The following is a 60,948-nucleotide window of genomic DNA, read 5'->3' on the forward strand; positions in this document are numbered from 1 at the left end:
GAAGATCCCAGGAGCTCATTGGCTAGTCAGTCTAACCCAAAGGATGATCTCCAGGTTCCACAGGAGACTCTGTCTCAAGAAATACTGTGGGGCTGGGCAGTGGTGGCACATGCCTTTAATGGCAGCACTCCCTTTAATCCCAGCACTTGGGAGGCAGAGGCAGGCGGATTTCTGAGTTTGAGGCCAGCCTGGTCTATAGAGTGAGTTCCAGGACAGCCAGGATTACACAGAGAAACCCTGTCTTGAAAAACAAAAAACAAAACAAACAAACAAACAAAAAAACAAAAACAACAAAAAAAGGCAGCACTTGGGAGGCAGAGGAAAGCAGATCTCTGAGTTCAAGGCCAGCCTGGTCTAAGAAGTGAGTCCAGGACAGCCAAGGCTACATCGAGAAACCCTGTCTCAAAAAACAACAAACAAACAAACAAACAAACAAAAAACAGAGAAATAAGGGGGTAGCAGGACCCTTCAGTGGATAATCCTGCCCTAATGACTTGATTGCATTCCTGAAACTCAGAAAGTGACTCTCCACATTTGTGCTCTGGCACAGGTCCCATTCCTACACACAAATAAATAAGTGTAAAAAAAAAAGAAAGAAAAGAAAAGAAAACGCAAGGCAGGGAGCAGGCAGACGCCTGACATCGACCCCCGGCCTTCTATGCATATACTCAGGTGAACATGTACTCACAGTACACATGTAGAAAAACAGACAGACAGAAAGAGGGACAGCCAATGCCATCAAGAGTTAACTACACCCAGGAGAACCGCTGAAAGAAGATTGGCATTGCCAACTGCTCACAAGGGTGTTGGCAAAAGGAACAGTCAGGACTGCTGGTGAGCCTGGGAAAGGGTATAATCGCCTCAGACAGCTGTTTGGCAGCTTCTGACAAAACCACACACAATTACCCCATGACCCAGCCTTTCTGCTTTTAGACAAGAGAAATAAAAAGCAATTTTTAAATAAAAGGTTTAGTTTTACTATTTTTAAATATGCATCTCTATCTTATCTGTCTGTCTGTCTGTCTGTCTGTCTGTCTGTCTGTGTGAGCACTGGTGTGAATGGAGACTGGAGGTGTTAGATCCCCTGGAACTAGAGTTACAGGAAGTTGTGAGTTACTTGAGGTGGGTGCTGAGAACCAAACATGAGCCTTCTGCCAGTGGACTACATTCTGTTAATCCACAAGCCATCTCTCCAGCCCTATTTAAGACAAACAAACCAAAACTGTGTGTGCATGTGTGTGTGTGTGTCTATGTGAGAAAATGCCACATGGTTCCCTTGAAGGACAAGAAAAGAGAACTGGAATGACAGATGGTTATCAGCTGGCTCTGGAAGGGCACCAAGAACACTTAACCCTGGATCCATCTCTCCAGTGTTCCCATCCCACCCTCCCCTCTCCTCTGAGTAGTCCTTCTATGTAGACCAGCCTGCTCTTAAACTGAAAGTCTTCTTGCTTTGGCTACAGGAGTGATGGAGTTCCAGGGAGACACTACCATGCCAACCTAAGACATCTGCCTTTTCATTTATATTAAGATACAACTTGAAACTTGACTGTGATGGTGAACATCTTCAATCCCAGCACTCAGCACTCAGGAGGCCAGCCTAGTCTACATACACACTGAGTTCTAGGACAGTCAGGACTAAACAGAGAAACCCTGCCTTGGAAAAAAACAAAAAACCAAAACCCCCAAAAACAAAAAGCCTTGCTGGGTGTGATACACACTTTTAATCCCAGCACTCTGGAGGCAGGTTCTATGAATTTGAGGTCACTTTGAACTACGTACATAGTGAGTTCCAGAACAGCTAGGGTTATGTAGAAAGACTCTGTCTTAAAAATGTAAAAATAAAATAAAAACAATTTACCCTATGGTGACAGATATTGAAGTAGTAGCTGGGAGTGGGGGGATGGTGTGGGGGGAGGTGCAGAGTCACTGGAAAGAGACCCCAAAGTTTCATTTTATTTATGTGGATGGGTGTTTATGTGTGTGAACAACATACATGGAGTAACCTGGAAAGCCAGACGAGTGGATCACATTCCCTGGAACTGGAACTAAAGAAAGACAGTAACATGAACCAACATGTGAGCAGCTGAGAATCAAACTCCAGTCCTCTGGAAGAACAGCCAGCACTCTTATCCACTGAACCATCTCTCCAGCCTTGAGTAATTTATTTATTTACTTTAATTTTTGAGACATTTTCCTGTATTTTTATAACGGCATGAATTATAGGAAGTTTCACTTGTATGAATTCATAAAACTCATGATATATATGTGTACTGCGATATCACTGCACCCTACAAACAGGCATGTTCAAAGCATTAATTAAACTTTAAAAACAGGGGTAGGGGCTAGAGACATGGCTGAACAATTAAGAACACAGGCTGGAGAGATGGCTCAGCAGTTAAGAACACTGACTGCTCTTCTGGAGGTCATGAGTTCAAATCCCACCAACCACATGGTGGCTCACAACCATCTGTAATGGGATCTAATACCCTCTTCTGGTGTGTCTGAAGACAGCTACAGTGTACTCATACATAAAATAAATTTAAAAAAAAAAAAAAAGAAGAAGAACACTTATTGCTCTTGCAGAAGACCAGGGTTTGGTTCTCAGCATCCACATAGTAGTTCACAAGTGTCTGTAACTTGTTTTAGGAGATCTGACACCTCCTCTGGCTTCCTACCCACTCCTGATAAGAATGCACAAAGTGAAGAAAACTACACAAAATGAGGTCTAGGATGTTCCTCAGTGATGGGAGTCCTTATTCCCATTCATAAGTCTCTGGGTATGAACCCCAACACCTCAGACTTTAGAAATAAAAATAAGAGAAACTAAGTTACAAAGTGTCCCTGAAGGGGAAAACTCACGTAATCCTGTTCTGAGCCTGTAATATGAGTACTGGGAACCGAACTAGGCTTCTTTGCCAGAGCAGCAAGTGCTTTTAATCACAGAGCCTTTTTTCCCCCAGTCCAATAATGACACGACTGTTAAATCAGTTAATTGGAAAAATCCGGTAAGGGATTATTTCAGAAACGAATCTTAGGGTAACTGAGTAAGGGTGTGGATGTGCCTGGGAAATCAAGGACAGGGGCTGAGACAAAGACAGGGCATCAATTGTGGGGTGAGAGAAGAGGTAGAATGAGGGACATGGTGGGGGCGTGGGGCGGGAGTTCGCTTTTTCCATGGAGATCTTGTGAAGGCGAGCACACTGGGAACCCTTCCGATCCGTACCGGGACAGGGCTCTCTGCCCCCACCTGCAGCTGGAAGCAGGTGGCCCAGGCCAGGGGTCACAAAGCGATCAGTTTCCTTGCTGCATAATCCGGACTCCACAGGGAGGAGGGCAGGGCAAAAGAATGTGGTCGGGAACAAAGGAAGGGCTGGCCCAGAGCCCTCACACACCTCTACACAGAGCATGCCCGGGCGTCCGGGAACCAGCGAGAACTGGACTTCAGACGGGCCTAGGTGAGACAGTTCCTCATTTCCCCACAAAGGCGCGGCCAGTGGGAACAAAGAAGAAGCGAAGTGAGGGGGGCTACGCGGGGCGGAGCCTGGAGGAGCAGGGACGCTCCTGCCATGAGCAATCGTGGGGGTGTGGCAAAGGGGCGGAGCCTACTGAACTAGCAAGTGCATGGAATAGTGGGGACAGGGGCCCATTTGTGGGTGTGGCGATACAAGATGGGGCGGGGCCTAGCCAGGGGCGGAACCTACGTAGAGAAGGGAGGTTTGATCACATATCGATCTTTTGGAGACCAGGGTCGGAAAGCAGTGGGGTCTGTGTCCTCCATTCTTGGAGAGGAGCTAGGGTGGGGCCCCACGAGAGGTCAGGAGAGGTTTTTGGAGGGTGGTGTTTTGTCTTGGGAGGCAGAGGTGGGCGGGAGGTTAGATGTCTGCCCTAATGAGGCATGAATTTGGAGGGAAGAAAATTGGCGGGATGGGCGAGATTGAGGCTGGGAGCAGCAAGGCTCTAGGTGGGGGAAGGGCGGGAGGGAAGACAGAGCAAGCACATGGCCTGGAACAGTCTGGTGGCAAGCTCTGCAGCCCTGCTCCCTGTAGGCCTCACTAGGGTCCTGAGTGTCCAGAGTCTCATGTAGAATGTTTTCTTTTTATAAGAGTTGCCGTGGTCACGGTGAATCTTCACAGCAATGAAACCTTCAACGCGACACTGAAGCAACGGCTATGTATACTTCTCCTCATCTAGAAAGGAAAAGAAACCCAAGCAAATGAGTCCTAGGGTGTTCAAGGTCTCATGGAGAACCATATACCCTAAAATCTATTTTATTATTTTTAACTTATGTTTCTGTTTGTGGGGTTTTGCAAGTGAGTTCAGGTGTCTACAGAGGTCAGAGGCATTGGGTCTTCTGGAGCTGGAGTTACAGGCAGCTAGCTGTAACAGTGAGTTGCCTGATGTCGTGCTGGGAACCAAAATTAGATCCTCTGCAAGAGCAGCCAGCGCTGTCAACCCAGGTGCTATTTCTCCAGCCCCCAAACTGTACATCTGAAGACATAGCAAGGTATCCTCCAAGAACTTTACCACCCTCATCATTAGGCCTGGGTTTCTTTTCCTTTCTACACAAGGGGAAGCATACATAGCAGTTGCTTCACAAAGTGTCTTGGTTAAGGGTTCATTGCTGTGAAGAGTCACCATGACCACAGACGGCAACTCTCATAAAAGAAAACATTTAATTGTGGCTGGCTTACCGGTTCAGAAGTTTAGTCCATTATCATCACGGTGGGAAGCATGGCTGTGTGCAGGCAGACAAGATGCTGGAGGAGCCAAGTTCTACATCTTCATTAGCAGGCAGTAGGAGACCATGTGCCACGCTGGCATACGTTGAGCATATATGACCGCCTCTACAGTGGCACATATCCTAACAGTGCCACTCCCTATGGCTGAGCACTCAAACACTTCAATACACATCAATCTATGAAGGCCATTCCTATTCAAACCACCACACTGGGTCACACAGTGTGACAATAGCTTGGCACTCTGAGAGTATGTAGTAACTTTTTTCCCCCTAGAAACAGGATTTCTCTGTAGCAGCCCTGGCTGTCCTTAAACTTGCTCTGTAGTTGAGGCTGGCCTCCTACTCACAGAGATCTGCCTGTCTGCCTCTTGCCTCCCTGGTGCTCCCCCACTACCTGACTCCCAACTCCTGGCAACTGTTCTTTGTACAGCTGGGTCCCAGGGCCACTGTGGGTCTGCTCTCCCTGGATAGCACATAAAGACAGACAAAGATGTCTGAAGTGTATTGCCCTATGGGATGAAGATCCCAAGTCAACAGTACCTGGGCAAGTAGGAAAAGCAGCCAGCGCCTATGACTGAACCAACAGGGAATCAGAAACCCAGGCCCAGGCCACAGAGAGAGTTTGCCATGGAGCAATGGCAAAGCTTTTGGTTCTGGCTTTGGGGACCAATGTTCAATCTGTTTCACAGCTATGTCTCTGAGGAGTTCATGTGGTAACGTGGCCATATCAACACAGCTTTGTACAGTCCAACCAGAATTTATCCGGGGCCTAAGAGCCCCAACCAAGCCGTTCTTTATTTTTTTAAACTTCTTTTGTTTGATTGGTTGGTTTTTGTTGTTGTTTTGTCGAGACAGGATTTCACTGTGTAGCCCTGGCTGTCCTGAAATCATTCTGTAGACTAGGCTGGCCTTGAACTTTGAGATCTGCCTGCCTCTGCCACCGAGTGCTGGGATTAAAAGTGTATGCTACCTCGCCTGACAAGCTGTTCTTTTCTTTCTTTTTTAAATTTTTTTATTTTATTTTTATTTTTATGAGTGTTACACCCGCATGTATGTCTGTGTACCACTTCCATGCCTTGTGCTGGTGGAAATCAGAGAAGGGGATTGGATTCCCAGGAACTGAAGTTACTGATGGCTGTGAGCTAATACATGGATGCTGAGAATCATGCTTAGGTCCTCTGTAAGAGTAGCAAGTGCTCTTCATCTGAGCCACCTTGTACCTTCCCCCCCACCATGAGCAGGACTGAAGAGACCTTGGTTGCCACAGCAAGGTCAAGTGATCTAGGTGGAGTTACCCACCTTGGCTGCCCGGAACACAGCAGAACTGCCCCTGGGCTTGCCCTGAGACATCTCCGGCCGTGACCTGGAATGGACTATGGATTATCCCACCCATCTGGAACCAGGAGGGGTTGTGGGTTGGGTCTTCCCCTTTAAATTGAGAGCCGAACATTAAAGCTTTGGGCCTTGATCAGAGAACTTTGTCTTGGCCTCATCTCTTCTCGCCCTCCTTCCCCCTTCATTCCCAGCCCCCCTTTCAGGTGAATCCAGTTGACTTGTGGCCGCGGGCGGCTACAGATTGGCGCGCCATCGTGGGACTTGAAAACGGGGACCAGCTGAGGAAACACTGTCTTAGGTGGGTCCCCACGGGAAAAAGGTAATAAAAGAATGTATCCCGCGCACTTAGGAAGTAGCAAACAATATTGAATCTAGCGCTAGGTAAGTTTGGGAGGCCATGTTTGCAGGAAGTGCGTTGTGAGGGATACGGTATAGGTCTAGGTCAAATAGGTGTTGACCTGATGCCTACTTTGCCTAGGGGTGACAGTGAACTCGGGATAGGAGACCGGCAGATGCCCGCAGCCTTCAAGAGCTGCCTCAGACGAGAAAGAGCAGGGTTAGAAGAAATTGGAAAACTAAAAAAGCAGCCACAGCCATCTCCTAAAGAAAGGGATAAAGTGTTAGATATTAAACTTCAGAGAGAGAACGGGTTTTGAAAAGCAGTTGTTCTCTCTCTGGGTTATGCCAGCAAAAAGAATGGAAAGGCTGTTTCAGAGCTCTCCTAGGAACAAGAGAAAATTCAGGAGACGTTTTAGACTAAGAGAAAGTAAGAGAAATCCTTAGTTCTGCTTTCTTTGTTTATTGTCTTGTCCTTGGTGCACCAATGTCCACGTGTGTCTCATTGTGTTTTCTGTCCACATGCCTCGTTGTATGAATGATTGGTCGTCTATGTTTTATGTTCTATGTTTAATGTTTAAAAGATCGTTAAAATCGCTTGATTCAACACTTGGTCTAGTTTAACTTGGTTTTCAAAGGCAGTTTTAATATGCAGAGCAGCAGCTAAGTTTGCTTAACACCTGTAGCTAAAAGTTTGGGAGCTGAGCTGAGCTGGAAAGGCTGCTTTTTAAGGGACAGGCAGGTTTCTTGGATTAAATAAGGAAGTTAAGAGTTGTTTGTCCTGGAAGAATCTCTGTGATAAAGTGCTTTTATTTTAGAATTGTGGCTAGAAAAAGCGAGAAATTTTGTTTGGTTTAAATATATAAGATGCGTTACTTCATTTTTGTTTGTAATTGGTTTTAAGGTACAAATATGTTCATGTCTTGGTTATAAATTATTGGCCTATAAGTTATTGGGTTTGATTAAAAATTTACAACTTTGGTAACAAAAAGTTGGCTTAAAACTGGTAACACAGGGTTAGTCATTCAAAGACCAGATGTATAAAAGATATAAAAGCAATGTCTATTTAGTGAGATATTAAAGGCTGCACTACCGTGCATTCATATATAAGAACTGGTAGCCAAACTTTGTAACATAAAAGTAATCCACTTGGTGTTGATTTTAGAGAAAATAGATTGCTTACATTGTTAAAAATTGGTTTTGTTTCAAAAAATTATGGTTATGCTAATATTGCAAAGGAAGCTTAAAAATGTGGTTAATTGCCAACATTCCTTTGGCTGCAGCTGACAGGAATTGTGAGCTTGAAAATTTTTTGACTCAGTTATGTTTATAGAAGAAAGGCTAGAGCAGGTAGAGTTAAAAGAGTTAAAAAACAATTGTGGCACAATATGGGTCTAATGACCCCTTCACACAAGCTTTATTGGATACTGTGGTAGAAGCAAATTTAATGCCCAAATATTGGAAAACTATATGTAAGGCTACTTTGTTAGGAGGAGATTACTTGCTTTGGAGCTCAAAATGGCGTGATACCAGTAAGAAAACCACCATGATGATTGCCCAGGTAGGCAATGCAGATTGGGATCTTAACATGCTTCTAGGAGAAGGTTAATATGAAGGTAATGCTAATCAGGTTAAACTGCCTGCAGGAGTGTATACATAGATTGCAATGGTTGCCTGCTGTGCTTAAAATCAACTACCTACTAAAGGGGACCTTAGTGGAAATTTATTCAGTATTAAACAGGGTTCTGAGGAACCACTCCAGAAATTCATAGACAGGCTGCTGAAAGCAGCTGGTAGAATTTTTGGAGATCCTCAAACAGGAATTCCTTTTGTTACTCATTTGGCTTATGAGAATGCTAGTGCAGCCTGTTGCACAAAGCAAAGACAGACTTACTTGGAGACTTCGTCTTTGCGCTAAAATTGGGCCCTCTTACCATCAGGGTCTGTCTGCCTTACAAGGGACCACTGTACAAGCAATGCTTGCACAGAACCGTAAAGATAAAAGATGTTTCTAAAATGTGGAGATTCAAGTCATTTTTAAAATGACTCTCAAAAACACGCACCAGCAAATAATCCTGTCACAAGACAGAAATTTGTCCTTGGTGCAGGAAAGATAATCTCTGGGCCAGGCCTCAGGATATAGGCCAAGATTAAAAACATTTACATTTGAATTAAGTTGATATAATGGGTGCAGCAGAAGTCTGTGTGACAAATACTCTTTTTGCCTTGGTCATCCTGACCAGCCCCTTGAAGGGTGTTTTCTGGAATTTGTTTATTGCCTTGTTTGTTCCTTGGAAGGGTCAGCTTCAGGGCCAAGAGTTGTAATGATTATGCTGGAGAAATTTAAATAATGGCTGCTCCGCCCATGGCATTGTAACTACCTGCTGGAAAAAGAATTGTTCAACTTGTTTTTTTGTTCCTTTGCATCTAGTTCCTTCCAAATTGTTAAGAAAGAGAAAGGACAAGATGGCTTTGGTTCCTCTAATATATATTGGGTTCAGTCTATCACTAGCAAGAGACCTAATCTTAAGTTCTGTAGTAACAATTAGAAGATTGCCTTCAGCTTGGCATTCATCTGATACTCTCACTCAGCTAAAAAAGATTGGTTATTGAATTAATCCAAAACAAAGTTTAAACTTAAGATTTATAAAACTAATGGGGCATTACAGCCTGACTTGCCTACTCCAGCTGCCATTTCAGTAAATATGTATATAATTATTATAGATCTAGAAGATTGTTTTTATACCATTCCTTTACATTTCTGGTAAAGGTGTTAGGTTTGCATTCAGTAAGTTTGGTCTTAATTGAGAATCCAAGGTTCTCACATTATTGGAAAGGTTTGCTTTTAATTTCATTTGCATTTAATGATTTTCAAAATTTGTTAAGAGATATTATTTGGCTAAAACCTCATCTTAAGCTTACCATGAGAGTATTTGAACCTCTGCTTGATATTCTCAAGGGAGATACAAGTCCTAATTCCCCTTGACAATTAACTAAAGGAAAAATAGCTTTGCAGAAAGTAGAGTAAGCTGTTAGTTATCAACAGACATTATATAGACTATGAAAAATTGTTGGCTGTTTGTGTTATTATTACTCATGCCCACAGCAGCCCTTTGGCAAAAGAAACCATTTATGTAGATTCATCCTTCTTCATCTACAAGGAAAGTTTGTGTTAATAAAAGATTGTAAGATAGAATCCTAAAAACATTTTCAATAAAATGTTTATTCCTTATTCCAAATAGCAATTAAATTGGTTATTGAAAAATGATATTTGGCCTATTATGTGGCAAACATTTTAAGCAAATTTGGTGATCACTATCCAAAAGATAAGTTGTTACAGTTTTTCTCTGCATGCTTTTATATTTCCTGAAATTTACTACGCATGCAGCTCATAGAAAAGACATTTACTGTATTTACAGATGCCTCATCTATTGAGAAGGCAGTATATGTAATTAGATCACATATTTAGATCACGTATTTATTTTCTTGAGTTTTCTCTACTTGAGCACAAATAATTAAATTATGTGTTGTAGCCACTGTTTAAAATGCTAGAAAATCAAGCTTTCAATTTATATACTTATAGCCAGTAAATGGCTCATAATTTATAATTGCTTAAAATTGTTCCTTTTTTAGATATTGCTAATTCTCAAATTTTATAGTTATTTATAAAAATACAGCTTAATTTTTAAAACGTGTACTGTCTCTGAACTTTATAAAACATTTAAAAGCTCATTGGATTGCCTGAACCCCAGGGCAATGCCAGAGCAGATTTGTATACTAGACAGATTATAGGCCTCACAAATAGTTGGCCATACTATCTTATTCTTTACAGCATCTTGATACAATAATTTGGCATTTCTAAAAAATGTGCAAGTTAAATTGCAAAAACTTGTTTTCAGTATTATCAATTTTTTCATATTGGTGTTAAACCTTGAGGACTTATGTAATCAATTTTGGCAAATAGATGTTACTCATTTTGATTTTTAAAAATTAAAATATGTACATGTGACTTGACACTTTTTAGACCTTTTAGTTGCAACTAATTTAACAAGAGAAGCAACTAAAAATATAGTTATTACCTATATTATTTCCCTGTGCTTGGTGTTCCATACCAGACTAAGATAGGTAATGGAACTGGCTATTGCAGTTATTTGACTACAGTCAAACATTTGAGAGATTTTGTTGACAACTTTATTACCAAGATTCCTTATTATCCTCAAAATTGTGAAAGAGAGGTTATGAGACTTTAATATCTTTATAACTCTCTGAGTGTGGGAAAAACAGCTATTGGTGCTTCTTCCCTGATTTTACAAAAACTCTAAAAGGTTGGCTTTTTAAACTAAAAGGGGGGGAGAATTATACCCTCCAAGGTCACCAAAAGCACATCTTGCTTTTGTGTTATTTGTCTTAAATTTTCTGCAAACTGATGTTAAAGGTCAGTCTGCAGCAGATTGCCACTGGCATCCAGTCACTTCCAGGGTCTAATGGAGAGACCCCCTAACTAATTCTTGGAATGGTCCTGACCCTGTCTTAATTTGGGGTCGTGGATCAGTCTGTATTTTTTCAGAAAAAGAAAATGGAGCCCGATGGCTGCCTGAAAGATTGGTCCGTCAAGTAGACACAGATCTTGAGCCTAATAATTATGATTCTGATAATGAAGAATCTGATGACAAAATTTAGTCAGACACATTATCATGTGTTAGCCATGGAGGACCGAAGACTCTAGATAAGGTTGTTACTCTATCCAGGGTGTTCCCAAGTCTCATCTCCATCCAACCTAAAAGAGGGGACTTCCGCCCCTAGACCAAGCAGAGAGGGACCACCCAGAACCCCCTCTGTCTGGCAATCTGAATTCTTGCTAAGGCTGCGAGGCTAAGCACTGCAAGGGAATATAAATAAAAGTTAAAAATATGTTTCTGGGTTCCCTGAGGGACAAGCCTGACTGCATAGGGGTTGATGTCAAAAGTATCCCCTCTCCAGGAAAAAGACATCAGGACGGGTATGACCTTCAGGCCTTACTGGACAACGACAGGAGGACTGGAGCCATTACAAGGTTCCCTTTAATTACTGGAGGTCAGGCCTCTATCCCCGCCTGGGTAAGATGAGAATTGCCACGGTCCTTCTATACTTGGAAAAGAGAGGAGACTTCAGGGACAGCCCTGCTTAACTTTGAAGGCCTAAAATCAGCTATAAGCCTAAAATTCAGCAATAGGCCTGGCTTACTTGCCTGCTCTAAGTCTTAGGTCTCCATGGAAAAACACTGAAACAGAGGGCTATAAATTATTGTAAACAGACAGCTTTTGTTGAAATCTACCAGCCTGAGTAGTCATAGACTTTGTATCTGATCCCTGTCAGTCAGCAGTTGGATTAGATACTAAAACAGTTCCATTTTCAACCTTATTTCCTACTCGGCTTGGATAATCATATTGCTGTTAACGTTTGAACCTTGTGTCTCAAGCAGATAAGTTGCCTTCACACAAAGATCTCTCCCAACAAGCCCGGCTACTCAGTACCTCAGATGGGATGAAGTCGTGTAACCCACACAGCTGCTTCTACTGGACCTGTTCCTCCTGACCTATCCTCAGATGGGCTCCATAAACCCTGGACAGCAGGACACAGCCGACTCTCCTGCATCCTCCATACCCATTCTTCTAGGTTCCCCCTAGAGATACGACGCCCCCAATGTCAGCAGGAAGTAGCCAGATATCACGACGACGACCCTAATCCTGTTTCACCTCTCTCTTTTCTTTTTAAGTTAACTAAAACAGGGGAAACTGTACCTTCCCCCCCACCATGAGCAGGACTGAAGAGACCTTGGTTGCCACAGCAAGGTCAAGTGATCTAGGTGGAGTTACCCACCTTGGCTGCCCGGAACACAGCAGAACTGCCCCTGGGCTTGCCCTGAGACATCTCCGGCCGTGATCTGGAATGGACTATGGATTATCCCACCCATCTGGAACCAGGAGGGGTTGTGGGTTGGGTCTTCCCCTTTAAATTGAGAGCCGAACATTAAAGCTTTGGGCCTTGATCAGAGAACTTTGTCTTGGCCTCATCTCTTCTCGCCCTCCTTCCCCCTTCATTCCCAGCCCCCCTTTCAGGTGAATCCAGTTGACTTGTGGCTGCGGGCGGCTACACCACCTCTTTAGCCCCAAAGGATGCCATCAGGAGTTGAACCCTGGTCTCCTGAGAAGCAAGTGGAGATACTTATCACTATCCTGGGAAGGATGACTTTCTTTTACTTGTTGAGTTGGCATCTTATGAGTCTCAGGCTAGCCTCTAACTCTCTCTGTACTGAGAAGGACCTTGAACTCCTGCTTCTGTTTCCCGAGTGCTGGGATTACAAGTGTGTATGACTAAACTCCGTTTATGTGCTACTCAGTTTCAGGCATGGTAGGCTCTACTAACTGGGCTACACCTGTAACTCTGGCACCGCAGCTCTTACTAGATATTCAGAAGCCTATGAAGACTATACTGGGATCCCCAAGGACTTACAGTAGTTTGAGACAGGGTTTCTCTGTGTAGCTCTGTCTGTCCTGGAACTCACTCTGTAGACCAGGCTCACAGAGATTTGCCTGCCTCTTCTGCCTTCACTGTTTTTCTTTTTTCTTTTCTCTTTCTTTCTTTCTTTCTTTCTTTCTTTCTTTCTTTCTTTTTTTTTTTTGTTTGTTTTTTGAGACAGGGTTTCTCTGTGTAGTCCTGGCTGACCTGGAACTCACTCTGTAGACCAGGCTGGCCTCGAACTCAGAAATCCGCCTGCCTCTGCCTCCCAAGTGCTGGGATTAAAGGCGTGCGCCACCACTGCCCGGCCTTCACTATTTTTCTAAAGACAGGGTTTCTCATTGAAAATAGCCCTGGCTGTCCAAGACTCAATTTGTAGACCAGGCTGCCTGCCCTTGAGCTCACAGAGGTCCAATTGTCTCTGCCTTTCCGAGTGCTGAGATTAAAAGTGTCTGCCATGGCTTCTGCTCCTGGCTTTCAGTATTATTATTTTTTTAAAAAAGATGTATTTACTCTCTTATGCATGAGTGCTCTGCTTGTATGCATATCTGTACCATGTATGTTACATGTATGTAACATGTACCATGTATGTTCCTGGTGCCCAAGGAGGTCAGAAGAGGGCATTGGATCCCCTGAAATGAGAGTTCCAGATGGTTATGAGCAGCCATGTGGGTGCTGGGAACCTATCTCAGGTCCTCTGTGAGAACAGCAAGTGCTCTTAACTGCTGAGCCACTGCTCCAGCCCAGACTTTCAGTATTTTTGAAGGCTGGATAACCCTCAAGGACTGGGAGGATATTGCGCAAGAATTTGGGACTGTAATGACACATGCTTATGGTCCAGGTACAATGCTTGGGCCCAGGAGTTCAAGGCAGTCTGGATAGAACAGCAAACCCTATCAAAGGAAGGGAAGGAAGAAGGAAGAGAAAAAAGGAAAGAAGCAAACAAGCAAGCAGAGAACTGCATGTAGTGGCCCACAGCTTTAATTTACCACTTGGGAAGCTGTGACAGAAGGATTTCATCTAATTCAAGGCTGGTTGGAGGGGCTGAGGGGCTGGGATGCAGGTCCGATGGCACCAGTCCCTGACTTAAATTCCCCACACTGCATAAGCTGAGCGTGGTAGCCCAAGAATGTAATCTCAGCACTTGTGAGATAGAGGCAGGAGGATTACAAGTTCGAGACCAGCCTAGGCTACATGATATCAAGAGACGCCGTGTTTGGGGCGCAGGGACCAAGATCCCTTGGCAGTTGACTGACCTTTTTACAGGGTTGCGTATCAGCTCTTCTGCACATCAGATACTTACATTACGATTCATAAGAGAAGCAAAATTACAGTTAGGAAGTAGCAAGGAAATAATGCTATGGTTGGGGGAATCACCACAACCTGAAGAGCTACTGTATTGAAGGGTCCAGCATTAGGAATGCTGAGAACCACTGCTCTGTGTAGACCAGGCTGGCTCAAACCTACGGAGATCCACCAGTCTCTGCCTTCAGAGTGCTGGGACTAAACAGTATCTCCATGTTTTGTGACAGTGGGGCTTAAACATGCTAGGAAGATGTTCTATCATTGAGTTGTATCTACAGCCCTCTGTTTTAAACGTTTAAACATTTATTTATTATAATTGTATGTGTCTACATGATTTACCTGCATGTATATATGTGTACTTCATGCATACCTGGTGCCGGTTAGAAGCCAGAAGAGGTACTGGTTCCCCAGACACTAGTGTTAAGGATGACCGTGAGCTGCCAAGTTATCTGAGAGCCAAATCTGGGTCCCCTGCAGGCACAGCAAGTGTTCCTCAGCCCTTTGTTCTTAATTTTTATTCTGAAATGGGGGTGTCTATAAGCTACTCAGGCCTTGATTGTCAGCTTCTTCTGCCTCTGCCTCCTGAGTAGCTGGAATAAAAGATGAGTACCACCAGACCCAGGTTTGCTATCCCATTTTACAGGCAGGAACACTGAGACCCAAGTTTAATGCTCAAAGATCACAGTCTTGGGGCCTGGAGAGCTGCCTTTCTTAGGGTTTTTATTGCTGACAAAACATCATGACCAAAAAGCAAGTTGGGGAAGAAAGGGTTTATTCAGTTCATACTTCCTCATTGTTGTTCATCACTGGAGGAAGTCAAACAGGGCTGGAACCTGGAGGCAGGAGCTGATGCAGAGGCTGTAGAAGAGTTCTGCTTACTGGCTTGCTCCCCATGGCTTGCTCAGCTTGCTTTCTTATAGAACCCAGGACCATCAGCCTAGGGATGAACCCACCCACAAAATGGGTTGGGCCCTCCCCCATTGTCTCATAGGGCCATTTCCTCAATTGAGATTCCTTCCTCTCTGGTGACTCTAGCTTGTGTCGAGTGGACACACAAAAACAGCCAGTATACTGGCTCAGTGGTAAAGAGCAGTGGCTGCTCTTCCAGAGGACCAGAGTTTGATTTCCAGCACCAACACGGTGGCTCACAACCATCTGTAACTCCAGTTCCAAAAGATCTGACTCCCTCTTCTGGCTGTCACAGGTACCAGGCACATAAGTACAAAAACACATATAAAATAAAATAATGTTTTACTCTCTAGATTTATTTATCCAAAGTCTTACTCCTATCCTGTAATGACTTGACTCACTTGATTCCGTGTTGACTGGGAATGATATTGCCTTCCAGGGTCATTTAACAATGTCCATAGATAATTTTGGTTGTCATAGCTGTGGAGGCACATTTTGTGAGTGGTACTCAGGGATATTCCTCCGTGCATAGATCAGCTGATCACAGCTAACAGTCACCCAGCATAAATGTCAGTGCTGAGTCTGCAAAACTCTGATCAAGAGAAATCTATGCCTTTTCCTGTGGTTTGCCCAAGGCCCCTCTGAACCTATGTATGCTAAAGGTATGTCTGGGGCCAGCTGCCACCCTGCTGGTAGGGTGGGGACTACGCCGCCTCTTCAGAGGGATGGCATGGTGTAGAATATGTGTCCTTGTTGGAGACAGACTACTTATCTGTGTTCTGATTACCCCCTGCTTTACTTTGCTGCTGGCTTTCCAGACCCGGGATTAATGTGGAAGACCCTATAGCCTCTTGGTCCTTGCTTAGATGACATACAAAGTATTCAATAAACATCTACAGGATGAACTTGGGAGCCTGGCTACAGGAATCCTGCCAGCAGTTTCTCCCCTAAGCATTTATTAAAGGATGCCATATCACCCCAATCTCTATCCATGAATCTCATTCACCAGGAATATGCTCCAGGTTCTCCCTCCCTCCCTGTCCCCTCCCTCCCTCCTCTTCTTCCTCCTTCCCTCCCTCCCTCTCTCCCTTCCTTCCTTCCATTTCCTTCTTTCCATTTTTTTTTTTTTTTTGAGGCAGGGGCTTATGTAGCCCAGGCTGGCCTCAAACTAGCTATATAGCTGAGGATGGTCTTCAACCTCTGATCTTCTTGGCATTACCTCTGGGGTGCTGGGATTACGGCTTGCAATTACAGCATGCAACATCACCATACCCAGGTCTTGAACTTTCAAATCTTAAAGTCACAGGGGAGAGTGAGTGGACACAGGTTAGAAGAGGAGAGGCGGCTGGGCAGTGGTGGCGCACGCCTTTAATCCCAGCACTTGGGAGGCAGAGGCAGGCGGATTTCTGAGTTCGAGGCCAGCCTGGTCTACAGAGTGAGTTCTAGGACAGCCAGGGCTACACAAAGAAACCTTGTCTCGAAAAAACAAAAAAAAAAAAAAAAAAAAAAGAAAAAGAAAAAAAAAAGAAGAAGAGGGGAGGCTGAGGGTCTGCTGCTTTTTAAAAAATGCTTTCTCAAAAAAATTATATTTTATTTATACTCTGTGTGCCAATGTGCAGGTCAGAGGATGAGCTTAAAGGAGTCAGTTCTCTCCTTCCATCCTGTGGGATCAAACTCACACTGTCAGGTGTAGTAGCCGGCATCTTTATCCACTGAGCTATCTCACCTGCTCCCCCTCTCCTTTTGAGACAGGGTCTCATGTAGCCCAGGCTGGCCTTGAACTTTGATTCTTCTGTCTCTGCCTCCTGAGTGCTGGCTGGGATAACAGACAAGTGCTAGGTGTGTGTGGCACACAGTTTGTACAATCAGCACTTGCAATCAAATCCAGGACCTGGCGCATGGGAGGCAAGCAAGTACTTTAACTAAGCCAAACTCCCAGATCTTTACCTGGGCTCCTGGGATATGCAGAGGTTTCAGAGTGACAGCCTGGGATGGCAAGGTGGGTAAGGACACAGCACTGCATTTCCTTGGCAGGCCTGCTTCGTCCTTGTGCTGGAGACCTGCTTGTCATGCTAGTCACCATTGTGCTGTGTATGTATAAGGAGCTGCCATCACATACAAACATCTCCAGCACAGGTTAGCTTCCTAGAGACATACCACCACTCCACACTTCCAACGCACTTGTGAAGCCTCACTGGATCTCCGTACGGAACCATGCAGTTCAAGTAGTCTGTGAGCAGAATTCTTCAATGGTATCCCATTGCCCTCACACAGGTTGAGCCTCCCCAGTTCTCACACTTGGGGCTGTATAACCTAGGAAGAGTTCCTTCCCTGTGGAAGCAGAGTGCTTCTCCCCACTTAATCCCTGGAACCCAGGCATGGACCACTTTAACAAAAGGGACTTCTCAGATGTGATGAAGTGAGGATCTTGAGGTAGGAAGGACTCCTGATGACCTGGGTGCACCAGTCTAATAACATGGCACCTCAGAAACGGAAAATCTTGTTTTGAGAACATATGGTCCCTCTTGTAGCTGAGGATAGATAGCCTTCTCCTTCTTTAACATTTATTTAACTTAATTAATTACATTGATTCCAAGATTCACCGTCAAGTGGAAATACTGGTTCTTGAGCTAAGTCACCAGGGTGATCCAGAATGTCAAGGGCAGGAGGGAGAATCCATGCCGAAAGTACTGTCTGCCAGCTTGTGGTCTGAATGAGAACAGCCCCCACAGGCTCATTTATTTGAATGTTGGGTTCCCAGTCAGATTAGGAGGTGTGGCCTTGTTGGAGGAGGTGTGTCACTGGGGGTGGGCTTTGAGTTTTCAAAAGCCCTCAGTAGGTTCAATCTCACTCTTTCTCTGCCTGTGACTTCTAGATCAGATGTAAGCTCTCAGCTACCACTCCAGTGTCACACCTGCCTGCCTGTCTGTCGCCATGCTCCCGGCTGTGATAGCCATGATATCTCACCCTCTGAATCTGGAAGCCAGCCCCCAATTAAATGCTTTCTTTTATAAGTTCCTGTGGTCATGGTGTCTCTTCACAGCAATACAACAGTAACTAAGGCACAGATCAAAGCCAGGAACTCAGTTGTCAAGAAAAGAGAAGAGGCAAGATGCAAGAGACCCAGAAAGAGCAAATAAAACAGAGCATTTTGCATCTCTCTCTCTCTCTCTCTCTCTCTCTCTCTCTCTCTCTCTCTCTCCTCTCTCTCCTCTCTCTCTCCACCCCACCCACCCCCGCCCCTCAGCCACCACCCACCCTCAAGGTTTCTCTGTGTAGTCCTGGCTGTTCTGGTACTCACTCTGTAGACCAGGCTGGCCTCAAACTCACAAGATCTACCTTTTTTCTGCCTCTCAGGTCCTGGGACTAAAGGTGTGCACCACCACCACCCAGTGGCTTCTGTGCTGTTTTGAGGAAGAAAAGACAGTGGCTTGCCCAGAGCCATAAAGCCAGTCTAGGGCACCAGCCAGGGCTTCAGGAGTATATGATAAAGGCTAGGCATGGTGGTGCCCACTCACGATCCAACATTGTGGGGCTAAAGCAGGAAGGTTATAAATTCAATGACCGACTGGGCTAGACAGTGAAACCTAGTTTCAACACACACACACACACACACACACACACACACACACACACACGTGCAGGGGAGTTGGCTCAGTAGTAAAGGCATTTGCTAAGTAAGCCTCGGGACCTGAATTCAATACCCAGGACTCACATGGTAGAAGAAAACTGATTGTAGCAAATGGTTCTCTGACTGCACATGTCCTCTCCGGCACCAGTGCTCAATCCTACCCCCCCACCACACACAAATAAATATAGTAAAGGGGAAAAAAAGGTGGACGGAGAGACAAACTCCACAAAGTTGTCCTCCAACATCCAAATAAACACTGTGGCATACATGCCCCCCCAAAACAAATGACTATAAATACGATATTTTTAAAAGGAGGGGCAAGTAGAGTCATCCACACCTTTAATTCTAGCACTTCAGAGTGCCAGGCAAGTACATTTCTATGAGTTCAAGGCCACCCTGGTCTACACAGTGAGTTCTGGATCAGCCAGGTCTACATAGTGAGACTCTGTCTCAAACAAACACACTAAATGTATGTATATGTTAAAAGTGAAATGGCCACCTAGTTTTGCTCTTCCTTCCCCCCCCCCCCCAAACAAAGATATCCCTTTGGACATCTTTCTGACCAAGAGGGCAAGACAGGTACACAGTGAAGAAAACATTTTTTTTTTTTTTTTTAATCAACCAACCTGCATGGATACCAGGGAGGTCTCAGCCCACAAGGTCTCATTGCGAAGCAAACCCAAACCCCCTGCAAAACCCAGCTTATAAAACCAAAAGGCTTCAAAGCATCCGTGGCTAAACCCTTGAGTAGAAAGAGCCCTGCGGGAAGGAATGAGAGAAGTGAGTGTTGCTGGTGGGAGGTGGCCCAGTGGCAAGAGGTAGCCTGGCCTAAAGGAAACTTGTTCTCTGACTAGGCTCACCACGCAGGGACCTGTGATGGCCAGAGGAGCTCCTGGGCCGGGCTGTTCTGTGTGGCATACTGGATGGAATAGTGGAGTGGGCTTGCCACTCTAGCTCAGGAAGACCTGGAGAGCGATGTGCACACCACAGTGTGAAGTGTCTCCACGGCGCAAGCTCCCCGCTAGGTCCCTCTGCTTCTTAGCTGCCCTTCCTAATGCTTCAGCTTCACAGATTGGAGGCACTAATGTCTGTTCTCTCTGTACATAGCTCACCAAGCACTACTGAGGACGACAACGGGTCCTCAGGACATCTGTGGAGGAAGAAGATGAAGCAGAGTCCTCCTCTCTGCTTGTCCTCAGGAAGGGTGGGGTTCTGGTCCTCCTGACCATAGTCACTCACCCTCATTCTGCCCCTTCACATCCCCAGGCTTGCTTCTGATCACCATCTTCTTCCCCTCGGAAATCACAATGGTGAAATAGGTGAAGAATCGAGGGTTAGTGGATTGCTTGGGGCGGGGGAGATCATGGGATGGGGGCCTGGGCTTAGGGATCTGGTGGAGGAGTGGTGGTCCCACTTTCCTGGAGGATGAGATTTAAAAGTTTGCCAAAGATGAACAGACTTGAGTCTACAAAGTCTTCCTGTGGGTCAGGCCGAACTCAAGGCTTTAGGCTTTGTCTGTCTGGGTCCCAAGAGAACGAACTGGTATATTGCTTTAAGAGTGGAGCTGGTGCGTGGTGGTGGTGATTTGTGAGTGTGTGGAAATGTCCAAGCTACATAAGGGGGGGCTTGTAAACCAAGTCCAGAGGCCAGATACTGGATTGGAGAGTCTCGAACTAGAGGACACAGGATTCAAAGCCTGCCTCTGCTAAAACCTTACTGTGTGGCTTCAAGCAAGTCACCTCACATCTCTGGGCCTTAGTTTCTGTATCTGCAGCATAGCCCAGGGAATTGAAAGTCAAACGAGAATGCTAGAAGCGTCATTGGCTAAGGGGTTATTTTAATTATTTGAGGTGGGGAAACTGAGGCCCGGAGAGAGCAAAGACTGCCCGATGTCACACAGGATGTCAGAGATGGTGCTGCAGCTGGAGCCCAGGACTTCTGCTTCTAGTTCACAGTATCTTTCCCCAGGGCAGATGTATGGGAGGTGAGATGGGGTGAGTCTGTCTTGCTGTTTGGACTGAGGGCAAGATACTAGGTAAGGAGTAGGGCTGAAGAAAGAGGAGGACCCCTGCACGTACCAAGGCTGAGATTAAAAAAATTACAAACCCAGCGAATCCCCCTCCCCCCCGCCCGTCCTGCCCCAACCCTGAAGTCCGGCTAGAGCTAGGGTCAGGTCCAAGTTCAAGTCTGAGAGTCCGCATTTGCTCCAGAAGCGGCAGATCCAGGAGGCTGCACAAACTGCTGTTAGCCTAAGCGCCGACAGGGGGCGCGCTTGCCCATCGTGATCCCGGCCGCTTGACAGCGCTGCTTCAGGCTCCAGCGGTCCAAGGAGCTGTACGCGGGTGGGTGCGGGCCAGAAGCTACCCGGACCTGCAGGAAACAAAGACAGGTTAGAAGTAGTGCATTTGCAGGCTTGCGAGTAAGCGGGCAGGGAGACCCGGATACCCACGCCTTTTCCGTGCCCTTTTTTCCACCAACACTAATGATTCTGTCCCTCCAGTTACACCCAGCCCCCGCCAGGGACCCACGTGTACAGAGGCTGCAGCTGTAAATGCGAAGTCTTCTGCGGCGCTTGGTACCCATAGGAGTCAAAGCCACCGATGAAGTCAACTGTGGAAGAGAAGGGTTGAGTCCTGAAGGCTGGGTCTTGAAGGTGAAGAACCCGCATCACGAACCCATTCCTGGGTAGCCCAGCCTGGAAAGGGGTGGGTGTGGCCGGGAACAGCCACGCCCAGGACGTGGACCCGAGGGCGGAACTGTGCGGAGCTGTGTGTGTGTGTGTGTGTGTGTGTGTGTGTGTGTGTGTGTGTGTGTGGTGGGCGGTGTCAAGTATTGCACCTCCCCTTCCCCAGCAGGTGAAGAGAGGCGGACGGGTTGAAGGAAAGCCCTAAGGCTCTGAGCCCTTCTATTCGGTTAGATCCACTATAGGAAAAAGCGGTTCTGGGGCCTTGGACTGAATATTTAGACATTTGGGTCTTAACTCAGAGTAGTTATGCAGACAGACCCCATCCATCCCTGGAGTCCCTTCTTTCCTTACAAACGGGGGCCCCCAAGCTGACCCTGAGCAACCAGGAGGTGAGGAGGCCCTGTCCACGGTGCTGAAAAGACCCCCCCCCCCCCCGGTGGGGGAGACACACTTACAGCTGTCTTCCTCTTCCAGGAATACTTTGCTCACATAACAGGCAAACACGAAGCCGAACAGCTGAGAGAGGGGATAACAATCAGGAAGAGAAAGAGAAGTTGTCCCTGTTCCCTCTACCCACCAGACACAACACCTTGTCCAAAGCAAACATTTAAGTTAAACGCCTGTGCTTGAGAACTCTGACTGACAAGCAGTTCACTTTGTTGTGCCTCAGTCTTCCCAGTTAGGCCTGGGTCGTGTCACTGGACTGTTAGGTGAAAGGTGTTAGGTGAAATTATATGACCCTGCCTGTGTAAAGTCCCCAAGACAGGGCTGGCCCTCCCATAAATGGTCTTAAGTAGTCTAGGTTGACTTTGAGTGCTGGATTCTCCTGCCTTGACCTCCCAAGTACTGGGGTTACAGGGGTACCATCATGCTTGGCTGTGAACCCTATTTGGAACCCCCTTCTTTTCTATTCTTTGCTTTTTTGATTGTTTTTTCGAGACAAGGTTTCTCTGTGTAGCCCTGGCTCTCCCGGAACTTGCTCTTTAGACCAGGCTGGCCTCGAACTCAGAGATCTGCTTATCTCCATCTCCTGAGTGCTGGGATAAATGTCTTGTGCCACCAATGCCTGGCTGGAGCCCCTTTCTTATTCTCGAAGCTCTGTAAGGATGGCACTGCCCTTTCTATGCAAATAGCAAGAGACCTTAGAAAGAGCAAATGACCTGTCTAAGGTCCCAGGGGTGTATTAGATTAGATTTCTAAGCCCAGCAGGACCTGGCCTGATGGTTCATCCCATTCATGAAAACTGCCCGTGCCCTTCATGGGGATGGGAGACGGGTGGAAGGAGGGGGAGGTGTCACAGGAACCAGGAGCAAATTGAAATACACAGGTTTATCTTTCTTTTTCGTTTTTGGGCAGGTGTAGGGTATGGAGCTCACTATGTAATCTAGGCTGACTTCGAACTTGTAATCCTGATCCTCCTGCCTCTGCCTCTTGCCTGCTGGAATCGAGGGTCTATGCCACCGTATCTGGCCTGTCATCTCTTAAATGGGGATGAAGAGTGGGTGACCTGGAATCTGCACTTCCTGGAATATGGGGTTAGGTGATGAATAGGACTCACAGCTAGGAAGATCTGCAGGGCACTACTGAGGGCTTCAATGTAAGGATAATCAAGCAGGCAGCCAGTGACTGAGATGACATGGTGGTCCTCCAGGGCCAGGCGGGAGTTCAGAACAGGAGTCACCAGGCAGCCTGGACCATTCTCCATCCACCACGAGCGATGCAGGGATGTGTTGAAGGTCATGATGAAGTCCCGGTCCTGGGGGCAGAGGGGCCTGGGATACTCAGCGGTGGGGAGAGATAGGAGGATACTCCCCAGGTTCCCACTACCATGGGACTCTCACAGCTCTCCTCTGGCTTGATTTATGAGGGAAATGCCTGCACCTTGCAAGTCCAAACATGGCCAGCAGGTGGTAGTAGAGGATCACGTAGACTTCATCACTGAGCTGGAAACCCAGTTGAGCCTATATTGGAGCTTCTGAATTTCAGACTTCGAAGGACACTAACAGAGACAGGGTTTAACTCCCCAGGCATCCGTGAAATCCGCAGTACAAGTTCCCATACAACCCAGTGGGTTCCCATTGCTCTGTATGTAACTCTGGACAAATTTCTCCTTTTCTTGATCCACAGTTTGGAGAAGGGGCTGGGCTAGGTCAGCTGTTTAGAGGGCATGCATCCCTGTACCCATCAGTGCCTTCACTCCTTCAGCCAGACTGACTCACCACACTGACCAGGCACCAAACACACAGGCCTGGGATCAAGCCTCATCTCCTAGGTAACAACATGGAGTTGCTATGCTTTATCCTTCAAGACACCAACCCTCAACAGGGTTTCTGTGGGTAGTCCTGGTTATATTGGAGCTTGCTCTGTAAACCAGGCTGGCTTTGAACTTAGAGATCTGCCTGCCTCTACCCCCCAAATGCTGGGATTAAAGCTCCTACTGTGTGTGTGTGTACACATTGAAGGGTCTCCCCTATTGCCCTTCAACCTTTTTTCTTTTACATTTTATTATTATTATTATTATTATTATTATTATTATTATTATCATTATTATTAGTGGTGGTGTATGTGCGTGCGTGTGCACATGTGCCACAGAACACATCCAGAAGTCTAAACACAACTTTTCTCCTTCTTCCACAGGATCTGGGGTTGAGCTGGGGTCATTAGGCCTGCAAATCTCTCTGGCCCTGACATCGTTTTTTTGAGACAGGGTCTCTCACAGAACCTGGAGTTCAGAAGTTTGGTTAGACTGGCTAGCTTGGAAACCCGTAAGAAATCTCTTTCTCTGCCCTTCCCCTCCCCTCTCCCAGTATTGGGGTTATAGATACATGCCACTGGAGGCTTGATGTGGGTGCCAGGGATCTGAACTCAGGGCTTCATGCTTCTACAGCCGGCACTCTGAGCAACTGAACCATCTCTCCAGACTGGTTTGAAGGAGGTTGGGAATATGGTAGAATGGTCTACCTTGGGTTCCCTCTGCCTTCCTCTGTGTTCCTTGGCACATGTGGTATGTAACTGTAATTCCAGCATTTGGGAGGATCAGGAGTTCAAAGTCATCCTTAGCTACAGAGTGTTTGAGGCATGCCTGGGTTACAAAAGAAACTGTCTTTAAGCAGAAGGAGAGAGAGAAGAGAGAGAGAGAGAGAGGTGACTGGAGGGATGGTTCAGTGGTTAAGACCACTGGCTGCTTTTCCAGAGGGCCAGGGTTCCATTCTTAGCACCCACTTGGTAACTCACAATTGTCTGTAACTCCAGTTCTTTGGCTTCATTCGCCCTCTTCTGGTCTCTGCCAGCACTGCACACACATGATGCAGGGATATGCATGCAGACCATGTACCCTGTGGTGGTCTGAATGAGGATGCCCTCCCTACCCCTGTAGGCTCATGTGCTTGAATACTTGGTCCCCAGTTGGTGGGACTGATTGGGGAGGATGCGAAGCTGTGGTCTTGCCCAGTGGTGCACACCTTTAATCCCAGCACTTGAGAGGCAGAGGCAAGTGGATCTCTGAGTTATAGGCCAGCCTGGTCTATAGAGCAAGTTTCAGGATAACCAGGGCTACACAGAGAAACCCTGTCTCAAAACAAACAAACAAACAAACAAACAAACAAACGGAGGTGTGATCTTATTGGAGGAGATGTGTTATAGGGGGCAGGCTTTCAAGTCCTAAAAGCCCAGTGATCTCTCTCTTTGCCTCAGGGGGTGTGGCTCAAGATATGAGCGCTCAGCTGTTTCTGCTGCCAAGCAATTGCTCTGCCATCTTGGACTCTAATCCTCTGACACCTGAATTAGACACTTTCTTTTATAAATTGCCTTGGTCGTGGTATTTTATCACAGTGATTAAAAAAGTAACTACCACACACGCATACATGTAAAACAAATAATAAACACATCTACAGAAAGCACAAACTTGAAGCTTAGAGAGAAGAGGCCATTTGTCCAGTGTCAAACTGCTGGGCAGTGTTAGAGCAGAGACTTAAATGGAGCAGGGTCAAGCCATGAAGCCAAAGCTTTTATTCCTGCATTTGTCCTTCTTTATATCTAAAAATAGAAGTCGTGCCTCTCTGGGCTGGCTCCTCTTCCAGGTACACACCCCTGCTTTCTTCACCTTCTCCACACGACACAGTTTGTTCAATTTCCCCTGAACACATGCCACCCTAGTCTCTTTCCTTTCTGAAAACTATCGATTGGGCCTGGACCCACCGCCTCGCTGTGTCTAAGCAATAAAACGTGCGTGTGTGACATCTTCACCTTCCTCTGAGCATCCCATCACGGGCCAACATACACCTTCAGTTTTCACTGCACTTGTGGTCCACAGCGCCCTCGGCTCATCTTCACATCGAATGACTTTTAACCTCATCTGGGCCAGCCTCGTTTTTTTTTTTTTTAAGAAGCACAGAAGAGGCCGGGGTGGGGGTGGGGGGGGGGAAGAATGGGGATCAAGCAGGCTGCACAGATTATTGGAGTGTGCAGAGGGAGAAAGGGGTGTGGAAGAGATTATGTCCCAGCCCCCAGGAGGGATGGTAAAGATCAGGGCGTGCTCTGCACACCACCAGGCCTGAGGCTTACCTGGGATAGCTGTCCAACTTCCAGGTAGAAGCAGATGATGAAGGCGTTCCAGCCGACCCAGAGTACCAGCCAGGCTGCATACTGTAGAAAGCAGAGGTAAGTAGCAGGGGAGGGGAGTAGAGGGGTGGCACAGTCAATGGAGGCAGACTTCAAGGGAGAGTGGAGGTTGTAAATCCACACCCATCCTTCATAGAACAGACGGGACATATCTTCTCCCCTCCACTAAGACACAGAGGCAGGCTGAGCTTCTCTGGATCACACAGCTAGAAGGCAGGGCTGGCCCTTAGTCCAGGTCCTTGGAGAGGGAGACAGCTCCTCTTGATATATTGCAATTACTTTAAGGAGTTTGTCAAAAATACAAATCAGGGCTGGACAGTGGTAATACAAGCATTTAACCCCAGCACTGGAGGCAGAGGCAGGTGGATCTCTGAGTTCGAGGCCAGCCTGGTCTACAGAGCAAGTTGCAGGACAGCCAGAGCTGTCCCGTCTTTTTTTTGTTTTGTTTTGTTTTGTTTTGTTTTGTTTTTTTCTAGACAGGGTTTTTCTGTGTAGCCCTGGCTGTCCTGGTACTCACTCTGTAGACCAGGCTGGCCTCGAACTCAGAGATTCACCTGCCTCTGCCTCCCAAGTGCTGGGACTAAAGGCAGGCGTGTGCCACCACTGCCATCAAGAAACCCTGTCTTAAATCACTCCCCCTGCTTCCACAATTTACAAACTGAGGCTGGAGAGATGGCTCAGCAAGGAAATGCTCCCAGCATCCATGCAAATACAGGGCTCAAACGCACGTCTAACTTCAGGTCCAGGGGACCCAGTGCCCTGTTCTGGCCTCCTCAGGTAACACACTCAAGTGTACCTCTCCATAAGTAAACATAAATAATTACATCTTAAAAATGCAAATTGCGCTGGGCAGCAATGGCTCACACCTTTAATCCCAGCACTTGGGAGGCAGAGGCAGGTAGATTTCTGAGTTTGAGGCCAGCCTGGTCTACAGAGTGAGTTCCAGGACAGCCAGGGCTACACAGAGAAACCCTGTCTTGAAAACCCAAAAAAAGAAAAAAACCTAAATAAATAAATAATTAATTAAAATGCAAATTGCAAGGGCTCAGCAGGCGAGGGCACCCACCAGCGGAGCCAGCAAAGTGGCACTGAGCCTTTTGGAGTGGAGAGATGACCTGGAATCAGCGCGTGTGGGTCATCCTTAGCATGGCACTGCATGCCCCTGCCACTGCAGGCACCAAGGATGGATGCAGGCTAATCTTGTTTCCTAAAGCTTGTTCCTTGGATATGGTCCCCTGAAGAGGCATCGAGGACCAGCAGAGAGCAGCAGCAGGCCCAGGATGTCGGAAACTAGGTGTCCGGAAGACCATTAGCAATGGAGGGTAAGCCACACTAATAACACCTTCAGACCATGCTGTCTTTTTTTTTTTTTTTTTTTTTTTTTTTTTTAAATATAGAGAGGGTCTCACTGTGTAGCCCAGGCTATCCTTGAACTCATGATGATACTGTCTCTGTCTCCCAAACTGTAGGATTACTGATATGCATCACCACGCCTGGCAGAACATGTCCTCAGTGAACATCAGGCAGTAGGGACAGAACTCAAGACTTCCTGATGCCTTCCTTGCTTCCTCCATAGCAGGATGGTGACAATGTAGGAGCTGTCACTCCAGGCCTGGCTTTGCCTTTCTTCGCTGTGTGACCTTAGAAAGACTTAGAAAGCCCGTATGGGGCTGTTGTAATGGGGTGGGCGACATAGATATAGAATTATGCCCTCTGCCCTGCCCACCCTGGGAGGTGACCTTTACAGTACCCTCTGGGAAGATTCTCTAGTGAAAAACAGTGCCCTGGTTCCTTCTGCGTGCACACTTACGGCGGTTGGGTATTTGTGTCCTCTGGGGCTTTATGGGTAGGAAACAGTTTTGTCTGGAGAGGCAGGGCCAAGGAAAGAGACATACCAGGATGAGGTACCGGGACCGATACTGCACGGTGCCAAAGATGCCCAGGATGACAGCCATAATATGCAGGAAGTTGGCCAGGATAGGAGCCCACTGGTAGCCCAGGAAATCGAAGATCTGCCGCTGGAGTGCAGCCACCTGTAAGAGCGACAGGCTGAGACAACCGCCACCCAACAGGACAGAGGCTCATCCTTCATACTGCAGAAGACGACACACTGACCTGAAGCCACCCACTCCCTCATCCCCAAAGGGATAGGTGAAGCAAGGAGGACATCAAGGCTTCTAAGCCTGGTCGTGGCTTTGGAGGAGGGGTGGGAATTTGAGTCAGGGTCTTGCCCTCTCCTTCCTGCTGGGCAGTGCTTCCTAGGTGACTCAGTGAGACCATCTCTCAAAACAGTCATGGGGTGAGGGTAAAGGTGCCTGCTACCAAGCCAGACTCCCTGAAGCCAGACCTCCCTGCCACCAAGCCAGATGGTGAGAGAACTGGTTCCTACAATGTGTCCTCTGATCAGCCCAAGTGTTACCCCAAAACAAATAAAGGTAATTACTTATTTTATAATGGGACTTGGGATACAGCTCAGTGCAAGAGCACTTGTCTAGGAGGAGAAAGACTCTGGGTTTGATCCCCAGCATGGAAAACACCCCCACCCCCACAGGGGGGAGCAGAGGGTCTGTCTGCTCAGCAATGGGTATGGGGGGATTTGGGTCAAATGAGACATCTCAGTGTCTCTTCCTGCCAGGGCAGCAGGAAGATATAGGCTGATGCCACCACACAGATGGCACAGCTTGGGCAGAGACCAAAGAAGCTGCAGGCTTGGGCAGGACATGAGGGGAGCCTGGCGGTGCCAGGCTCAAGCCTGGCACCTTCCCATCTGCCTCCTGCTGGTGACAACCCTCGCAGGGCCCTGCAGATGGTCAGAGGCTTCCCATGTTCATCTTTCCCTGCACGCGCCTTGGCAGAAAGGCAGTCCTGGCACCGTTATGTCATCTTGAGGAACGAGAACATGAAGTTCAGAGAGGACAAATGACTTGCCCAAGGTCACATGGCAGGCAGGTGGCAGAACAGACCTTTCTCTGCCGCCTGCCTCATCTATGTACCAAGGTACCATGTTTCCCAGCAGGCATTGGCTCAGGAGTCAAGGAGCACAGGTGGAGTCACGAGTGTGGCTTTGTCTGCTGGGGGACTTTGGAAGGGTCACCTGCCCTGCTGGGCCTCAGGCTCTCTCAGGTATACACAATGATCAGTGGACTCCACAATCCAGCCCTGACTTGGGTGGTTGGCTGACCTTGGGGAAAGAACTCTCTGTCTTCTTCCTTACTGCACTCTTTGCTCAAAAAATTGTGTTTGAGTACATGTATGTGTGTGTGAGCATGTGTATGTTTGTATGTATATGTGTGCATGCATGTGTGTATGGTATATGTATATATGCATGTATATATGCATGTATGTGTGTGTGCTGTATGTATGTGTGTATGCATGTGTAGTGTGTGTATGTGTATGTGTTTGTGTAGGTGTATGTGTGTGTATGCATGTGTGTGTGCGTTTAGGTCAGAGGACAACTTTGTCAGTCCTGGGTATAAGAGTCTGTCGGGCTTAGTTTCAGGTGACTTTGTGCAGAGCCATCTTGCTGTCTCCTGACTTCTATCCTTTGAGCAACTGAAATTAGAACTGGAGACTCCAGTTCCCCTCCTTTCCCCAAGCTCTCCTGGGTCATGGACATGCGCATCTCAACTCTCATCCTCTGTAGGTAGGAGGGCCCTGGTGGCTCCATCTCCACCTCTGGATGCTGGCTGTTCCCACCCCACAGGCTCATCACCTATCCGTTCCAGCATTTAGCTCTGACCAGTTCATGGTTTGCCTGACATTGGTATGTTCTGTCCACTAGCATCTCTCCATCTCAGAATGGTTAGTATACCTCTGTGCGGACCATAATCCCAACACTGGGAGAAGAAGCAGAAGAATCAGAGTTCAAGTCCACCCTTCGTGTGCAGTGGGTAACTCAATGTGAGCTGACCTTGGACTTGGAACAACTTCCTGACCTCTGCCTCCCAACTCATAGGCATCTCTCTCTCTCTCTCTCTCTCTCTCTCTCTCTCTATATATATATATATATATATATATATATATATATATATATCTCACTACCGTCTTTCATAATTCATCATCATCATCATTGTCATCGTGTGAGAGAGATTGTGCTACAGTGATCATGTGACATTTGGGAGTCAGTGGCTTCAGTGATCAGATTCAGATAGTTAGGTTTGGTGGCAAGGGCTTTAACCACTGAGCCATCTTCCCCAGCCCCTTGTTTGTTTGGTGACAGGGTCTCATGTAGCCCACCCTGGGCTCACACCATGTAGCCACTTTCTGTCTTGTTTTTCTGGAATGCTGGGATCACAGGTCTGTGTTGGTTTATGTAGCTAGCGGTGGAAGGCAGGGAAGCCTGCTGGACCAGAAGTTTTAAGTGATTTTCCTGTATCTGTTACTCTGCAACCTGCTCCCTTACCAAAGATTCCCGATGAGCGAGTGCTGAGGGAAGAGTCAGTCTCGAGGGTGTCTCTTCTTCCTAGAGTCCTGGAACTCACTCTGTAGACCAGACTGGCCTCAGACTCAGAGATCCACCTGCCTCTGCCTCCTGAGTGCTGGAACTAATGGCCTCCACCACCTCACCTGGCTGAGAGTGTTTCTAATGTGGTCAGCCTGGCCTACTCGCTGGTGGAACAGCCTTCTAAACCTTCCCTATGGAAACAGAAGGCAGGTCCCTGGGGTGACTCACAGGACCTCCACCACCACCTCCAAAAACACTAATGTCACCAAAGCCACACAGAAGCCCAGCCACAGAGACTAATTGCCCTGATATTAGGCCCAGAGTGATCTCAGATAAGGACAAGTCACCCAAGCTCCAAAACCTCGTCTTCCTGATTTTTGAGCCCACGGGGTCACTCCCATCTCCCGCCCTGAGCCCTGTCCCCACACATTACACCCTTTCCTGCATCCTTCAGAAGGACATCTTTCTCTTTCTTCCTCCCATGTTCCTAAGGCCCCAAGAGGGGCTGACTGGCTTCGGACCCCATGCCGCCCTGAGGCTACCTCACCATCTTCTCTGCTGGCATGCCACCATTGGTCTCCAGAGCCTGGCCCATCTCTGAAAACAATTTTGCTTTTTTGGGGGAGGGGGGGTGAGAAGGAACACAGGGTCTTTCTATGGAGCCCAGGCTGTCCTCGAATTTGAGATCCTCCCGCCTCAGCTTCCAGAGTGCTGGGCTTACAAACCTATGCCACCATGCATATCAGTTACTGTAAACTTAGACTGTTAAGCCTGGTCCATTTCCAGGGTCCACTCCCCTGATGTGTCCAGATGCAGGAGCTAGAAACCTCAGTTCTAACTCAAGCCTTCCTCCGGCTCACTAATATCCCCAAGACTAGGGGTCACTCATGGGACAAGTCTCCCATCTGACCTTTCCGCATCCATCTTTTCTCTCACCTGGCTATTCCAATCCTCTTTTTTCAGACTACTAGGAGACTGACACCTGCACGCCCCCTCCCCCATCTCCTCTCCAGAGTGAAGACCTAGTCTGCTTGACTGCCCCTCCCCCGGCCTTTACCTCCCCACCCCCAAACCCTGATTATTTATTTATCGGGTGGCTGCCAGCTGAGGGGGGATGCTGTTGCTATGGGAACCTTCAGCCCCTTGTCAGGGCTGCCTTTGGTCTCAGTAGGATGCTCTTGTCTGTCTAGACTTCAACCCCAGGAGCTCAATCCCAGGTGGGAACCGGAGTGGGGGTGGGGGATGATACAGATGGGTCCACCCCAGCCCCAGAAGCTGGCTATGGCAGAGGGAAAAAAGGGGCTGGGCAAAGGGAACTTATCAGAAAAAAAGCCTCTGGTACCTCAGCGCTTGCCCATCAATTTTGCAAGTCAATATTCCAGCGTGCCATCATATGCCTTGGTTACAGAAGTCTGGATGTCTGGGAGAAGAGGAAGGTAGGACCCTGAAGTTTGGGGTCCAATTTGGTCTCTAACTGACTTTGAGGTGCAAATCTCCCCCTCTGGGGTCCTTCAGACTGGAGTGGAAGCCTTGGTGCATGCAACCCTGGGCAGGTTCCTCTTCCTCTCTGGACCTCAGTTTCCTTGTTGTGTCACATAAAGCACTCAGCTGGCAGAGTGTCTGACACAGTTGGTCCTTGGTACAAGGCAGCAACCCTCTCTGTGCCTCGAAGCCCCCCTTCCCAGTGGATTTCTGAAGCAGCTGACAAAATTACACTCGACTCGGCCCCTCATCCGTGAAATGAGGGGATGGGCTGGAGCTGATGCCGCAGGCTGGAAGGAGCCCCGGAGATCGACTGGTGCAGCCCTCATTAGGGCTCAGCACAGTGACAGCTGGGAGGGACAGCCACTTGCCTGAGGGGAGGGGGCTCCCTGGCTCCAAAGCCGGACCCACCTCGGGCTCCACCTGAGGCCAGCACCATTGTGTGTCAGCTGAAAGAATATTTTAGCTGACTCAAAGGGAGAGCCTGGAGACCAGGAGGGTCTTTAACAAGGACCAGGGAAGAACTTAATCCATGAATAGGTTTCTTAAGCACTTTCTGTGCCAGGCCCCTGGGCTAGGGACGGGGGAATGTGCAGGAGTGAAAAAACCATGTGGCTTCTGCCTTAGAAAGCAGGGGTCTAAACACAAGCTGCTATGGTGGCACACCTGTAATCCCAGCACTTAGGAGACAGAGGCAGGCGGGGCTACTGTAAGTTCTATGCCAGCCTGAGCCTTGTAGTGAAACCGTATCTCAGAGAGAGTGGAGGAAGAAAGGCAGAAGGGGGCAGGGAAGAGAAGGAAGAAAGACAGACAGAGAAGAAGGAAAGGAAGGAAGGAAGGAAGGAAGGAAGGAAGGAAGGAAGGAAGGGAGGGAGGGAGGGAGGGAGGGAGGGAGGGAGGGAGGGAGGAAGGAAGGGGAAAGGAGAGATAGGTCATGGGCCTCTGGTGGCTGATTTTGGGGACACCTGTGCAGGGATCCCTCTCCTCTGTGCCCAGTGACCTCTGGGAACTCCTAGTGCTTTGATGCAGGCACATGGTGTCCCCTGCTTCTTTCCGGAATCTCAGCAACCCTCCTTCCAGCCCAGATCCCAATGGAAACCAGTCAAGGCTACCACTGTTAAGTAAAAAACAAAGCAAGTCACAGAACAATACATGTCCACTGTGGGGGAGAAAAAAGCCAGAAAAAGACACCAAAAGCCCATGACAGTAAAAGCAGTATCAGGAGCCAGGAAAGGACAACAGTTATGAGGGTTGTCTCAGGGGAGCAGAGCACGGAGCCAGGAGACTGGAGGCTCTAAACACACACACATCTGGAGCTGGGAACTGGTTCCCAACTGAGATATGTGTTTAAAAAAGTTAAACCCCAGGAGACAGCTGACTGACAGAGCTACTGTGTATAAGTCTGATTCAAATCCTGACACCTACACACACAGAAAAAGAGTTTTGTTAGTTTGCTTTTGTTTTTTTGAGACAAGGTCTCTGTGTGTCCTGGAATTCACTCTGTAGACCAGAGTGGCCTGGAATTCAGATATCCACCTGTGTCTGCCTCCTGTGTGCTGAGATTAACGTTCTAAAAAACCAGGCATGGTAGCACATACCTGTAAATGGTAGCACTGGGGAGGTGGAGGTAAGAGGATCAGGAATCCAAGGGCGGCCTCAGTTTGAATTTGAGGCCAGCCTGGGCGATGTGTGTGTGTGTGTGTGTGTGTGTGTGTCTTTGTTTGAGCTGGGCTGATGAGATGGCTTGTCAGGTAAAGTGGTTGCTGCTAAGCCTGATGGCATGCTGGGCCAGCCTGTTCCAGACTCCTCCTGGCCCTCACAGCTCTGCCTCCTCCAGATTCATCTCCTCCTCCTCTCTTTCAGGAGCTGCAGGCCACAAGTGCCTTTCCCTGTTGCTGTCACTCAAATCTTCTCAAGTTACCCAGACAGGGGGTGGCTGACTTTAGAAGCTGGTTCTGCATCCACTGCTCTTCTGGACCGTGGGTGGGTGGGTGGGTGGGGAGGCAACAGAACAGACCAAAGTGCATCTCCTGAGTCACCCAGCCACTAACTGTCGCTCCTCTCCAGACACACTGTTCTGAATGCACAGTATCCACTCATCCATTCTATAAATGATTTTATTTATTTATTTATTTATTTATTTATTTATTTATTCAAGGTTTCTCTATGTAGCCCTGGCTGTCCTGGGACAACTCACTTTGTAGACCAGGCTAGCCTCTAATTCACAGATATTCACCTACCTCTGTGCTGAGATTAAAGGTGCGCCCCACCATACACGGCCTTAAAATTGTTTTTTAATATGACATTCATGTATGTATGTATGTATGTATGTACGTACGCACGTATGTACGTACTGTGGTGTATGTGTGGAGATCAAAGGACAACTTTCAGAGGTCAGTTCTCACTTTCCACCACGTAGGCTCCCAGGCATTAAACCTGGGCTGCTAAGCTTGGCAGCAAGCATCGTGACCTGCTGGGCCAGCCTGGTATCTTTTGTTGGCCGAGTCTCAAAAAAAAAAGTGCTCAGTTCCTATGTTGGGGACACTGCTCATGTCTTTTCTCTCCTCTAAGAACATCAGCACCACATGTCCAAGCCCAGAGACCGAGGAACACGAACAAGTGTGCAGTGCCCTCATACAGAGGGACAAAGCCTCCAGGACACTGACAACCTCAAGAGTCTACTTTAGTGTACTTTATTAAGTATTTGCTGTGTACGAATGTATAACACACAGAACACAAGTATACATATGTCATACATATATGTACACACACACATATCAAAGATTTGTTTATGTATTTTGCCTGCATGCACAGTTATGTGCACCACATGCATGCCTGGGGGATTGGATCCCGTGGAACTGGACTTACGGACAGTTGTGAGTAAGTTGTGCCATATGGGTGCTGGGAATTGAACCCAAGTCCTCTAGAGGAACAGCCAGAGCTCGTAAGCATGGAGCCATCCCTCCAGCCTGGTACTGCTTATATTAACCTTCATGTCCATGTTACATCTCCAGCCCAAGAAACAGATGAGGAGCCTGAGGCCCCAGAGCTGTGGAAGGTTCACATGGGAAGACACCAAAGAACTTGGTCAGGTTCTAGACACTCTGTGGCTTAAGCTTCCCTGCCACAGGCTCTCTGAGCTTGGTGATGGAGCCTGTCCATACGCTTCAGCTTTTAGGACTCCTGCCCCTTAAGAGGCCTGCTGGGGGGTCCTTCTGCTCTCGAAGTAGACACTCTCTTTCTCACTTCAGATCTCTGTATCCAAGCCTTGGACTGCCATCTGTCTGTCCTCCAGCTCTCCCGCTGTGGCCCAGCCTCCACTTGGACCGGGTCGGTCGAGCTGGAAAGCAGTTGGCCATCGCCTTCTGGGTAATTAATCCTCAGAGACCAGCTCGGTGCTTCTGTGAGCCCCAGCAGGCTGATCTGGCCAGTCTGGTTCTGTCAAGAGGCAGGGCCTTGGCTTCTGTATCCATGGCAACCCCAGCCCTTCATCTCTGTGGCCACTGACCCATACCCCGTTCTCAGCTGGGGGCTTCTTGGGCCCCTTCTGGACAACTCTGCCTCACTATATCTCTGAGCTGGCAGTTCCATTAGAGCGGGCTGACTGGTAGTGATCCAATTAACATACATCTACATTAATTTGCATAAACCCTATAACAGCCCAGGGCAGGACCGAGAGGGGAAAACCGACAAAAATCAAAGTACCTCACCCCACCCCCACCGGGCCTGTTTCTTCATTCACCATCTGGTAAACCATTAGAGGCCACAGGGGGAGGTAGCCCAGAGGATTTTCAGACTTGCCTCTGTGACTCAGTTTCCTCTTCTGGAGATGGAGACAAGGCTACACACCTTGCAGTGTTGTCTAGATTCACTTCCCAACTCCAGGACTACCCGACTATCACCTCTGTCACCTACTCTGTACCCAGGAAAGCCCCCACCTCCCGCCTGGACCTGGACCCTCATTTCCAGGTACTGGCATGACAGATTCAAACCTGACTGACAACTTGTGTGTTTGACTTTTTCCTGGGTGCCTCCGATGGGTTTTGTCTTGGAGGTAGCACATTCACTATCCCACCCCTGCCGGGTGGAGCAGGAGACCCTAACTCTGCTCTGGCCCCAGCACCACCCATGCTGGACAGCAGGAAGCAAGAGGCAGAAGAAGGTGCTTCAAAGTCAGGCTGTTCCAGTTTATGCCCGCTGTGTGAGCCTGGGTTCATTTTCCCTATAAGCCTCAGCTTCTCCATCCTATGGCCTCCCTACTTCCTGGGGTTGCGAAATTAAATGAGTTCACTACATTATTATTAAGATGGTGATAGGGAGGGTTGGGGTGGGGTGGAGATAGCTCAGTCTATAAGGGATGAAGAGCTATTCTGATCCCCAGAACTTATCGAATGCTCGCCCCTTTGGTTGTGAGCCTAGCTTTTAATGGCTTAGCAATCTCTTAGGTCCAATGGTGCACACTCACAATTCCAGGGCTGAAGAGGTAGAGCCAGGCAGATCCTTGGGGCTCGCAGGTCATCCTGAACAGTGAGCCTCAATCTCAGGGAAAAGACCCTGACTCAAAACAAACAAACAAACAAACAAACAAACAAACAAACAAGGCAGGAGGCTAGAGAGATGGCTCAGTGGTTAAGAGCACTGACTACTACTCTTCCAAAGGACCTGGGTTCAATCCCCAGCAACCACGTAACTGCTAATTCTGTAATTCTAGTTCCAGGGGATCTGACACCTTGTTCTGATCCTCTGAGGGCATTGCATGCACATGGTACACCTGTATACATGCTAGACACCCATACACATAAAATAAAAACAAGCAAATCCCCTGAAACTTTTAAAAAGGAGATCATATTAAAACAAACAAAACAATAGCAACAGACAAGGTGGATGGATGGGTCCTGAGGAAACACCTGAGGTTGAGCATCTCTGACCACCACACAGAGGACATCCCACACAATGAAAGGACCACAGTGGAAAGAGAAAACCCTTGGAGAGTTCAGGAAGGCTTTAGAGGGGAGATGGCATTTGAATTTGGTGGAGCACCATGCTTGTACATGGCAGGACGCAGGGTAGCTATTACGAGAGGGCGGGGACATGTCTGATGTGAGGCAGGCTGCAGAAACATGTGGGCCGTATGAGACTACTTCTGGGTAGAGGAGAAAAGAGGGAGGCAGGGGTGTGGTCTGAGGCTCAGTCATGTTTCTGCAAAACTTTTCCTTTGAGGGGTAATCTTGCATAAGGAAGCAAAAATAGGGCATGAAATTTATCTGCAGGTGAATCCCTGAGCCTGAGGCAGAGGCAGGAACTGGTCCAGATTACCTTGGACTGTGCGGTTTCTTGGGGCAAAGCACTTTCAGAGACAAACAACATCCTGGGCAACCTGGGATAGTATATATGACACTGGGATAGTACAGATGACTGGACAGGTGCAGCAAGAAGTGACAAGAAGGGGAAGTTGAGGCTGGACCTCAGGCTCAGGACTCATCTGATGGTCTAAGGGGCAGAGAAACTTTTTCTTTCTTTTCTCTCGAGATTTTATTTTAATTATGTGTGGACACACGTGAGAGCAGTACAGATGGAGGCCAGAAGAGGGCGTTGGTCTCCAGTAGCTGGAATTACAAGCTGTTGTGAGCCATCTGATGTAGGTGCTGGGAACCTAACAGGTTCTTAACATGAATCATCTGTTCCTGGGGCAGAGAAAGTCTAAACAGACAGCCAAGGATGCTAGGGCTTTTAAGGAGGCTGGACTGGAGATGGGAGATGAGGTGAACAGGTGTAGGATGTTCTTGAAAAACTGAGGACAGGACACAGAATTCTTTTCCAGGTCTAGGTTCTGAGTCTCCTAGAACTCTCAATTCTTGGCAATGCTCATGTTGCTTATGTTCCAATAACCAGACTATGATCCCTCTCAAGGCTTGGCTTCCAGATGCAGGCTCCCAGCAGGCTCTGGGGCAGGCAGGGAAGGCTCCTCTGAAGAGGAGCCCTGAAGGCAGGGGGAGCGGGAGAATCTTCTAAGCCAGGAAAACTCAGCACAAAGACCTCCCCAGAGATGCTGGCTACAGACAAACATTCAGATAAATAAAACGGTGATTAATCAGATTCTCTGACTAAGTACAATGCGCACCACCCTATAATTAAGCCAAAAACTCCTAACAGAAAGCACCTTAATGGAGCTGGCACTTAGGCACAGAATTAATTATGGCAGCGCTTAGGATTGCAGGAGCAGTAAGTGGGGTGGACATGAGGTGGGGGAAACCTGGAACAAAAACGGCCATTTTTTTTTTAATTTCCCCTTTTTATGGATGAGAAATGGAGGCTGAGGGAGGTCTTTAACACTTGCCCAGAGCCACATGGCTAGTAACTGACAGAGGCTAGCGCTAGCAAAACACATCTCAGCCATCAAACATGGCCAGGAAAGTGTGTTAACAGCCTTTTGATGGCAGTATTTTCCAAGTTGAAGGCAGACTCCAGCAGAGTCTCCATCAAAATAGCAACAATCTTTGTTCTTAAAGAAATGCACAGGGAGCCGGGCAGTGGTGGACACGCCTTTAATCCCAGAACTTGGCAGGCAGAGGCAGGTGGATCTCTATAAGTTCTAGGCTAGCCTGGTCTACATAGTTGTAGGACAGGTGGTGGCTGCCTCTGCATAAATGGGGCAGGGGGTTGGGGACGCAGCCACAGAGGCAACTCTTGCAGGAGGACCTAATTGAAGACTGCCTGAGAGACCAAGGATTGCTGATGGAGACAATGTCAGCCAATCTGGAACTGCTGCTTGGAAGAGATGCTGGCTTGGGACCAATGGGACACGGGTGGAGGGTATAAAGGACGCCCCTGTGGATGACTAGACACACTTATGGCAGTGTTCATACGCGCTTGCTCCGGCGTTCTCAGCTGCTCCCGGAGTCTGTGCCATTGATTCTACACCACCTCATATCCAACCCCCAAGGGCTAGTAAGATCTGGCAGTGGGTGGTCCAGGGCACAGGCAGCACAGAGTGAGTTCCAGGCCAGCCAGAGCTCTACAGTGAAACTCTGTCTCGAAAAATAAAAGAAGTAGATAAGCTGGTCTCAAAAACCATATAGGAATGTAAGGAAGCCTAAATAACATTAGCCTTTGAGGAGACCAAAACTGGATCTGGCAAGATGGCTCAGCAGGTAAAGTCACTTCTTGCCAGATTACGCAAGTCTGACAGCCTGAGTTCAAGCCTTGACATTCACATAAAGGTGGAAGGAGAGAACTGACTGCACAGAGTAGGTCCATAAGCCTACGTATAATCCCTGGGTCACCCCAATAAAGTGTGTGTTTCCATCTGCCACCAAACAGGACTGTCTCAACTGCTTCATCAAAGATCACCAAGGGGAAGGTCTTCTTCTGAAGAGCCTAAGACTCCTGAGGAAGGCTTTCTCTCCTCCAGCCCCTCCAGCTCTCAGCACTTGTTCTCAATCAGACCAGAATCCTCTCTGCCTCCTCCTCTCTGCATGGCACCCAGAGAAAACACAGACCTCAGACTCCCCCCTCTCCAGAGATGACCCCCTGCTTCCGACAGACTTTGCCCTGCCACTTCCCAGCCGGTGGAGTCTGGGCACCCGACACTGCCAGCAGAGAGCTAGGACACAGCATGACAACTCGGGTTGGACCAACCTACACACAGGAGCTAAGTGTGAAGCTCTTAGCAAGGTACGGTAACACACACCTTTAATCCCAGCACTCAAGAGGCAGAGGCAAGCAGAGCTCTGTGAGTTTGAGGCCAGCCTGGTCTACAGAGTGAATTTCAGGACAGCCAGAGTTACATGGTAAGACTCTATCTCAAAAGACACAAAAGCATGACCTTGGGTTAAATGACAAATGTGACGATGCCAAAAGCACAATCAGCCAAAAATGAAGCAGGCAAGCTAGACATCATAAAAATTAAGAACTTCCTGGACCTGAGACAGAAGAATCTAAAGTTCAAGACCCACTTGATCTGCAGAGCCAGTCTGAAGCCAGCCAGGGCTATATGAGTCTTAGTCTCAAAAGCCATTTTTAAAAAAAACGTAAGGAGCGGGTGGCGGTGGCAGCAGCACACCCCTCAATCCCAGCACTCAGGAGGCAGAGGTAGGTGGATCTCTGTGAGCTCGAGACCAGCCTGCTCTACAAATTGAGTAGTCAGGGCTACACAAAGAAACACCCTGTCTCATCACACATACAGACACACAGAGACAGACACAGACACCCACATACGCACACCTAGCAAGCAAAATTACTCTGCTCAGTGCTCTGAGGGAAGGAAGGATCCAGGAAGAGAGCTCCAGTGGGCATGGTCAGGAAGGCTTGCCCGAGTGAGATGGCAATAAGATTAATGCAAAGGTCCTGTGGAGAGAGGGGGCCTGGAACACACCCATCTGGGTAGAGCCGAGCCGAGGGCATGGAGGATACTACGGGAAGGGCTACTGTGTCTGGAGGACCGACCTGGCAGAGCATGAAGGCAGCCTGGCTCTGGGGAGTGGGACTAAATGCCACCCTGGAAATATCAGTCACCTTGTGTGGGGTCACCCCTCCTGACTGATGCCACACTTCTATGTCCTGAGCAGGAAGACAAAGCGCCCTATCCCTGGCTGACTTAGTGGCTCTCCTGCCTCGAGGCTCCTGGGAAGGAAATGCTGATGAGAACCAGCCTCACTGCTATGGCAACGGCAACCACTTCTGCCTAAGAGCCAGGTGGGGAATTCTGCCCAGCAACAGCCCTGGGTGTCAGGAGCCAGCAGGCAAAGGCGCACAAACGCCCCTCCGCTCCAGGATCCCAAAGTAAGGGTTCCAGCCCCAGCTGGGATCCCAGCAGACACCAACATCTGGACAGCCCTGAAAGGTGCAGACTGCAGGTTACGACGCTCTGGGACACGTTAGTATTAGCCCTGTGGGATGGACGAGACTATGGAGGCTTGAAGGGATGAGAGAGCCTAATCCCTTGGCAGGCAGTTTCTTTTGCAGGATGAAGGTTTACTGCACAGGTGTTAGAGTGATTAGCATTAAGGACTCAATGATAAATAAATGAAAGGAGTGTCTGTCTCCCACACCCACAGCCGCTTTCCCTGGTTATCTACCTGCCACAGGGGGTGGGGTGCTTCATTCCAGTCTGGCCCTGTGAAAAGTTACTTGGGGGTCTGTGGGCAGGAATGAGAGATGGGGCTGCAGGAGAAGAGAGGGCTGCACAGGGCATCCCAAGGGGATATCCCACTGAGTAGGCTTGACAGATTTCCGCTTTGCACTTGAACACACACGGCGGCTAAGATTCTGTACACACTGCCGGTATCGGGCTTTGTGCCAAGCACTTGCAGACTCATCTATCTCACTCAGCCCACACAACCACAAACGAAGGGTCGTCTCATCACCCCACCCTTCAGCGGAGGGCAGGCTCTGGCCTGAGATCTCAGAGCTCAGTGAGGCAATCTTCAGCAAGCCAGGTGCCCAGAGCCCAAGCTCTTAACCCGACACCTACAATCTGCCCTGGGCAGGCCTGAGATTGAAGAGGAGTACCAGAGGGGAAAACAGGACAAAGCCCAGCCACCTCTTGCAATCAGTTCTTGGCCCCGAGCTAGAGTACTGGGGCAGAATCTATTTGGGGGTGGGGGAAAGTATCTGGCTATATAAGAGGCCTGCTTCATGGAGCCTACTGTGTGCTAACACTAAGTAGGGCTCATTGCATGAGGCATTTACTACAGCTCCGAAGTGCCAAGAAGAGACAGTAACAACCAACACCCTATGCCCCGTATCTCCTGGTTCTAGAAAGCCTTGATCTGTCTAACCGGCACAGACATGTGGGGCAGACTCGGACCTTTGCACTTTGGAAAACTGAAACACAGAGTCATCAGCTAAGGTCACAGGGCTCTAAGGATTACCACCAGGGTCTCTGGCTGGAAGCCCCAGCTCTCACCACACTCACTGTCCTGTGAGCTGCTCCAGCTTCTCTCCACGCGGGAAACCCTTCCTGGTGTCAGTGGGTTGGAGCCCTCCCTCCCAGGAATGTTTACGATCCTATGACTTCTCCGTGAGACTTCCTGGCTGGGGATCACCTGCCTTTCCCCATGAACTCTCCCAGAAGCACTAAGACCACACACAGAGTAAGGTTGAACAGCAGACTCTTGCCCACAGTTGTCCAGAAGAGAGGACCCAACAGCTTCCACTGTTCAGGGTATTGTCTGAAATTGTGCTCTTACACTGGATCCCCAATAGAAATGGTATGAACTTTCTAGGACAGTCCTTAAGGGACCCCTGATGCCAGGGCCCTCATACTCCCCTGGAGTAATAAGGAAAGGAGACAGGCATTGGATCTTGTTCCCCTTTCTGGGCTTGTGCTACAGGGATGCTGTCAGGGTGTCAGCGACCCTTCTTATATTCCAGGAGGACCTTGTGCCTGGGAAAACTATTCAGCAGTCATGACTACAGGTTTCACAGATATACCTCAGAGAGCCTGGTGGCAGGGGTATATTGAGGCCAAGATTACCCTAGACACTGTTTGCCAAGCCTTAGTTAAATGCCAGCTGGACATGGTAACTCACATCTATAACCCAACACTTAGGAGGCTGAGGCAAGAGGTCAGCCTGGGCTACAAAGTCCCATCCTGAGAAATGGCTCAGTGGGAAACAGCGTTTGCTGCCAAGATTGATGATCCAAGTTCAATCCCCAGGTCCTTCATGGAAGAGGAAAGAATCAATGTGTGCAAGACGCACCATGGCATGTATACACACATTCTTCTTCTTGCACTTGGGAACACACACACACACACACATACACACACACAAATTTGTACTGACTAGTTTTCTGTCACCTTGACATAAGCTATAGCCACCTGAGAGGAGGGAACTTCCACAGAGAAAATGCGTCCATAACACCTAGCTGTACGTAGCACAGTGGAGCTGGCCCTGGTGGCAGGGATGCAGGTGAGATGGCCCTGTCTCTCCTCTGCTGTGCTGTGGGTGAGATACCCTGCCCCAACCTGCAGCAGGCAGGCATCAGCTGGGAGGTGTGGTCCCTGAGCTGAGGGAGAGCTGCTCTGGCCCTCACCACCTACCAGCAGTCAGGGGAGTGGGCCCTCCACCTTGCTTGGACAACACAGTAGAGTTGACCCCTGGTGGTGTGGGTGTGGGTGAGCCAGCCCAGAGGGCATGAGAGTGGGAGAGCTGCCCCTGCTCCTTGCAGGCTGTAGCATTGGGTGAGCTAGCTGGGACAGTGCTGGAAAACTCACCGCTGTGGTGTAGATTCGGGGGAGGAGCTCGTAGGCTGACCTCAGCTAACACCCAGACCCAGACCCAGGGCTCTGAGCTGGTCCACTCAACATCTACTCATCTATGAACTGCCGGAGCATGTGAAAAGGCCAGCCCTACAGATCCAAAGCTGCGGGATCTCCATGACACAGGGCAACAACAGGATATCTGAGAGGAGTTCAGGTGGGGACCCAATATTGATGGTGTAGCAGAAGCCAGAAGCCTCGTACCAGACCAAGGAGTCATTGCTTTTGTTTGTTTGTTTTTCTTTTTTGGTTTTTCATGAAAGGGTTTCTCTGTGTAGCCCTGGCTGTCCTGGAACTCACTCTGTAGACCAGGCTGGCCTTGAACTAAAGGAGTCATTGCAATGAACATTTGCAAGCAAAGAAGTGTGGACAAAACGGTATTCTGTGGGACACACTATGACACACTACAGCTTCATGATGAGTCTGTTTTCCTGTTGGTTTTTTTGGGGGTGGGGCATTGTGAGGCTGGAGGGTGGATATAAAGGGATGGGGAGATGAGTGGGATTGGGGTACAAGTTGTGAAATTCACTAAGGATCAATAAAAAGTTAAAAAGAGAAAGATTTAGCCGCAGGCAAGCCTCAGAGTTATGTTCTTGATTAGTGACTGCTGGGGAAGGGCTTAGAGCATTGTGGGCAGTGCAGCCCTGGGCTGGTGGAGCTGGATTCTATAAGAAAGCCAGCAAGCAGCACTCCTCTGTGGCTTCTGCAGCAGTCCCTGACTTCAGGTTCCTGCCTTGAGTTCCTGTCCTGACTTCCTTTGGTGATGAACAGTGGCGTGGAAGTGGAAGCCACTTAAGCCCTTTCCTTCCCAAGGTGTTTTTGGTCGTGGCGTTTTATCACAGCAATAGTAACCCTAACCGAAAACAATACGAAATGAGCCAGCCAGCAAACAAACGTAAAAGTCAAAACCACTGAATCAAAGAGGCAAAAACCTAAGTGCCAGGTGTGGCTGCCCAGCCTCTCCACTTGATGGACAAGGGACTGGCTCAGACAGGCTGAACACTGACTGCCGCTCAGGATGGGGGAGCAGGAGTGTATGGCTCCTCCCTCCTCAAGCATTGCCAAGGGCAGCTGGGTGGGGGTGGGGTAGGGTGGGGGGAGGGGACACATGTGGGTCCCTCATCAAGCACTGGACCCTAGTGAGCCTTCATAAACCACGCGCCTCTCCCCTGTCCCCACCCCTGCTATGCCCACTTCCTGTTGGATGAGCCCAGACTCCCATAAGCTCAGCCTCAGACAGCTCCTCGCTTCAGCAGAGGATGTCTGTCCCTGGTGGCCTGTCTTGGGGATGACAACTAGTGGCAGCTTTGGGATGGCAGTCCACTCGGAAGGCTTACAGGGCTACTGACCATCAGACAGGCAGTGACAGGCTGAGCAGCTGGCAGTGCCTGAGGCTGATTAAGCCCCTGGGGGAGCCCAAGTCCAGTCCAGTCCTTTCCTTTTTTTTTTTTTTTTTGGGGGGGGGGTTTCACTGTGTAGCCCTGGCTGTCCTGGAACTCACTCTGTAGACCAGGCTGGCCTCGAACTCAGAAATCCGCCTGCCTCTGCCTCCCAAGTGCTGGGATTAAAGGCGTGCGCCACCACTGCCCGGCTGGGACAGCTTTTTAAAATCAGCTCTCTCTGTACACCTTTACTTGGGTTCCAGGAACCTAACCACAGAGGGCAGGGTAAGAATTTCTCAGCAAGGATCTTTACCCCTGAGCCATCTTGCCTACCCTTTGTTTTGTTTTTTGTGACAGTCTCACGAAGCCCGGGCTGGTTTTGAACTCGCTGTGTTGCAGCTGAGGACGACCCTGAGTTTCCCAACCTCTTGCCTTCCCCTCTTGAGGGCTAGGATTACCACTGATGCTCTGCTGAGCTATACTCAGGACTTGACACATGCTAAGCAAGCACCTTCCTGCCTGAGCCACATTCCCTGCCCTGCACTGCCCTGCGTCCCTCTCTCTTCTGGCCCAGCACTCATGGTATCTCCACATTACCACTGGCACCTCTGAACCCCAGCACTTGGCACACAGTGTGACCAGCCAGTGTGTCACCAGCCAAATGATCCATGAAGCCCTTCACTCAAGTACCCTGTCGTCATCAAAGGCATTCAGCGGGCTATGCCTGGTGCCAAGGCTCTGGGAAAGAATCCCATTTAAACCTGGGGAAGAGGCAGGAACAGAGTCAAGGAGAAAGAGACGGATCGGCTGACCTTGCAGATGAGGAGCAGACAACAAGTGACCGCAGAGGCGGTGATGACCTGGTTGTCAGATGAGCACGGCTGAAGGGATATGGCGGGAAGTGGAGACTGGAGTTGAGGGCCAGTGAGATGACTTAGTGTGTAGAGACACATGTTGCCAGGACGGAATGACTGACAGCCTGAGTTAGACCCCTGAGACCCACATGCTAGAGGAAGAAGAGGAAGAGGGAGAGGGAGAGGGAGAGGGAGAGGGAGAGGGAGAGGGAGAGGGAGAGGGAGAGGGAGAGGGAGAGGGAGAGGGAGAGGGAGAGGGAGAGGGAGAGGGAGAGGGAGAGGGAGAGGGAGAGGGAGAGGGAGAGGGAGAGGGAGAGGGAGAGGGAGAGGGAGAAGAAGGAGAAGAAGGAGAAGGAGGAGAAGGAGGAGAAGGAGGAGAAGGAGGAGAAGGAGGAGAAGGAGGAGAAGGAGGAGAAGGAGGAGAAGGAGGAGAAGGAGGAGAAGGAGGAGGAGAAGAAGAAAGAAGAAGCAGCAGCAGCAACTCCCTAAAGTTGTCCTCTGGCCTCCACAGGTAAAGCCCTGGAGAGCACACACATGCATGAACACACAAACACACTCCAGCATGTTCAAAATAAGTAAATGGAAAAAAAGAAAGCTCAGTATGACAGCCCTGGTGGATCACAGTCTAGACAACTGATTCTGATTGGTACCTGGACCACCAGCGCCAGCATTACCACCTGGGAAATTGTTACAAATGTAAATGGAAGGGTCCCACTCCAGACCTGCTAAACCAGAAACTTTAGGGGACGAGATCTAGAAATATTTTGTCTGTTTTTTTTTTTTTTTTTTTTAAGACAAGAACTCACTATGTAGCCCTGGCTGGCCTGGAACTCTATGTAGCCCAGGCTAGCCTTCTGGAGATTGTTCTGCCCTATCTCCAGATACTGGAATTACAGACATGTACCACCATCCCACCTCTCAGAAATCTGCAAGCCCTCTGGACAATCCTGATGCCCACTCAGGCTTGAGAAGGTAGCTTCAGGCTACCTGGAAGGCAAGAAGGCAACGAGGTACCATGCAGGTTTGAGGCAGAGGGGGACAGGATCAACATGGTGTCCCATTAAGATCCCTCCTGCAGATGGATCAGGCAGATCTGGGGTTGACACAATGTAGCTCTCTACATGAAAGGGAGGGGCTTATGGCAAGTCACAGCCCCTGCTGGGCATAAGGCTTGTTGCCAGGGTAACTACCTGTCACTCAGTGAAAAGGGGCAGGGTCTCACAGAGAGGTCAATGATGGGAAGATGGTTGTCATGGCAATTTCCCCTAAGGTAGGTAAGGGAAAGGGAAGACTAGTTATCTCCAGATGCCCCAACATAGCCCTCCATTTGCAAAAGGAAATCCACTACCAGCCCCTGAGTGCATCCAGCTCCTCACCCTGCCTCTGTCCATCTAGGTCCCAGGTGGCTCCTTTCTCTCTCCACCAGGAAGCAACAACCTCTTGGTCTCGGACCATGGGCTAGGGGGGCTATCTCCAAGGCTACAACCTTGGTAGTCATGGTGACCTCGCCTCTAGAGGCCAGGACCACTCATCCTCTAGGCCTTGGCCTTCCTTTGCCAAGAGTGCTGGGGTTGGGGTAGCGGCCAGTCTGGGGATAGTGACTCAAGCCAGGGGTGGGGCACAGGGCACTGAAAGTGGAACAGAGCTGTGCCAGTCCCAAGGAAGGACACACTAAACAGTGTTCAAGCCCTTAGCAAGGGAGCTCAGGATGATGAGGGCCCAAAATAGAGCCAGAAGGAAGGGTCCTGCCAGGCAGCTCTGCCTTTGTTCTCCTGCTCCTCACAGAGTAGATGCATAGAATCCTGGTGGCTTCTCCTCGTTAGTGGGTCACCGTGTAGGTGACAAGCAGGTGAAACGTCCTATAAGCCGAAATGTCTCATAAGCTGAGCATGGTGTGCAATGTCCTTAGTTTCAGCACTGGGAAGGCAGAGACAGGCAGATCTCTGCAAGTTCAAAGCCACCTAGTATCATATCAAGTTCCAGACACTATCGCAAAACAAAACGATAACAACAGAAAGCTTAGTAAGTATTAGCCAATGCCCCCTTTATTATTACTATTTCTTACAATTGTTTGCTTTAGAGACGGAGTCTTATGTAGCCCAGGATGGCCTCACACTTTCAATGTAGCTGAGGCTGGCGTTTGCCTTGTGGTCTTCCTGCTTTTTCACCTCCCAAGTGCTGCCTCTGTTGGTTTTTGAGACAAGGTCTTTCTATTTGGCTTAGACTGGCCTCAACCTCTCCATCCTCCTGCTCTGGTCCCCAGAGATCTGGGATTATAGGCATACACCATCACACCCGGCTTATTATGAATATTAATCATTTGGCAGTAAGTGGAGCCTTGGCTGGTAAATGGCTCCCTCCAGGTGATTTACAAGGTTCTGCCCTCCTGGCAGTCTTCATTCGCTATGGTGTGCTAAGCGGGCTTGCTGGAAAGCAAGAGCCATGGGGCTTTTTAGTTCTTGCATTGTATGGCTGGGGATCCCTGATAGGGTGAGCCCAAGATCTCAGCACACAGACCATTGGGAGACTCCTCATAGGAGATGCATGGCGATGCAGAGAGCCCTCCTCCTGAGCCCAGAGCAGCACTTGAGTGTTTTAGTTCCTTTGAGAGCAGTCCTTGTCCCCGCCGAGGGTGTTCCTGTCTCTGTGGGTGAGCAGAAGCTGAGCATGCACAGGCTGCAGAAGCTGGGGCTACAGGGAACTCCCGGGCCGCCCCACCCCGCTGGCGATAGGAGTGGCTCTAATTACGTTCTAATTGCTTTCTTCCAGGCAGTTTCTTGGGAGCCAGGGAGTTCAGAGTTCATGAATAAATGAAGAAGGAGGAAGCAAAAAAGGATGTTTATTGATCCACAAATCTCTCCGTGCCAGAGTCTGCCCCACAAATGCTTCAGTCTGCAGTCCTGTGCAGCCTGGCGTGTGTACAAACACGCACATAGAACCACTGACAGACTCCTCTTTCCCTGTAACAGACTGGTGGCTGTACCAGCAACCCCAGCACTTTGGAGGCTTCGGTCAGAGGATCAGGAGCTCAAGGTCATCATCGCCCACATACCGAGTTTGAGGCTGGGCTACAAGACATTTCATCGAAAACAACAGGTCCTTCTCACCTTACAACAAACTAGAAGGGCTTATGAGGAAGGCTAAGACAAGTGTCCTAAAGTTACTTTGGGTCCCAGTTTCAGTGCTGTCCCTAACTTAGAAGGCAGTCTTGGGCAGACCACAAATCATCTCTAGGTTTTGGTTTTTCTGCTTAGCACTAGGGTGGAGTTTATGGCCACTCCTAAATAAATAAATAAATAAGGAAGAAAGAAAAGGAAAGGAAAGGGAAGGGAAGGGAAGGGAAGGGAAGGGAAGGGAAGGGAAGGGAAGGGAAGGGAAGGGAAGGGAAGGGAAGGGAAGGGAAGGAAAGGAAAGGAAGTCCAGTTTTCATGTGCCAATTAGGGAATTGTACATTTGGAACAGTCTTGAGCTTCGCCAGGTGGACAAGTGACCCTCCAACCAAATATTGCGTTCTCTGGAGGAAGCTGGCAGGATGCTCCAGAGATGGCACCTTGGTGGAGTGAGATACACGGTTGCTGGATGTCTGCTCTGTCCCTCGGGGGCTGTGAGGCCCTGGACAGGGTGCTTAAGCCTTCTGGGCCTCAAGCTGCTCCATCTATGAAGTGGGAATGACAGGGTGTGTAGAGAAGGTGCGAGAAGAGCAGATGACCCTCACTCCAGTACCCAGCACCCAGCGCCAGTTAGGATTGCCAACACCACCAGCACTGTACAAGCAACAAGCTGCTGTCTGCGTTATCCACCAGGTCGCTAAGGGGTAAGGCTGGGAGTGTGGCTCTCAGTAGAGCCAGGGTCTACTTCAATGGTCAGCACAAAAGAAAAAAACAAAACCAGAACAGAACAGAAAACAGAACACCCCATCCAAATCACACCGACTCGGGGCACTCTGATCAACACCAGGAAGTATGTGACCTACTTTGCCTAACCCATCTGTGTTCCTGGGAGCTAGCACATAGTAGGTGCTCACAGATAATACTGTGAGTGGGGAGGAGGCTGGAGAGCTAGCTTTAGCAGGAAAAGGTTCTTGCAAGAAAAGTCTGATGACCTGAGTTTGAACCTATATAAAGGTGGAAAGAGAACCAGTTCCATAAAGTTGCCTTCCGACCTCCACACGTGCACTGTGGCATACGTGTACACACACATCATCCACAGACACATGCAATAACAATAAATACACGTTTTCAATTATAGGAAAAGCTTGCAAAACCCCAAAGAAAAGCCAGGTGTGGTAGTACACACCTGTAATCCCGGCACTTGGGAGCGGGCGGATCAGGAGTTCAAGGTCACCCTGGCTACCAACCTCCAGTCTAGTCAAGCTACCAGAGACTCCATCTCAACAGTAACAAAGAGGCTCTACTTCTAATGACCTAGGCAGGGCTGGCTAGGTGATAACTAGATCCATTTGGTTTTTTGGGGATCAAGGCACAGTGCTGGGTTTGACGGACAGTAGCCCCCTCACCTCCTGAGCAGCTGGGCCAGGCCAGATGGTGAGGATCCTCAGCACACACTGACGGAAGGAACTCTTTAATTTTGCTAAGAGCCACAGTGTAAGGGGCTGGAGAGATGACTTGGGTTAAGAAAACAGGCTGCTCTTCCAGAGGGCTCGGTCCATTCCCAGCACCCACAAGGTGGCTCACAACCATCTGTAACTCCAGTTCCAAGGGATCTGACTCCTTCTGGTCTCTGCAGACACCGCATGCATGTGGTACATGCAGGTACCTGGCGCTGGTGTGGCCCAAGGCCTTGGGCCTGGACGCCAGCCCTGCTGCTGCCTGGGTGCACTTAATGCAGTTATAGCTCATGGTGTGTCCTAGACGCCTGGTAAACTTCTATGGAGAGACTGTGTGGTCCATCTCATATGTGGGGAAACAGAGCCCCAGGGAGGGATAAGCGATTGTCCAAGTTCACAGAGCCAGACAATCTGAAAGCCAAGAACAGCAGAACTGTCCAAGCCTTGGCCTCTCCATGACTCAGAGATCATCCTGCTCATGGCTGGAGGACCCGAGGGGATCTGAAGTTCCCTAGTGGCTCAGGGCCATCCAGGATCTCCTGGTGGCTCCAATGCTGGCTTGTATGGAGAGGAGAGTTGGAGGACAGGAAGGGTAGATCTATACTCCTGACCCACCTAGCTAGCCCTTCCACTTCCAAGGTGGCTGCAGAGGCCGTGGAAACCATCCAGAGGCCCAGGACCACAATACCATTTGTCAGCTTTGTGAGGTGGCGGCAGGCTCATCTCCATGGCAACAGTAGAGTGTGAAGGCATCTCAGCATCATCAGGGAACGCGCTGCGTAGTATAAACAGAGGCTGCAGTAGATTACACGCCTGTTATGAGCAGTCTCGGGCTCGGAGCACTGGTAATTATGCCTAATTGTGCATTTAATTGTGTAATTGAAAAACCCACATCTCTGGTTCAGGCTGGGGCTGCAGAACCTGCCCCCCTCCCCAAAGCGAAGATGACTTAGGAGCTAACCTAACTCTGAGAAACTCGGGCTCTCTCTTCTCAGGCAGGGGTAAAATGTTCATATTTCTGATTCCAGAGTCCAGAGCGCTACTAGCCGCCAAATTAGGGAGCGGTCAGGAAGAAACAGGCTCAGGGCAGAGGGCCCTAATGCACTTCTTGCTATTTGTTACAGAATTTTATGCTACTTGGTACTGTCCTCTCAAGACCCAGCATTTGGGGGTTCCAGAAATCTGGGTCATCTTTAGATTTATTATATATCCAATATCCAATATAGATAAAATATATCTCAGGCCGGGTGATGGTGGTGTACAACTTTACTCCCAGCATTCAAGAGGCAGAGGCAGGTGGATCTTTAAATCTGAAACTAGCCTGGTCTACAGAGTGAGTTCCAGGACAGCCAGGAATACATAGAGACCCTGTCTTGGAAAAACAAAATGACAACAACAACAAAAGTCTGCTCTCCACCCCCACCCCCCCAGGAAGTTCTCTGTCACCACTGTAGACAGGTTATTCACCAACTGGCTACCAGCCCCAACCCAGATAGCCGATGGCTTCTTTTGGGAAGGGCACAGGATGAGGTTGAGGTAGGATCTATGTAGCCCAGGGTGCCCTTGAACCCACAGTCATCATCCCAGCTGGACTTCTATTGAGTCTCAAAATACTTATGGAGTCCAATACTCTCTTCCGATTTCCCATTTCACAGACTGGGACTCCAAGTCACAGCTGAGGGCACACCTCATGAGCCACCCCGGCCTCAGGTCACACTCTTATGGTCCTAGGAGGCAGCTGCTGTCATTATCCCCCATTTTACAGATCAAGGAGCAAGCACAAGTCCACATGATCCAACAGAACCATTGCTCCATCCTACTCCTCCACCGTCAAGGAAAGGCGCAGGCTTCTCCGGCCCCATGGCATCTCAGACTAGCAGAACCTTTTGCCTGTGATCCTCTGTACTCAAAGGGGTTTTCTTACGACACAGAGGCAGGTTATGATTACCTCAGTTTAGAACAGCACAGGTGGATGCTCAGAGACAGTCCTGCCCTTTCACTACAAAAAAGGCAGCCCTGGAACACAGAGCCCAGACTGATCTCAAGCCCGTGTTCCCCAGAATCCACACCTCTACCCCCTACATCCACCAGCTTTCCTGAGATGCAGGACCAGGAGACTAGAAACTTATGCTCATGGCTAACAGCTCATTCCAAACCTGTGTGTTCAATCTTCTACCCTGCTGGAAGAAGTGAGTGGCCCCAGAAGGCAAGTGTGTATTGAGGCTCAGTGTTCTCCATCAGTCTCTGAATAATGAACTCCCTCTAGGTCAGGGCAGGAGGAAGCCAGGCACGAGGCACTCATCGATACTCCATGGCTGGGAACCTCCTTTTCCTCTTCCCTTTTAACAAGGTCTCATGCAGCCCAGGCTGGCCTCAGATTCAGTCAAGTATAACCATGGCTTCTGATCCTTCTACCTTAACTTCCTGAAGTATGCAAGGGCCACCACATTCAGGTTATATGGTGCTGGGACTGAACCCAAGGCTTCATGCATGCAGGACAGCACGCTTGGCAGCAAGCGCCTTTACCAGCTGATCCACTTCAATGGCCCCTTGTAAGAAATATCACTATTATAAGAGGTGGAGAAATGGCTCAGCAGTTAAGAGCACTGGTTGCTTTTCCAGAGAATGTGGGTTCGACTCCCAGGGCCCACGTGGTGGCTGACAACTGCCTGTAACTCTAGTCCCAGGAAATCTAAGGCCATCTTCTAGCTTCTGGGGGTACCAAGCACGCACATAGTTCACACACAGGCAGGCCAAAACACACAAAGTAAAAACATAATAATAATAAATATGTGTACGTGTGTTATGTGTGTGTACATAATAGGAGAGGCATACGTGCCATGGGGGACACATGACAGTCAGGACAACTTTGTGGAGTTGATCTTCTGCTTTACACCTTTACTGGGTATTGGGATCTCTACCAGCTGAGAAATCGTACTGGCCTCTTAGCCTGTAGTTGTTTCATTTCCATTTTGAAATAAGGTCTCACTATGGAGCCCTAGGACTCACTCAGAGACCAGGCTGGCTATGCTACAGACTCACAGAGATCCTCCTGCCTCTGTCTCCTAGAATGCTAAGATCAGAGATGTGTACCACCAAGTCCAGTTTTTCTCTGTGCTTTCTGAGACAGGGTCTTGTTATGTAGCCCTGGCTGTCCTGGAACTCACTCTGTAGACCGGGGTAGCCAAAAAATCAGAGATGCTTTTGCTTCTGCCTCCCAAGTGTTGAGATTAAAGGCAGGTGTCACCACACTTGGCTTTGTGTGTGTGTGTGTGTGTGTGTGTGTGTGTTGTACGTGTGTTTAAGACAGGATCTTATTCTCTAGCCCAGGCTAGCCTGGAATTCACGATAGAGAGCAGACTGGCTTAAAATTCTCAACAATCCTCCTATCTCAGACTCTTGAGTGCGAGTTTTTAGGCATGACTTATCATGCACCTACTATTTATGTAGTCGTGAATGAACCAGATAATGCCAAGGGACAGGCATCTAACACAATGCCAGGCGCAGGTTCATGGCAGACACCACATAGAAAGAAAGAATTATTCCCCACCAAGTCCCGTATATTCCATGTAACGAAATCAACTCTTGGGCACGGCGTGTGCCTATAACACCAACATTTGGGACAGGGAAAGAAGGGAATCAGGAACTTGAGGTCATCCAGGGCTGCATGAGACCTTGCCTTAAAACCAACAAAAACCGCCGGGCGGTGGTGGCGCACGCCTTTAATCCCAGCACTTGGGAGGCAGAGGCAGGCGGATTTCTAAGTTCGAGGCCAGCCTGGTCTACAGAGTGAGTTCCAGGACAGCCAGGGCTACACAGAGAAACCCTGTCTCAAAAAACAAAAACAAAAACCAAAAACCAAAAACCATCCCAGCACTCAGAAGGCAGTGGCACAAGGATCTTTGTGAGTTTGAGGCTAGCCTGGTGCACTGAGTGTGTTCCAAGACAGCCAAAGCTACACAGAGAAATTCTGTCTCATAAAACAAACAAACCGAAAGAGGAGGCAGAGGGGGCGCAGGAGGGGGTGAGGGGAAGGAAGAGTTGGAAGAAGAGGGAGTGAGGCTGGAGAAAGTGGTTGAGAGCACTTGCTATTTTCCCAGAGGACCTGAATTCAATTCCCAGAACCTACATGAATGAGGTGGCCCCCAATGTCTTGTAGCTCCAGCTGCAGGCAGATCTGTCTGACACCTCTGACCTCTGAGGGCACCTGCACTCACACATACACACAACTAAAAATAAATATTTTAAAAAGTAAAAGGGAAGAACCTGAGGAGCGGTGGCACATGCCTTTAATCCCATCACTCTGAGTTCGAGGCCAGCCTGGTCTACAGAGCTAGTTCCCCAACAGCCAGGGCTACACAAAGAAACCCTGTCTCAAACCTCCCCCTCCCCCACAAAAAAAAAAAAAAAAAAAAAAAAAAAAAAAAAAAAAAAAAAGGAAAGGGAGGTGTTGAAGACTATGGCAAACTTGAATAAACATGGATCATTTATGGGCATGAAAACCTTTGATCTAGGCAGAGATGGGCCGAGCGACCTGTCTTAATAGCACTGACTGCCGCCCTAACTACGTCATAGGTGAGAGGGTGGCAGCAACACTTGCCTGATTTCCAACCCCCCCCCCCCCCGCCATTCACTGCCAACAAAGTCACTTTCCTGCCCACCCCGAGAAGGACCTCAGTTTGTCCCTCTGCTCAAGGGGGTACGCCTCCCAGCTTTGCTCTGTCCACAGGGGACTAAAGAACAGAAGTGACCTAGACAATTTTACACTTCCAACTCTGAAGCCAGCTCAAGGACCTCAAGCCTCAGGCAAAGAGTCAGATCCTTAGGAGGAGCCAAGAGCTTACAGCTGCTGCCTCTGTGGAGCCCAGGCCCCGAGAGCCGCCTCCCTCCATTCCCGCCATCACTACCGCTAATAACGACATCCATCAGCTGGACTGTGTTTCACGCCATTACTCTCGGCTCAGCTGGAAGCTGAGTTATTTCCCCCTCACCCACCCAGCACCTTCTGGAAAGCAAATAGCTTTCCAGGAAGGGGGCAGGGGAAGGATGATTCCAATATTTTTCTGAGTACCTACTATGTGTCTGGCACCTGGCTAAGAAAAGCCTTTCTATCATTCTGTGAGGAGACTTAGAAGCTGGGGCCCATGGAGAATGCATCAGTCCAAGGTCACACAGGGTTGGGACAAGAACTACCACAGTAGGAAGCTGTTGCTAGCACATAGTGGGGGCACTATGCTAAAGACTATGAACACCTCATTTGAGATGAGGAAACTGAACAATGGAACTGTAGATGTCGTGAGCTTTTTCCAAGAGGCAGAAGAGGGCTGGCATTCAAGTTCTGTCACTAGCTTGGTGACCCTAGGCAAACTTCCTCACCCCTGGGCACCTCAATTTCCTTATCTGGAAAAGGGGATAGTAAAACCATCCGTCCCACAGCACAGCACGGAATTACGATAATGCAAGGGGTAGAGGCAGGAAAACGGCTAGCGTTTATTGATCGTTTAACATGTACCAGGCACTCTGCCAAGCACTTTACATATGTAAGCTCATTTGCTTAAATGAGGTAATGCATACGAAGTGGTTAGCACAGGCCTCCTGAAATGGGAACCATAATGATGATGATGAAGAAACCGATGACGAGTCCCCAGGGTGAACGTCCCGGTTCATCCCCTTACCGGAAGAACAGAGCCGCTGCGAGGGCTCGGGAAGGAGGTGAGTAGGGAGGAGAAATATGTAAATGAGTGACAACCCAGGCACGAACTGCATTAATAGGGTCAGAGCGCTACAGTAATTAGAACCCAGGAAACCAAGGGTCCTGAGAGGTTCTGAGACCAGAAGGGAACTACAAAACCTTCATACCTGCCCAGGTGTCTTCTCAGACCCCAGTCAGGCAGAGCTGGGAGCCCAGGAGCCGGGCTTCAAGTTCTCTGCACCTCACAGATGGGGAAAACACAAAAACTAAACAAAACAGGAGACACAGTGGAGGGAGACGCACAGACGGGCAGAGCAGGGCTAGAATCCAGTCCTCCTGCCCCTGAGCACATGACCCCTGCAATGCTTGAGTTATAGTTCCAGCATGACAGCCCCTATAATAACCCTAAGAATCAGAAACTTGGAGGCCAGAAGACAGTTCAGCCGATACAGTGCTTGCTTGCCACAAAAGCCTAAGGACTGGATTTTAACCCTCAGCACCCACAGAAAAAAAATCTGGGGCTGGAGAGATGGCAGTTAAGAGCACTGACTGCTCTTCCAGAGGTCCTGAGTTCAATTCCCAGCACCTACAACCATTGTTAATGGGATCTGATGCCCTCTTCTGGTGTGTCTGATGACAGCTACGGTGTATTCCTATACATAAATAATTCTTTACAAAAAAAAAAAGAGAACTCTGGGTGCAGCTGTGTGTGTAACGCAGGGACAGGGGCATCTTGGAGCCTGCCAGGTTAGCAAGAGTGGGATCTAGGGTCAATGAGACCACCATGAGATGGAAAATGTGTGAGGGGCTGAGGGGCGCACTGAGATCAACAACTGGCCTTCACAGTTCTTCACAGTTCTCTTGTGTGCACACACATGTGTGAGCGTGTGCGCACACACGCAGAGGAACTGCTTATGACAGATAGCAAAGCTGTGCTTTGGAGAAGGGAAGAAGCAGATTGGTGTGATGGCACATGCCTGTAATCCCAGCACTCTGGAGGCAGAGGCAGGGGGATCTCTTGAGTTGGAGGCCAGCCTGGTCCAGGTCAGCCAGGGCTACACAGAGTAACCCTGTGTCAAACAAACAAACAAACAAACAAACAAAACAAAAAAACAAACAAACGACAGGCCAACAGGATGGTTCAAAGGTTAAGGGTGCTTGCTGTTAAGCTCAACAACTTGAGTTCGATCCCTAGGACCCAAAAAGTGGAAGAGGAGAACCGACTCCTGTAAGTTGTCCTTTGTCCTCCACATGCATGCCATGGCATTTGCACGCACACACACACACACACACACACACACACACACACACAAAATAAATTAAAATAAACAATAACAACAAACAAACAAGAAGGAGAGAGATAGAGACACTTATCCAAGATCACGTAGCCAGGAAATGACTAGGGGACAGAGGGATCTAGAACCCAGGTGGCTTTGCTCGAACTCCAGAACCTCAATTATCCCCTACCTCAATGGCACAGTCCCCATCTGCTAATGTTCCATCCCCCATGTTCTACCCTTTGCCCAAAACAAGTCTACCCCAGTTCGGAAGGGTTTGCAACTGGCTTGCTTCCTTACAACACCTAAACTCCGTCAGAAAAGGAAAACGATCCTTTCTCTTAACCGTTTTCAGCTGAGAAATATCTAACTGCTGCCTTAGTACCTCGGTCCTCTGGATAAGAAAGCTGAGCCCCCTCCTCCCCTCAGGCCAGCACACTCCCCATCCTGAGAGCACATTCTGGAAGCTGCCAGGCTGCAGGGGCTCTAGGGGGTTCGTGAGTGACATCTGGAAGGACCCTCTCTGCAATCAGCTCAGACAGGGCAACGGAGCCAAGAGACCAATTTTCAAGTTCCCCCGCCCCCCCAACCCCCCAGCACTTCCTAAATTGTCTCATGTAGCCGGCACAAGCCGCCCAAGCTTCCCAGGCAAGGCGTGGGAGATGTGGAATCCCACCCAGGTCCTGTCTAAGCTAGCTCTGTGCTGTTGGAAGAGCTGGCATCGCTTGTCTAAGAGAGCTTGGAGGCTGGGAGACTCCCCTGTTCTGCTTCCCAAGATGGGTGAGCACCTCCCTAAGGGTTCCAGTATTCCAAGGCTAGAGCTACTTAGGCTGTAGCTAAGGCAACAGAGGAGACTGGTCCCATGCCTGAATCTTAGTTCCTGGATCCCTTTGAGCAAGTTACATCACTGGGTCACAATGAAGGTTAAATGAGTTCACCCATGGGAGAGCATTCCCAAGAGGGGCTGGCACCCAGCATATTAGTGACAGCACTCGAGAGTGAGCAAGGGACAAACATCACAGGCGTAGAGAGAAGAAGACGACACTCTCCACTCTCTGAGTGCTCATTACTCACTGTATAACATACACCCTTTGTTTCTTAAGTTTAAAAAAAAAATGTAGTTTAAGCTGGGTGTAGAGATACACACCTTTAATCCCAGCACTCAGGATGCAGAGGCAGATAGAGCTCTGTGTGTTCAAAGCCGGCCTGGTCTACAGAGTGAATTTTAGGATAGCCAGGGATACATAGTGAGAGACCCTGTCTTGAAACAAAAATAAAACAAACAAACAAACAAACAAAAAATGTAGTTTAAAACTTAAGCTAGACATCCTATAATTCCAGCCAGTACTCAGGGGCTGAGGCAAGATGGCTGAAGGTTCAAGACCAGCCTGGCCTGAAGAGTTACAACAGGTCTCAAACAAGCAAGAACAATGAACACAACAAGCCAACAAAAACAGAAAGACATCCCTGGGGCTGGAGAGATGGCTCAGCAGTTAGGAACGCTCTGCTCTTGCAGAGGGTCTGAGTTTGAGTCTCAGCAACACACCACCTGTAACCCCAGCCCCAGTGGACCCAATGGCTTCTTCAGGATGCTGTGGGCACCTGCACTCACACATGCAGACACGGATGACCAAAATTTTAAAAATAAATGCCTTTTTTTTTTAATTAAATTAGAGAAATTCTCTAAAAAGTTTGAAGATTTCTTGGCATTTTATGGTCCTGAAAATAAAGAAAAAATATTTCTACTTTGAGCCCAGATCTGCCAAATAGCCGGTTCTGCGTTTAGTTTACCAATATTAATGAGGTGTCAGGCACTGTCCAGCTGCTGGGGATTTAGCAGAAACAAAATGAGCTATCTCTGCCCTTTCCGAGTTTTCATCCTACCTGGTGGTGATTAAGCCCCTCTACTGTCCTTGAGAATGACAGACCAGGTGGCCTTGTGAGGGGAAATCACCAGGATACCAATGTGGAGGGAGAGGAGGTTCTAGCCTGGCCCAAAAGGACAGCAGGAGTGGGGCTGGTGACTCAAGGAAAGGTGAGAGAACAGAGGCCACCTGCACACCCCACTCAAAGCTTCCCTACTACCCTCTTCGCCTGTGGGGAGGAGCAGGTGCAGGCCGGAAGGCAGATCCAGACCACGGGACCCACAGGAATGAGGCCCAGGCGCCCCAGGCCCTCCACAGACCTGATGCTATCAGCAGTTCCTGCACAACACTGTCTTGAGAAGAAGCAAAGCCGTGTTGGATCACAGTTCCAAGGGAGGCAGGAGACCCCTGTCTCTCCTCTATCACCCTCCCAATACATAGGCCAGGACCTCAGTTACTCTTAGCCTTCGGATTCACTCTGCTGCCCTCCAGTCAAAAGACCTCATTTCCCCCAAACTGAGGCCAGCACAGAGCCCCCCAGATGCTCCAATTCTTCCCAGGACACTCAAGTGTCCTCATCCAATGGCACCAAGGAACTCTTTACCTGACCCCACCCCACCCGCTGCTGATAGAACAGATGGCTCATGGGACGCTGGAGGACTCGGTGGCCAGACTAAAGCCACAGAGTGGGTCCGGTGCCTGCCAGGTCAGGCTTGCCCACGATAGATCAATTCCTGGTTACCCTCCTCAAGAAGGTAGCTCTCCATCCCAGGCCACCCAGTCAGGAGGGTGCTGGAAGGCAGGAAAGAAGCACAAAGGACGGCTGAGGGTTCTCAAAGAGTCTCAGGTCCCACCACCCAAACAGGAAGCAGAAATGGCCAGAGATCTAAAAACATTCCAGAGACATACACAGGAGCAGAAAGAGACTTTGTGAGAGATGCTCACAGGGGCGGAGCCCAGAGGGATGAGGTACCCACGGAACCAGGGATCAGGAGGGGAACATGCGGGCAGGGACCTCGCCGAGTGCACAGACCAGCTTCGGACACACCCCCAGCCCCAAGAGAGCCACAGTCCCGGGGCGCAGCCCCCAGCGGGAGCCCACGCACACAGTGCGAACGGACGCGTGCAGCCCGGGAGCGTTGGACCGTGCGCGCGAGCGCGGGGCTGAGGCAAGAAGCGCACACAAAGGGACAAGCCGGCCCGCGCGGGGCAGGCTCCGCCCGGCCACCCCGCACCCCGGGTGGCGCCCACGAACCGCCGCTGCCCCACCCCGCTCCGCGCGGCTCACCAGCTGCAGGCAGCAGAAGGCGACCAGCGTGCAGCGGCCGCTGCACTTGCCCATGGCTCCTCCTCGCGCCGCTCGGGGCCGCGTCGTCCCGATGGCGCCCCGGGGCGGTGGGGCCGGAGACTAGGGCCGGGTCCCCAGAGCCGGGTCCGGCCGCCCGCACCCCGAGTGCATGGTGCGCCCGGTCCGCGCGGGCTCCGCCGCGCCTCCTTTGTCTGCGGCCGGCCGTCGGCACACCTCCCGCCCGCGGCGCCGGCCAGCGCGCAGCGGCCCCGCAGGCACGGAGCGCGGCGCGGTGCAGCACTGCCCAGCTGGGGCAGCCGCCCGGGCGCTCGGCAGCCGCCGCTTCCCGGCCCACCACGTGGCTCGGCCGCCACCCCGGAGGGAGGCGAGGGAGGGGCGGAAGAGCGAGGGGGGCGGGGGAGGGGAGGGGCGTGGAGCGAAGGGGAAGAGTGCGGGTCCTGCGCGCTGGCAGCTCTGGGTCGGGTCCAGACTGCTGTTCCCTAGCTGTGTCACCTTGGGCAGATCACATTACCTCTCGGACACCCCCCCCGGGGGGGGGCTCAGGAACAAAGTAGAGAAAAAGTCCCTTGCAGGTAGTCCTTTAAACCCAGAGGTAGCCCTTAGCTTGGCCAGCTGAGGAAGTTGGAGCCACCCTGCCTGGAGAACCCTGGAGTTCCAACTTGACCCTTTATTTTCATTTGGGTTCTCAGCCCAGCTCACCAGCCTTCCTGGTTTCCCGGCCACATTTTTTTTTTTTTTTTTCTCTTCCCTTC

At 49.2% G+C, this 60,948-nt stretch overlaps 1 protein-coding gene and 2 long non-coding RNA genes across 4 annotated transcripts; 2 read left to right on the forward strand and 1 right to left on the reverse strand.

Moving 5' to 3' along the window:
• Positions 1-20,979: 20,979 nt before the first annotated feature.
• On the reverse strand, positions 20,980-60,423 carry Nkain1 (sodium/potassium transporting ATPase interacting 1). Of its 2 annotated transcripts, XM_034503850.2 has the most exons (7): positions 60,176-60,423; positions 27,957-28,094; positions 26,005-26,085; positions 23,000-23,197; positions 21,897-21,957; positions 21,284-21,365; positions 20,980-21,125 (listed from the first exon to the last, which is right to left on the reverse strand). In XM_034503850.2, exons 1-7 carry the CDS (start codon positions 60,227-60,229, stop codon positions 21,116-21,118), a joined length of 624 nt encoding a protein of 207 aa, XP_034359741.1. In that variant the 5' UTR covers positions 60,230-60,423; the 3' UTR covers positions 20,980-21,115. The 2 variants fall into 2 exon arrangements, with proteins under 2 accessions (XP_034359741.1, XP_034359742.1); XM_034503851.2 differs by lacking the exon at positions 60,176-60,423 and having other exon boundaries at positions 23,000-23,213; positions 27,957-28,081.
• Positions 21,013-25,840, forward strand: LOC143442336 (uncharacterized). The gene is made up of 3 exons (XR_013110418.1): positions 21,013-21,144; positions 21,256-21,408; positions 24,079-25,840. It is a non-coding gene; the product is annotated as an uncharacterized LOC143442336 (long non-coding RNA).
• On the forward strand, positions 25,870-27,963 carry LOC143442335 (uncharacterized). Its single transcript, XR_013110416.1, has 3 exons — positions 25,870-26,100; positions 27,275-27,383; positions 27,531-27,963. It is a non-coding gene; the product is annotated as an uncharacterized LOC143442335 (long non-coding RNA).
• Positions 60,424-60,948: the final 525 nt, after the last annotated feature.

The sequence above is a fragment of the Arvicanthis niloticus genome, chromosome 5 (genome assembly GCF_011762505.2).
Source record: "Arvicanthis niloticus isolate mArvNil1 chromosome 5, mArvNil1.pat.X, whole genome shotgun sequence".
Classification (NCBI taxonomy): domain Eukaryota; kingdom Metazoa; phylum Chordata; class Mammalia; order Rodentia; family Muridae; genus Arvicanthis; species Arvicanthis niloticus.

Excerpts from the sequence above, each read along its gene's own strand:
- Nkain1 (XM_034503850.2), bottom strand. The coding sequence starts at position 60,229 with ATGGGCAAGTGCAGCGGCCGCTGCACGCTGGTCGCCTTCTGCTGCCTG. Across the intron at positions 23,198-26,004 it reads AAGTTGGACAGCTATCCCAG|GACCGGGACTTCATCATGAC; the intron begins GTAAGCCTCAGG and ends CTCTGCCCCCAG. Across the intron at positions 21,958-22,999 it reads CCCTGCAGATCTTCCTAGCT|CTGTTCGGCTTCGTGTTTGC; the intron begins GTGAGTCCTATT and ends CCCCTCTCTCAG.